Genomic DNA, 72089 nt, shown 5'->3' with positions numbered 1-72089 from the left:
GATAGACAAGAGATTGTGCTTTTACAAGTACAAATCATTTTCTACATCTGAACAAACAGGTGCTAAAAGTATTTGTCAAAAGTCAAAACACTGCTGCACAAACAGTTGTTAAAAATGATTCTCATTTTTATCCACTGTTGTATCTAAAATGTTGTTGTGCCTTAACATCTGCTCTCTAAAGTCTGTCCACTGATAAAGTGTCAACCTCTGTTCTTCAAAACACTGATGTTTAAAATCTTTGTTCCATCCACTGTTACATCCACTGTTTCATTTTATTACCGTTGTAACTACTGATACTTGATCCATCAGTAGTTGTCAAAACAACTGTCCTCCATCATTTACCATTCCATCAGATGTTTGACACGTGGTCAGTTTTTAGCCTTCAGATCAAAATAACCGCTGCCACATCAGCAATCACTTTTTCCCTAAATAAAACCCTGATTAAATCCAAACAGAGGATTACACTGTCGAATTGAATTCCAAACATTCTCTTCACAAAGCAGTTTCCCTCTCATAACTCCAAAAATCTTCCTCGATCTTCTTCATCAAAAATGACAAAACCAAAATCGAAAACAAAATCAAAACCATCATCTTCCTCCACAACAGCAGATGCCACTCAAATGGCCGCTGAAACACCGGAGATTCGTTACAAAGCTCCACACAACTATGTAGGTATTCTCACAAAACCTACCGATAACCACACTTTCGACTCCATCCTTGACATCCTTTCTGCATCAAAGTAAAAAACTTTGATAACAGCAGACGCTCCTATCTACCTTGATACCCAGAGAGAGTTCTGGAAAAATGCCACCCTTGAAAAACAAGGAGATATCATCGCTACCATCAACTCCTCGATACAGGGTAAGAAGGTAAACATCTCACCAAAATCCATCTCTGAAACCTTTAAACTCGATGATTTAAATGGAAAAACCTCATTTACAAAAGACGAGTTGGTAAAGGATTTCATGAACAGGGGCTATGCAGAACAACCAAATAGGGATACCCTACAAAAGGGTTACTTCCCTTCTGCACCCAGATTTTTATTCCACACACTGCTCATGTGTGTTTCTAATAAAACAACGTCTTTTAATGAGATACCAACAAAAATCCAATGCCTGGGGTATGCAATTTTAAATGATAAAAACTATAACTACTCCCAGGAAATATTTGATGATTTGGTAAAGAACATTGATAATAAAGCATTTTTGCTCTTTCCAAGATTTCTAAGCTACTATTTTGAACAAAAATTTGTAGAGAAAGATGCAGAATTGCCCAAACAAGGTGTCTCATTCAAAATAAACCGTTTAACAATTGAAACATTTTCAAGAATGATGGCACCAATAAAATTAAAAACAAAGGAGGCTGAGCAGGATTTAGAAACTGCTACTGATCCTCAAGCAACCACTGCTGAGCCCACTGCTCCAGGTGATCAAAGTAGCACACCCACTGCCTTGAAACCAACACCTGCCACCAAAAAGACCAAAAGAAAAACAACCAGAAAACCCACCAAACCCACACCAAAGGCAACTCTGGAAGATGAGATCCTAGAGTCAAAGCCAGTGACAACATAAAAGTCACATGAAACCACTGCTGCTACTTCCTCACAGCAGTTGGAAGAAAGATCTCAACCCCAGCCTAAAACTCCTCCTGCATCCTCACAAAAGGATCAGGTTGTAAGCACAGGGACACCAAATTATGAAGCTCTGTATCCACTCGGATCCATCTTCCACAGTCCTGATCCCAAGGACATGTCTCTTTCAACACCCATACCCTCACCAATCATATTGCCACAATCAATAATACCCCTGTTGCATGCAGTTGATATGGTACAGACATAAACCAGTTCCTCTCTATCACCTATTACTGAGAGTATACCTCCACAAGTGACTGGGTCTGATGCTCATACCTCTGCTAACCCAGCAACAGCTGAGGAGGTTACACCCCCTGAGTTACAAGTAACTCTCGGTGGTAGTTCAAGTGGAGTAGCAACTACAACTGGTGGATCAACAGATCTTCAGTTGGACAGTTGTTACATTATTAAGACTCCCTTGAAGGCAATTTCTTCCATGGCAACATCGGTAACCACCAGTGAGTTATCTTTAACTGCTGGTAACATCAAAGGATTATCGAGTGCTGAAGAAAGAAGTCCCCAGTACCAAGAAAAAGGGGCATCAATGGATGACTTTTGGGCCACAGCTCCTAAGTCACACATTGATACAACCACTGCTGGTGGGGTATCAGATGATCCTGTTAATTCAGGTGATGATTCAAGATACAATGAATTGACGGCCAGAGTTGAAAATTTGGAATCTTCTGTTGCCGAGATAAAAGATATGGTGCAGCAGCTGTTAGAAGCTCAAAAAGCCCAATCAACTGTTCCTCCTGCTCAAGCACCTGCTCCACAAGCATTTGCTGCAAATGAGCTTTGGAATAGCTTCCAGCCCATGCTTGAACAACAGCAACAAATGGCTGCTAAAAAGCATGCTAATCAAGTACAAATGCTGACCAACATGGTGGAATCTCGGTTCAAGGACACTCAAGCTGATATCAAGGCTATAAAGGCTAGCATACAACAGAATGCTCAAAGTGAGAAAGGTCCATCTACCATTTTCTTCATGGATACACCTCTGGCAAATAATGCCAAAAAGGGGAGAAAATCAAGCTGAAAAAGAAAGGTATAGAAGATGGGTTGTACATTGAACCAGAGAAACCCAAAACCACAAAAACTTCAACTCAAACAGCTGATACAACAGCAGTTACAAAAACTACTGTCTGTAGCCAAACAGCTGCCATATCATCAACACACACACCACCACAACTACTGTTCCACCACCACCACCACCTGTGTCCACAGCACAAAAACCTTCATCAAAACCAAAAACCACCAAACCATCATCATCTAAAATCATACCACCACTGCCTCCTGCCATAAAGCAGAAGACAGCAGATGTTACAACATCTGCTGTAATGACAACAGTGATTGAGACACCAGTTGTTTCAACCACTGTTAGTCAATCACAATCACAAACCACTGCCATCAAATCTCAAACCACTGATCCACCCAAAACATCATCAGCCTCTCCTACATTCAAAAGGAGAAGGGTTTTCATTCCTGATGATGATTCACCATCACCAACATCCCCTGCTCAAAAGCAGAGGACATCTGCTGACATATCAGCAGTTGTAATGACAACAGTGGATGAAACACCAGTTGTTTCAACCACTGTTGGTCAAAAATCCACCACTGATCTCATCACTCCAACACCACAACCTACAAAGCTTCTCAAAAGAAAAAGAGAAGCAGCACAGGCTACTAATGAAAAGTATGATCCTGTTGCGGCTAAGTATCCATTGGAATTAGAAGCTATGAAAAATGAGATGAAGCAGTTTTACACCATAGATGATCTTACAAAAAGGAAATTTCCTTCTCTCATAGGTTTTATAATTCCAGAAAACATGAATGAATATCTTGAAACAAAAGCAAGACAAGCAAGGATAAGAGCCAAAGTTGAATGCAAGGATCAAGGCGATGAAGCCATTCTGGAAAGAAGGGAATTCTTGCTCAACAAGGTCAAACAAATAGCAGAATATGCAAGTGAATTGAACAAAGAGGTGTCAAGTTTATTTCCTGAAGCAGAACAACGAAATGAATTAAGAAAGGAATATCTTGCATACATAATGAAAGAAAAGTTCTATTCTGCTGAAGAAACAGAGTTCAAAGACTGGCCAATCATTGCATTGAAGCTTGAAGCTGACAGAATTGAAAAGATTAAACTTGATCCACGGAAGAAAAAGACAGCTCCAAATTGGAATAAATACAACAAATTCATAGCTGATTTTATTTCCGAGCATAAAAGAAAGAAGCAGGAGTTGGTGGATGGAAAGGTGGATACTGCGGAGGCCATAGCAAAATGGTCAAAGCAGCAAATCGAAGAAGCTTATGAAAGGCTTGAGAAGCAGAGGTTGAAAGCCTCTAACCCTCCCAAAAAGTCTGACTACAAAAAGCTGCAGGAGCAAGTCAAAATTTTTGAAACACAGATCAGCACAACAGAAGATTTTGTCACAAAATTGAGAAAAGAAAAGAAAGAAATGCTATCTGCTGGAGTAGAAAAGAACAAAGAAGCTGAACAGATAGAAGAAGCTATGAAGAAAATAGCTTCAGATAAAGAAAGATTGGCAAAGCTACAAGCCCTTGCCAAAAAGGTCAAAGTAGTAAGCCAAAAGTCATCAGCAGGTGTCACAAACAGTGAGCTGATTGACAAAGAAGTTGAAGCAGACATAGCTGCAGCCAATAAGATTATTGAACAAGCATTCATATGAGTGTCTGAAGCTCATGATACTGCTCTGCACTTCTTTTCCAGGCCAATCATTTCAAGTTCATCAGTAAATAAACCTCTCCCAAGAAACCCATTTGGTTTTAAAATACTAAAGTGGCTCTCTAATCAAAAGACCCATGTATTGACTCTGATCAGAACCAATGGAGAAGTGAGACATATATCAAGGAATCAAGCACTAGGCCTAAGTGTTGAAGATCTACAAGATCTCCTTGAGCTCTCACTGTGCAGGGATGAGGATGATACAAGTTCCAAAGAATTTGAAGAAGAATTTAAAAGAAAAGCAAAGGAACTTCTGATGAAGAATAAAGATCCTGAATAAAGACAGGTTTTGGCATTATCTGTTCCAGGGGGAGATTGTTGGGATTGAACCCTATCAGAGGAACAGATAATGTAAAGCCAAAACCTGATCACAACAATGGATTCACAATAAGCATAAGTTTTACTCTATGCTCTCCCCTTGACATTGGTTATCTAACAGCTGATGGATCTTAAGTGCTGCTCAACTACAACAACTGATAAACCAAACTCTGATGATTATCCAACGACTGCTGAAGAGAAACACTGATGCTCTATCTACTGCTGTTTCCTAAGTACTGCTGAAGACTCAAGCACTGCTCTCTCAAAGACTGATCACCTTTGAAGAATGCACTGAAGTTTCAACATCTGTGCTCTGGCTACAACAGTGGAACGTGAAGCAGTAGTTTTCCTTAGCTTTACTTTTTACTACTTATCAGATGTTACATGTCAGTAGTTTGTATAGAACAGTGTTTATAGTTTGTTAGGTCGTTAGATGTCACTATCATGGTGACGTCAGCTGAAGCTCATCAGTAGTTTGGTTTGCCTATAAATATGACAGTATTCTGTACCGTTATACTTGATCGTTTTGAGTGAGTTCTTCTCCTCAATTCAATCCTTTCATCTTGTGCAACCAACTCTGGTGTGTCAGGCTGAGGGGGAGTTTAGATTGTAAGCTTGCATTGTAATCTTTTGCTTTTATGTAAATCTTTTGACTCAATGAAAAGCAATTGTTTATCAATCTATACTTTCCTTTGATTGTGTTTACAAAATTTGCTACTCATTTCCGCTGCACTTATATCATTTCATATGTTCTGATTTATCGTTTTATGCAAACAAACACAATCATGACAGCCCCAGATCCTAACATTACTTTTTCATGATGTGTAAGGTGTTATTTTTGCAATTTATTGTGTTCCTTTTCCTGATGTCTCAAGTATTAAGGTTAGTTAGCAAAAAAAAAAAAAAGAATATTTAGTTTAGAAGATTTTAATAATGAGACTTTTGGGTTGTAACTTCAAAATGATTTAAATAGGTTTATTAAGATAATAACTTTTATCTTGAAACATGTCTAATAAGGCGGATGGAGACTTATTTATGTCACTGATGTTGTAAATCTTTGGATATTATGATTAATAATGCGGAATAAATGCATATGCTTATGTAGTTTATTAATTCGTTGGTGCATTTTGATTTCAGGGTCACAAATGCCTAAAACAGAGACAGAAAATGATTTTAAAAATGTATCAGGTAATGAATGATCGACGCCATCATGTTATCTATTTATTTATTTGCTGATTGTTGTTTATATTATGTTTTGGGGACATGATATGCTTCTTTAATGAAATTGATATGTGCAAGTTCAATGCTTTTAAAACATGCTATGATCCAAATTCCAAAGAAGTTGTACGTGCTTTGTTATTGTTGTGAAATGTGCCATTTTTAATGGTTGGAAGTCGGAATAAGTTTTTACCATTTTGAATTGTGCATTTTCATAGGAAACACTATGGGTAAAGACTCTCAACGTGGAGACATCATGGCTTTTCATGTGCTACTTTACCAAACCAGGTACATTTTCGGTACCGACTTTTGACATTTCCTATACCGGTCCGATCCGGTACCGAACCGGGTATATTCGGTACCGGTACCGGTTGGTAACGAGCTCATCCCTATCTTAGTTATTGTTATCTTGATGTTTTAGTTAGGTGTAGGGCGATGCATATGATTATGTTTTTATCGAAAGTGTTAGTTGGGTTGTAACGAATCAAGGGTGTTCGATTAAAAGTTGGTTTGTTATTGCAGTGTTGCACTAAGTTCATCGGAATACGCCCGTGGAATCAAACTAAAGACACCTTCTAAGTTGAGAGTGAGTACAAGTAATACCTTCTGAGTCCTTTTATTGTTTGTTCAAGTATATGCATTTTCAGTTGTGAAAGTAACATTTTGTTGTTGATTGTGATTAAATGTATATGGTGCATTTTCAATTTAAATGTAACATGTTTTTTTGTTGAATGTGATTATATGTATTTGGATTTAGTCAAGCAATTTCGTTAGACAATGCTATAAAATGAAGTTGGTTTTAATTTTGTTTCATTTATTTTGTGCAAATTGAGATATGTGGATCAATTACAGGTCAATTTTAGAAATGGTTGATTGAATTGATGTGTTGCATAAAAAAGTCATGATTTATGTGATACGTAAATTCCTTTGTATATAGCATAATTTATAGATTTTTTTAGTCATATATATTAAATTATCTTTTCGGTTATTTTAGATATATAGTACGTTGGTTCGTTGTTTTTTCATCTTCAACTTAAGATTTCTATAATAATTCAATGCGTACAATTTCTTTATGTTCAGTATAAATGTTATTTATAAATGTTATTTTTTTCTAAAAATAAAAAAAAAACATATCATTTCTCAACACCGCGAAATTCACAAGAATTATCACTAGTGTAAAACATTAAATAGCTTTTCTCTCAACTCATTTAGCATTATCTTTGACTAATTAATTAGTCATAAACACTATCTTCCTCCACACTTAAATTTTTTGCTTACACACATCAAAATTTATCCTACACGTTTTAAAATTTATCCTACACATATTGAAATTTATCTTACACAGCTCGTAATTCATCCTACACACATCGTAATTTATGCTACACTTTAAATTATATATTTTTTCTTCTTTTTTAAATATGTTTTTTTTAAATAAGTTACAAATTTAATGTAGTTAGCTATTAAAAAGGAAGACTACCAATTAATGATTCATCTAAGTTTACCAATATACCCTTACATTAATATTAAATGCAAAAATTAAATAAAGTAAAATGAAGCATTCTTATTGGTTGAAATTTCTTCTTTTTTATTCTTACAAAAAATTTCTTATCATTTGAACTCTCCACTAATGTATATCACAATAACTAGTTGATATAGCCTTATTGTATTCCCACGGTACCACTTGTAATTAATAACATGTGCATAAAGTTTAAGTTAGGTTATGTATTCAGCAATTACTACCGATATGTGAGATTTGGTATACATTAATTGATAAGCATCAATAGTTGAAAGAACGATCAACAGTGAAAAGATCACAGTCACTAGTTGAAAGAACGATCAACAGTGATATGACCATAATCACTAGTTGAAAGAATGAACAACAGTGATAAGACCACAGTCACTAGTTGAAAGAATGATCAACAGTGATATGACCACCGTCACAGGAATCGCCTAGTGACAAATACCTTTGAATATTGTAAGATATAATATATACATTACTTGATAACCTTCATTATTGGACGGAAGTTAGCCAATGAGTGATATGACCACTGTCACATCGGAATTGCCACCATGTGACAAATACTGATTAAATTTTTGGTAGATATAAACAATGTAATCTCTCTTGATACTATAAAATATAACAATGTGTCTTTTTATAAAATAGAATAAACTCACTAGCATTTTTCATTGATAAAATGTTTTCAAACGCGTTTCAAGTAACTTACTATGAAAGTAATAGAAGCCAGATATGGAGCACTGAAGGCTTAGATAAAGTGGCTATAATTACCTGAATAAAAGAAGAAAATTATGTTTTATCAATATAAAAACATTAAATAGCTTTTCTCTCAATTCATTTAGTATTATCTTTGACTAATTAATTAGTCATAAACACTATCATCCTCCACACTTAAATTTTTTGCTTACACACATCAAAATTTATCCTACACGTTTTGAAATTTATCCTACACATATTGAAATTTATCTTACACAGCTCGTAATTCATCCTACACACCTCATAATTTATCCTACACTTTAAATTATATATTTTTCTTTTTTTTTTTAAATATGTTTTTTTTAAATAAATTACAAATTTAATGTAGTTAGCTATTAAAAAGAAAGACTACCAATTAATGATTCATCTAAGTTTACCAATATACCTTTACATTAATATTAAATGCAAAAATTAAATGAAGTAAAATGAAGCATTTTTATTGGTTGAAGTAAAATGAAGCATTTTTATTGGATACGAGTTGGTTACCCTTATGGGTTGGACCTCTCTTTTATGTATTTCACTTCCCAAATCTTATGACCTATAGTCAATTTAAACTTCTATTGGAACCTAAGGGGTTTGATTGGTTCCAAAGGTCACTCCAATTCCTACTATCTCATTGGCATTGAGACCTGAATTAATCAAAGTCCAAGGTTAACCTTAGGGTTCATGTTAGTCGAGTGCTTTACCACAATAAGGATGGTTGTGAAGTCGAGATTCGTGGGGCAAGTATTTGTGGAATGATGAACAACCCATATGTGAGTGAGGTAAAAAGGCTGTTTCTTAAGACTAAGTGTAAAATCTATCTGTGAGTGTAATGCGGTTGATTCACGATGTATCTTAAGTTACACATATTTTTATATGCATTTTCTTGTAAATATGATGTTTTTATAGATCTATACATAGGGTAATTTACCTAAAGGCTTATAATTTGATTTGCATGTTTAAATAACCACAAGATACGAAGAACAACCATTAATGATGATATATGCATTCATGACCAACCACTTAAGAGTCTAATATTCAGCTGGAAGACTAATTTTCAATAAAAGCTATTTGATTGACCTTTTCTCATTTAAATAAGGCGTAAGAGTTAATGTTATTCCCATGTGTTTGAATTTTCAATACTAATAGATTGATTGGTTCTTACTTTTCATAAAAGTTTATGATCTACCGATCTGAGTGTGATATATAAAATTATGTGTATATTATCTTTTTCCATTATTTAAATAAAAATCATAAAAATATTCTCCATGTTTATCTTGCAATATTGACAATACTTAATCATTTAAAGCCTCCATGTTTAAGCAATCCTTTCCATTATTTAAATAAAGATTCATAACAATGTTTTCCCTATTTATCTCATAATATCAACATTATCTAAACATTTAAAACCACATTAAAAAACTAACACCACCAATACGATTTATGTGTTTTTACTTTCTACAATTCCGAGTTCAGCATCGCTATGACTATTGGTACTTTGGTAACTACAAATCTTTAATGATTTTTACTTGATTGAGTATCGCATTGTTGTTCATTAACGATGCAATCAAATTGATAAAAGACATACATATTCAAATAAAATTTCATTGATTCTAGCTGTTACTGACCTTCTAAAACTAGCCAAACTGCTATGTAATATAATACGATTACATTATATCATGACTGTTAGGATCTGAGTTTGATACTTGTAAACAAATACTGATAAAACAATGTAATTCACAAGTAGAGAGATATTATCAGCAACTGTTTTTCAGCTGATTCATATGATTCAAAGGATTTACAGTAATGATTCTACAATCTCCCCCTCAGCCTGATCACTAACAAAAACTATTCATACAAAAGAGAATGTGTAATGTAATCAAATAGATCTCAAACATATGAGATCTACTTATACTAAGTACAAAACCTCTGTTCGTGATAGGCTGAAATCACCCTGATAGTGACATCTAACATTTCTAACAAAAAAGAATCCACAGATGTTGCAACGTGCAAATCCTAACATTTGTTTTAACTAGTATAAACAACTGATACAAGATAAATACTGTTACATTGGGAAACCACCTATGGAGCTATTCTCTGTTAGTTAGAACCAAACATCTATTTGGCCATACAGATGTTTGGTCTTCTTGATCTGACCTTTAGCTTCAACAGACTTTAGCCTTCAACAGATGTAGTTTCTTCTTGAACAACGGTTCAAGCCTTGATCGGATGGTTGCTTGTTCTTCAACAAATGTTTTGTTCTAAATAGGTGTTCACGATTCACTATACTTGGGGAGATGCCACACCCCGATATTTCCACGTATTACCGGTGGGCCCAGTGGGGAGTATCGTGACGTAGTTGATATCATCATAGTCAAACAACACAACTTTAAATGCACAGCGGAAGCAAAAGATAGATTTTATTTCAACCGAATAAATTGTAATATCAAGTATCACAAAATAGTTGAAAAAGATCCACAGGCGGATCAAAAGATAAAAAGAAACTTTGTTCCAGAGACTTTAAGGCATCTAAGCTTGCGAGACTTTTATTTGACGCTAGGAGAGGCCATCCTATTCCGATTAGTACCTGCACTTAGCCTTTTTGGGAAAATACGTCAGTTTACACTGGTAAATACAATTTAACTGACTCATTTTGAAAACGTTTAAGAAAATTGATTTGAATGCACATGGCAAAAACCTTTTTTTTATAACTTGGGATAATTATTTATATATAAACTTGTAAAAGAATTACATGTTTCTTATACGTTCAGTAGCCCGGGTTGAATACCGGGTTAAATATTAATAGACACACCACATGGCATAGTCCTGCGGCGAGTTATACTCGTAACCGGCGGTTATACCTTATTATTTATATATGCACATGTGGGTGTACGCCTACTCCCCGTGCTAAGGTCGTGGCCATTCAATGAATGATACCAAGGATATCCGGGACATGGTCATTAACCCCCCAAAGGCTTTAAGCAAACAAAACAATTTAAACGGGTCATATCAATAAATTAACCTTCATATGATCAAAAATTCAATGCCCGACCAAGCGGTATTTTATATACCGTACCCCAAGCCCGTATAAGGGAAAATAAGTTAAAAATATTTACCTTTGCAAGTATAATTCACAATAGCAAGTGCACGTAGCTTTTACTGGTGCTCCTAATCTGGAACGAAGGTTTTTAATAACCTCTTTGATTCCTAACGGGTCTTTAGTTCAGCCTAAACATAGACCGGTTAGTTTTAAAGGAAGATACGGTCTAAAACGCATGATGAAGTGAAGACCGGAATAGAATGTGATTTAGACCCGACAAGTTTGGAGACTTGTGTAATATGGGTAAACTAAACACATTATGGATTTTAAGACAAAAATGATAAGGTTTGACCCGTTTCGGTCAATTTATGCAAACTATTTACATAAACCGAACTAAACACGAAAGATGCATAACGGGTAACCATAAGAGTCATTTAAAGGTTTCCTAAGTTAATATGCCTTAAATATGTTGTGACATCATTAAGATATCTTCTATTATGCCCAAAACGAATTTAAACTCAAACTATGCCCCGTAGGGGCATTTTGGTCATTTTAAAGGTTGTAAAAGGGTTTAAATATTAATCTGAGTTACGGGTCTGATATAATCAGTAAAATACTTAATTTAATAAGTTATAACAGTAGGGTATTACATATATGTGAAACTTATCCTTTATAACTAAACTATGCACCGTAGGGGCATTTTGGTAATTTCACTTAAGCCTAAAAGGTCAAAACTGGAAATCTGAGTTTAAAACTTTTGCTTACTGTTGAATTATATAAATTTACTAAAAATATCAGTAGGCATTAAACTTTATATGTTTAAAATAGTTTTAATACATACTATGCGTTAAAAACGCCTAAAAAAGCGATTTTAAGCTATTTCCGGGTTTTATAAGAAAAGCTGATATTTTTATTATTCCAGAAAGCTTAAAATACTTTATTTATCATTTATAATTAGTAGCAAAAGGTTTGGGGTCAAAAGTATTTGTAAAACTCATTTTATAGCCCCAAAGGGCAAAACCGACAATAACCGAATCAAGCTTAGAACCTTATGTTATGCTCAGCCTAAAAATAAATAAAAATATTCAAAAATCCTAAAATATTATTTTACATCAGTGGGTAAAAAAGTCTGGTATCAAAAATTGGGTTTAGATAGGCTATACGCTAATTATGCTGTTTAATTAATAAAAAGCTTTTCATTTACGCTAATGAGCATAGCTCCTAATCTAGACTTCAAACTGATGTCAAATCTTAGGAACAAGTTTATAAATAAGTAATGAAGGTTTCTATTCTTTTACATTTTCAAAAATCACGTTTTAAGGTCAAAAGGGCATAATAGTCAACATTTAAGCATTTAACGGAAACATGCATATGAATCGGATAACTAATGAACCAAGTTGTATAATCATAGAGGGTTATAATAACATGTAATGTGGTCCTAATAAGGCTCTAAGGCATTTCTAAACTATGCTCTAATGGGTCAGAACTGAAAGTCAAAGCAAAAGTCTACTTTTGGGACTTTCGGTTCCGAACCGAGCTTAAATTGAAAATTATCGGGTTGAACATGTTTCTACATGTTCTTACATTAATTACCAAGTTATATTAGTGATAAAATAGGTTGCATGGCTTCTACATTGTTAATTATGCATTTATTTGAAAATAAGCTTTCTGTTGACTTTTTAAGATTAGCTTTGACCCGACAATTGACCTAGTTAGAGTGGGAATCAGAGAGTGCCCTTTTAAGGGTTTATTGCCCACATAATTACCAACTCATAGGTACTTTCAATTTGAAATTTGACTGGACAAATTATGATTAATTACGAAGTCAAACCTTAATTACGACGGTTTGACTTTAAGCTAATTAACTAAGCAAAACTGAACTAAGAAGGGTTAAGGACACTTACAAAGGTCCTAAGCACGACTAATGACTTATAGGAATTGTCCTTGAGCTCCAGCAATCTTCAGAATGTGAGCTATGGAAGTTTGCAAGTGAAGGTGTCCAATGTTGCAAACTTGGGAGCTCTTATATAGTGAATTTGATGCAACAAGATCATGACAAGGAAGTCTACAGGTGTTTCCAAATCAAGCCAAGTGCCCCTATTGCATGTTAAACCATTGGGGCAGCCCCTGGTATGTAAAAACAAGGTTTTAAGTCGGTTATCAGCTTTAATAGGCAGCTGCCTGTGATTTCTGTCGTTGTAGTGCTCACGCGGCCCGTGTGACAGACCACATGGGTCTTACGCGGCCGGCATGAGGCCCCGGTTCAGGTCATAAAGTTTCAGCTACTTGCAATTTGGCCCCAGGTCGTTTTAAAAGTGGTTTTAAGCTCCTATTTTGCACTTTTAGCCTTATAAATTGATTTCTAAGGACCTTAGGACTTAACCAAACTTTGTTAAGTCCTTGGTTATCTTTGTGATCACCCGTAAAGCCTTAAATTTCAACGTTGACGCTTTTAACCCCTCGTATACGAATATTATCATAACTTTCTCATACTTTATCGAAACCTTGTGAAATTTTTACCACGTATTCTAGTGAGTATAATTTATCGTTACAAAGCTTTGGGTTTGCTAAAAGGTCAATCAGAGGTATACTTTAAACATGTTGATACATTTAACCCCTGTAGTTTGTAATCTCTTACTTTCTTCCACAATTAGCTTCGTATGATCCATGATTCATTCGTTTAAGGGTATAAACATCGTGTAGGGTTATTGTAAAGCATATTTATCCATTGTTGACATTTTGAACCCTTTTATTCACATACTTTCCTTGTTTGTCAACTTTAGTCCCTCTAAAGTAATCTTTTACACGTTTAAAGCTCATGACATGTGTCGATACATTATTGGACATGAATTTACGAGGTGTTACATCCTCACCCCCTTAAAAGAAATATCGACCTCGAGATTTACTGAAATAAATGAGGGTACTTTTCTTTCATTGTGGACTCTACCTCCCATGTATACTCGGGACGTCTGCGGGCATCCCATTTAACCTTCACAATTGGCACTTGCTTCCTTCGAAGCTTCTTAACCTGTCGATCCTCGATTGACAAAGGTTTTTCAACAAACTTTAAGCTCTCATCTATGTGCACATCCGTATGTGGCATGACTAGCGACTCATCAGCTAGACATTTCTTCAGATTGCAGATGTTGAATACGTTATGAATACACTGAGCTCTTCAGGTAAGTTTAACTTATAAGCCACTGTTCCTACACATTCGATAATCTAGAATGGTCCTATATACATTGGGCTTAACTTACCTTTCTTACCAAATCTCATCACCCCTTCCAAGTGATACTTTAAGCAAAACCTTATCACCAACCTCAAACTTTAGAGGTTTTCGCCTTTTATCAGCATAACTTTTCTGCCTATCCCTGTCAGCCTTCAGGCGATCACGAATCTGGAAAATCTTGTTCGTCGTTTCAAGGACTATATTAGGTCCTGATAACTGAGCTTCTCCTACTTCTGCCCAACAAATAGGCGTTCTGCATTTTCTACCATATAATGCCTCAAAAGGCGCAGCCTGAATGCTTGTATGGTAGCTATTGTTATAGGAGAACTCGATCAATGGCAGGTGGTTATCCCAACTACCACCTAAGTCAATCACACATGCACGAAGCATGTCTTCCAAAGTTTGGATTGTACGCTCACTCTGTCCGTCCGTCTGAGGATGGTAAGCCGTACTAAAATTCAAACGTGTGCCCAAAGACTGTTGGAAACTTTTCCAAAAAATGAGATGTGTATCTAGTATCTCTGTCTGAGATAATAGACACTGGTACGCCATGCAAGGATACAATCTTATCTACGTATAACTGGGCTAATATGTCGGGGCTATGAGTCTCTTTGATGGGTAGGAAATGTGCTGACTTAGTCAGTCTATCTACTATCACCCAAATAGTATCATTTCCTTTCTTTGTCTTTGGCAATTTGGTGATGAAATCCATTGTCACCATTTCCCACTTCCAGGTGGGAAGTTCAGGCTGTTGTAACAAACCTGATGGCTTTTGATGTTCAGCTTTAACTTGTGCGCACGTCAAACATTTGGCTACATAGGTAGCTATAGACTTTTTCAAGCCTATCCACCAATAGTTTGCCTTCAGATCCTGGTACATCTTATCAGCTCCAGGATGAACAGAATATTTAGAACTGTGGGCTTCCTGGAGGATAACATCCCGAAGTCCTCCATAAACTTGAACCCATATTCGTCCATTTAACCTTAGAATTCCATCCTTGCCATAGGATAACTGTTCTTCAGTTACTCCTGGCTTTTCATTAGGATAGTTAGCTTCTAGTACAGCTTCCTTCTGCGCAGCTAACAACCTTTCATTCAAACTATTCTTTAATTCAATGCTCTTAGCATTGATTCTTATAGGCTTCACCCTTTCCTTCCTACTTAAGGCATCGGCGACTACATTCGCCTTGCCAGGATGGTATCTTATCTCACAGTCATAATCATTTAAAGTTTCCATCCACCATCGCTGCCTCATGTTCAAGTCCTTCTGATTGAACAGATGTTGAAGGCTCTTGTGATCGGAATAGGTCACCCACTTGGTTCCATACAAGTAATGCCTCCACAGTTTAAGTGCAAATACCACGACACCTAACTCCAAGTCGTGGGTGGTGTAGTTCTTCTCGTGCACCTTTAACTGTCGAGAAGCATAGGCAATAACCTTGCCTTTCTGCATAAGCACACATCCCATCCCGGTGTGTGATGCATCACAATATACCACAAATTCATCAATTCCCTCAGGCAACGTCAATACAGGTGCATTGCTCAACTTTTGCTTAAGGATGTCAAAGGATTCCTGCTGCTTAGGACCCCAGTCAAACTTAATATTCTTACGCGTCAACGAAGTTAGGGGTGCAACAATCCTTGAGAAGTTTTCAATAAATCGCCTATAGTATCCTGCCAGACCTAGAAAGCTGCGAATCTCTATAGGCGTCTTTGGCTCTTGCCAATTCATGACAGCTTCAACCTTAGCGGGGTCTACTTGGATACCACGCTTACTAACAACATGTCCATGAAATTGGACTTCATGAAGCCAGAATTCACACTTCGAAAACATGGCATAAAGCTTTTCCTGTTGAAGCAGTTTCAGAATGCAACGAAGGTGCTCCTCATGGTCAGCTTGGCTCTTCGAGTAAATGAGAATGTCATCGATGAAGACGATGAAGAATTTATCTAAGTAGGGCTTGCAGATGCGATTCATGAGATCCATGAATGCGGCAGGTGCATTAGTGAGCCCAAAAGGCATCACTAAGAACTCGTAATGACCATAATGAGTCCTAAATGCAGTCTTGTGTACATCTTCATCTTTAACCTTCAGTTGATGATAGCCTGACCTCAAGTCGATCTTAGAGAAGTAACTTGCCCCTTGCAATTGATCGAACAGATCATCGATCCTGGGTAATGGATACCTATTTTTGATAGTGACTTTGTTAAGCTCACTATAATCGATGCACAAATGCATCGACCCATCCTTCTTCTTGACAAACAGGATTGGCGCTCCCCAAGGAGACGAACTAGGTCTAATAAAACCTTTGGCTAACAAATCATCTAATTGCGTTCTTAATTCCTTCATCTCTGTTGGTGCCAACCTATAAGGCGCTCTTGCGACAGGTGCTGCTCCAGGGATGATGTCAATTCTGAATTCTACTTGCCTATCTGGTGGTAAACTAGGTAGTTCTTCAGGGAAAACTTCGGGGTACTCAGAAATGACGGGAATATCTTCGATCTTAGGCTTCTGATCATCAATAGTCACCTGTGTCATATAAATGACACAACCCTTCTTCAAGCACCTAGATGCCTTGAGCATAGACACTTGCTCAGGCAGTCCATACTGGGTATCTCCTTGAATGGTAAATGGCTCACCAGACGGAGTCTTGATCACCACTTGCTTCTTGTTGCAAACGATTTGGGCTTGGTTACTAGATAACCAGTCCATGCCTAAAACTATGTCGAAACCGGCTAACTTTAAGGGAAGTAAGGATAACGGAAAAAAGTGGTTCCTAATGGATATAATACATCCATCTAACACAGTTGAGGCTGTTTCTAGGGTACCATCAGCTAATTCTACCTCATATTTCACACTTAGGGTTTTAACAGGTAAATTCAGCAACTTACAAAACTTATTATCTACGAATGACTTATCAGCTCCTGAATCAAAAAGCACTCTTGCATAAATATCATTTATGAGGAAGGTACCTGTGATCACATTATCGTCCTGAACAGCTTCCTTTGCATCCATCCGGAAGACCCTTGCATTGGTCTTTTTCCCTTCCTCAGCCTTCTTGGCAAACTTGGGCAGTTAGACTTAATGTGCCCTTTTTCATTGCAATTATAGCACGTTATGCCCTTGATTTTCTTTCAGTCTACGGTCTTGTGCTCACTTGACTTACAAATCCCACATGCTCTCGGCTGTGACTGGGATTTCGACTCATATCTGCATTTTCCGAAATGGTGTTTCTTACAAGTTTTACACTTGGGCTTATCACCCGTCTGTTGACCATCTTTCTTAGATCCAGAACCCTTTTTGTGGTCATTGTTTCCCTTATGCTTCTTTTCTGAACGTCGTGAGTTGTCATCCTCACGCTTCCTCTTTTCAGTATCAGTGTTCCTCTGCGATCTCTGTCTGACCGCGTCCAGTGTGAGGGACAAAGATATATCAGCTGCAGATCTGATAGTAGCTGGCCAAGAGGCCTTCACACTCGCCTTCATTTCTGGGGCTAAACCCCCAATAAAATGAGCTATCCTTTTGGGTTCCGGTGTCACAAGATAGGGAACCAACCTTGACATTGTATTGAAACTTGTAAGGTAGGCTTGACAATCCAGGTTCTTCATAACCAATGACAAGAAATCAGACTCAATCTTTTCAACCTCATGCTAAGGGCAGTAGTTTTCCTTAATGAGAGCAACAAACTGATCCCATGTCAGATTGTACAATGGGACTTTTCCAGTAGCTTGAATCAAAGATCTCCACCAAGCTAATGCCTCGCCTCTGAATGACTGAGATACAAACTTTACCACATCCTTATCAGCACAACCACTGATATATACCACAGTGTCCATCTTATCTAACCATGTCATACAGTCGACAGCTCCTTTCTCCCTAGTGAAATCCCTGGGTTTACAGGAGACAAAATACTTATAGGTGCAACCTTTAGCACGTGGTTCTTGATTTAGCACAATTCTCTTAGATGGAACACTCCTCTGGTTTGATGAGTGATGAGAATCACTCTTGTGAGCAGTATGAGTTCTAGAGGGTGGTTTAGAGTGTGGTACTGACTGAGTCCTGACCTGGGTACCACTGGATTCTTTGAACTGTCTATCCAAAGCTGTTGTAACAGCATTGTCTGTCAATGCTTGTAATTCTGCTCCTGCTACGTTGACTCTTGAGGTATCATGATTATCTCTGGGGTGACTGTTGACTTCGTCTGACCCCGCCATGTAGCTTGATTGCTACATAAAATAATGATTCTAATTTATTCAGAGGTCTATAGCAGTTTTATCATTCTAGATGATTTATTAATCATGGTGTTTAGAAGCCATTTTGATTAATTTGTTAAGCATATATATATTTAGGATTTTTCATTATAATAATCCTTAGTTACAATTAAAATATATTAATGACAAAAAGGCCAAGTCACATGGACAGTTTTAAATTTTTATTCATGATCTTATAGGATCAAGGTATTGAGGTTTTAATCAAAATTCATTACCTCTTCTTAACAGGGGGTCGGAGACCACGACTGTCTTTTGTCTTATATGACAATGAGTATAGCCCGTAGGCATTATATCCCTAATGGATGTTTTAATTAATTAAAAGGATTTGGAAGAATACAATATAAGGATGATTTATGCGATTTTATCGAATCACATTTTGTCAAGAACGTTAACATGTTTTCAGATGTTAACAAGGATTGGAATCTTTTGAATAGGTTTTACCATCTTGGCCATGTCTACAATGACATATAGACTAGGTTTTACCTTTAAGATTCTTTTTAATATTTAACGCAGAACAATCCTAAATTGAGATGTTAATAATGATCTGAATCTAATTTCGGGAAATTACCATCTTGGCCTTGTCTTAAAATGACACATGGCTAGGTTTTGTCCTTTTTAGATTTTATCATTTTATTATAATGATAGATCTTATAAATGGAATGTTATTATTCATTTATTTCATATTTTATGTTATGTATATAATTAAAATGAAATTTTAAATTAAACCATTCCACTACAAAAATTAAACAAGTACAGGTTTGCCCTAAACGGGACTTCTATGGAAATAACATGCCCACGTAGGGGCTAAACAAACAAACATACCCACGCATGGGTCAAACAGAAAGACGTGCCCACGCTGGGGCAGAATATAGAAAGACATGCCCACGCAGGGGCAGAATGCAGAAACAAATGTCCACGCAGGGACATGATTACAACATAAATAAAAATAAACAAGGATTTTCAAAAATCCCCTCTCTTGGACTTCTGTTTGATTATGCTTGCCAAACCTTTGAAGAAGCCTTGACGTTCCCTACGGTCTCTTTGAACCTCCCGCTCAACCTGGTTCAACATTTCGAGAACCTCCTGTTGTCGCTCTGGCGGGATCAATTGCTGTTACGGTGGCTGCTGATGTAGAGGTTGAGGAGGTGGCGGTTGTTGGTACCCATAAGATGGGTATCCAACTCCCCAAGGAGCTCCATAAGGCCCTTCGGGGTGGAGAGCGTTGTAGTCCTATGCGGCCTGGTACGGGTCAACATCAGCATAGTTGTAGTTGGTGTGGGCCGGCTGCTCAAAGGGATACGCCGCTGAACCGGCGTATGCAGGAATTGGGTTACCAAAACCCAACGGTGGTGCGACAGGCGCAGAGTCTACTTCTGAGACGGGGTTTGAAGGCCCTCCCATCTACGGTTCTTCGTGGAGTGGCGGGTAGTGGCTGCCACTTGAAGGTTGAGGGGTGCTGATACGCACTCCTCCTCGCACGGACATCCGTGCGTTTGATCTTCTTCGCCTCGGTGGCTCCGGAGGCGGCTGCTCAACTGGTGGTGGTGGCGGCGAAGTGACTGCCACAAAACGAGAATCCTCGGAGGGATCCTCTTGCTGCTGCTGCTGGTGAGGTGATGAATGGTAGGAAGGTGTAAAATACCATTCATACTGGGCGAATTTCGCCTGGAAGCTATCTGGAGCACGGTAAGGTGATCCATGGAAGGATGACCCATCAGAGATCTCGATGGGGTGGTTAGGGGTTCCGAACGGTGGCTCAGCGGGATCGGTGTCCTCGTCCATGTCATTGTCGCCCGAAAAGTGGTCTTCAGGTCCTAGTGGGTTAAAACCCACTGGTTCTTCAATATAGTTTGCCGGGTTGAACCGGCTCTGGAAGACAGGAGTGGGGTCGCCAAAGGAATGGTGCGAATTGGACCGTTGAAGAGGTATAAAAGAAGGTTGTGGGTTATGGGGCTCATTTTCGGATTGAGGTCCGAAGGAGTGGAGATAAGATGGTGATGAGCTTAGAGAGACAGATCGCCTCCCTGGTTCTATATAAGTCCTTCAAGGTTCTTGGGGACTTGTGCTCATTGTGATGGATGGTGTTCTTCTATGCGACGGCCCGACTTCGTGGTCATGCCCAGTGACGGGAGCCTTTCCTCTTCCCCTTCTAAACCTCGGCGGCATAATTAAACCTGTCAACATAGACAAAGATAACAACAAGAATATATAAAAGACAAAAATAAAACAAATCAGGATTTGTCCTATGTTCTTTGTCTAGACTCGAAGATTGAGGAATGTGCAACTGCGTAACTGAGATTAAACACAAAAGGCTAGTGTTTAATTCACTCAGTGTTGGCTCTGATACCAACCTGTCACACCCCGATATTTCCACATATTACCGGTGGGCCCGGTGGGGAGTATCGTGACGTAGTTGATATCATCATAGTCAAACAACACATTTTTAAATGCACAGCGGAAGCAAAAGATAGATTTTATTTCAACCGAATAAATTGTAATATCAAGTATCACAAAATAGTTGAAAAAGATCCACAGACGGATCAAAAGAGAAAAAGTAACTTTGTTCTAGAGACTTTAAGGCATCTAAACTTGCGAGACTTTTATTTGATGCTAGGAGAGGCCAGCCTATTCCGATTAGTACCTGCACTTAGCCTTTTTAGGAAAATACATCAGTTTACACTGGTAAATACAATTTAACTGACTCATTTTGAAAACGTTTAAGAAAATTGATTTGAATGCACATGGCATAAAACCTTTTTTTTTTATAACTTGGGATAATTATTTATATATAAACTTGTAAAAGAATTACATGTTTCTTATACGTTTAGTAGCCCGGGTTGAATACCGGGTTAAAGATTAATAGACACACCACATGGTATAGTCCCGCGGTGAGTTATTCTCGTAACCGGCGGTTATACCTTATTATTTATATATGCACAGGCGGGTGTACGCCTACTCCCCGTGCTAAGGTCGTGGCCATTCAATGAATGATGCCAAGGATATCCGGGACATGGTCATCAACCCCCCAAAGGCTTTAAGCAAACAAAACAATTTAAACGGGTCATATCAATAAATTAACCTTCATACGATCAAAAATTCAATGCCCGACCAAACGGTATTTTATATACCGTACCCCAAGCCTGTATAAGGGAAAATAAGTTAAAAGTATTTACTTTTGCAAGTATAATTCACAATAGCAAGTGCACGTAGCTTTTACTGGTGCTCCTAATCTGGAACGAAGGTTTTTAATAATGATGTAGGGTAAAATACACATATTTGTCCCGTGTAAATTGTATAATTATTGTATAGGCTTTATTTATTTTTTATTTAGTTTTTAGTATATATTATATTATTTTGTGTTTTGCCAGGTCCTGGTGCAAATGGAGCGAAAAAGAGTAATGAAGTTATAACCAGCCAGTTGAGTAGAGTAGGGCGCCAGTGACCGGAGTAAAAGTGCCGCTATTTTCTGTGAGTGGGCCGAGGCCAATGTCTTTACGGGACACAAATATTATCTAAAAAGGGGTGGCCAACTATTCTAAAAAGGAAAATTATCATCAACATCAGGGAGGAGATCCGCCCACTTATGGGAATTAAATCGATAAAGGGGCCAAGCCCAATAAATTGACCGAGAAGTATAAGGCCAGCCTATTGCAGGCCGTGAAATACATCCAGCCCAGTAATATGCGCAGATTGGAGGGTTCTTGGGCCTTTGAAACAATATACAATCTATGTTATTAAAATCCTAGTGGAGCAGACAATTCGAAGGGATCATATATCACGTAATTAGACTTGGACAAAAAGCAACATTATACGTATATATTGGAGTTGAAGGCGGCTATCATAAGGGGGGGGGGGGGGGAGCCGCACATTATTCTGGACGAGGACAGACATCAACAGGAGCCGCACATTATTCTGGACGGCGACGAGAGGGATCAGACGCACGGAAGAGACGGAATCTAAAGCTTGTTTTGAGGGAATCATCGGCATCAAGCGGGAAGCTTGGAGAGCAAGGGATTAACGGGTTTTGCTACTCAGTTTCTCTTATTTCTAGTTTCTTTGTTTTCATTAGATGAATTCTTATTCTAAACCTTGTTTGATTATTTTTGAAACCATGTTTCTTGGCTAAATTTAGTTAACTACCTAGGCTAACGACAATAGTTAAATAAAGTTTGGTTTTTTATTCGGTTTTTGGCGTGGTTGTGGATCTTTCATGTATTGTAAAAGCTATGGGAATTTAACTTGGTGCGTATGCATGCTTGTGATTGTTTGATTATTGTTTATTGCTTCATTCGATTCTTGGTGACGGTCTTTATCACATAATAGAGTCGGATTAGGGTTCTTGATTTAGGTGAGTGTCTATATCACGTAATAGGTCATTAATCCTTTAGGGTGAAAACGCGTAAGTAACCTTAGAAACAATATTCGGTAATTTAATAAAATCAAGTGTGCTGCTAGACTCGTCGCGGAAAGGCTCGAGGATATTAATAGGTCTCGGTTTAGTTATAAGGACTTAACATTCCATTGTCTATTAAGCCAAGATTAAAACCCGTAGTTGCTTTAGACGTTCGCGCGGCAAGGTAGAACGTCTTACATAGGCACTTTTAAGAAACTAGAGGACTGAAAGGAAAATCTAGAAAGCCGGTGAGCATAACATCCTAGGTAGTGCCACAAGAATCGCCTCGAGAGTGTTTGAGGGGCTTGGTGGTGTCTTAATAGGTTTAGCATTTAAAGATCCCGGTTCTATACCACAAAATCATCGAATAGAAATCCATTCTGAGTTTAGCTTGCGTCTAGCCTAGGTAGTCTTCATTATCTCTGGTCAAAGTCTTCGTCCACATTCGTGTTTAGTCTTTTCTTTGATTTTTTCTAGTTTAATAGTTTATTATATTTTTAGGATATTTAGAAAACCCCCCATCGAATAAACAATTAGTTAAAGTCCGTGTCAGTCTAGGTCTAGATTGAGTCATTAGCGTAATTTATTAGAGTCTCTTGGTTTCGATACTCGGACTTCCTTAGGCTATACTGCATCGATCGGTACACTTGCCGGTTGTGTGGTTTAGGGTTTAGAGAGTCTTAGTTTTATAAATTTAAAACTTAGAGAGTCTAGAATTAGGGTAATTTTAGTTGTTTTTAATTAACCCATTTTCAGCATATCAAGTTTTTGGCGCCGTTGTCGGGGACTCTTGGCGATTGCGTTGATTACTTTGTTTGGACTTAATTGACACATCCGTGCTATTTGTTCGTGTGTTTGAGTTGTAACTTGTAGGAGTCTAATTGTCCGTGTCTTTTTTTTTTGAGTCTTGTAAATATGTGTGAAATTTGTGGAGGACCTCATTTTACTGTTAAATGCCCCCAATATGAGGGGTCCTCTACGCCATATTACGCTAACCCTTTTGTGCAGCCGCAGCCATATTTTTCACAGGGGTATTCTCTGCAAGGTTATGATCATCGGCCATATTACAATGATCTGTATCAGCAGCCGCAACGTAACCTGGTTCAGACGAGCGATAGAGGTTTTGAGGGTAGTATGAGTAGGATAGAAGAGATGTTCGCTCAGACAATGACACAAATGGCGCAATTCATAGCGCAAAATCAAGCTACCCTGGAAAGCATGGCTGAATATACGGAGAGAAATAAAAAGAGAGTAGAGGAGTTAGTTCGAGAGCGGGGTGAGCTAGAGGAAGTAGAAGAAGAGTCAGATGAGGAGATAATTCCAGTCACGGAGACGATAATGGACGACGAAGTCCCACCTCCGGTCCAGAAGGGTATTATATATGACTTCGGGAGTGACTCTGATGATGAAATAGACGAAGAAGAATGGGCGGCGTATCAAAGGTCGTTAGTGAAGAAAAAAGTAATTGAAGAAGAAGTGGAATTGGGGGATTCCACTAGTTGGATGTTTGATGAAGTGGAAAAAGAAAAAGTGATAGAGGAGGAAGTAGAGTTAGGAGACTCAATAGGGTTAATGTTTGATGCAGAGGAAGAAATTGAAGAGGTTGAAATTAAGTCGTCTGGGGAGGATGAGTTTTTAGAGTTAGAATTAGATGGTTTACCGGTCTATGAAGAGGTAGGAGTGTTGGATCCTGATGGGGATATAGCATATTTTGATGCTCTACTTGAAGGTGAATCGACAGAGGTGATCGAACCTGCCCCAGACGAAGAGACTAAGTGTGGGGATCGTTTTTTGAAAGTGGTGGAGGAAGAAGAGCACCACAACTGGCCCATGGTATTAGTGATAGATGAAACTAAAAAATCAACAAAACCACGGGAGAGGGCAAAGAAACGAAAAAGAAAAGATCAAAAACGGAAGAGGACCGAAGGATTATACAAGAAGAAGAAGAAGGAAAAGCCTTCGGATTTCAAACATGACCGGTCTTCTCATTACATGCCATGCATCCGGTTTCTTCCAGGTAAGTTTAAGTTTTGGTGGTCTGACCCGTTTCGAATTTTTAAAATATTTTATAATTCCACCAATATATTTTTGAAAATTTTTGAGGTTCGGGTGGAATTAAACGGGTTGGACAGGGTCCAGGTCAAAGAGAAGCCTCCTGATTAAATTCAAGTGTGGGGAGGTTTTGTAGAGTTTGTAAATTTATTTATTCGGTGGATTCTCGGTAGTTTGTCGAGTTTGTATATTGAGTCTTTTATTTTGTATCATGAGTCTAATTTAGTAGTGTTAAGTCATTTTTTTAGAGTCGGTACTGCTTTGGTTTTTGCTTGTTTTTGTTATGCAGGTTTGAATATGTACCACCCGTACTCAATCTCCATTCGGGTGATTTTTGAGTTGTTTATTCAAATTTCAGGCATTTATCAAGTATACCAGTTAGAGTCAAGCCGATCGCGAATGAAATGCTATACGATCGAGCTGGATTGGACGAGAGTTTTGGAGCTTATGCGTCATATTACCAGCTAAGTCCTTTCCAATTTTGCCCTTGGTCTTTTATTTCTTATTTATTTTTTAGTTTTTTGAGTCGGTTTCCATCTTACATTGAGGGCAATGTAAAGTTTAAGTGTGGGGATGGGAACTATCGTTTAGTGTCTAGTTAGTAGAGTCTTGAGTCATAAAAAAATGCTAAAAATCCAAAAAAATTAAAAAATTAGAAAATGTCTTTTGAAATAAGAAGTTTGCAAATTAAAAAAGCGGAAAATGATAGAAAAGTCGAGGTTTTTGTTCGGGTTCAAATAATGATAATATGAGAATAAATAATTGAGCTTGTGTCTAGTTTGGGATATGCGGGTAGGCCTGGTTCGGTTTTGAGTTCCTTTGATCTTAATATACCTAATGTCGGTTTACTAGTGGGTTCTCATCTAGGAAAAGTGGGGAAGTTGAAACCGCCAAAAATAACATAAGGGGCACCGTTATAAGTTAAAACCGTTAGAGTTTGTGATCATGTGAAAAAAAAATAGAATAAAAGTGAGCTAGAAACTGAATGAAAGTAGCCACTTCTATGTAGTCTGGGTTGGGGATAGTGACTCTACAGCCGGATTACCGCTAGGGTGTGTGAAATCGACCGTGCAAAGCAATAAAAAGAAAAAAAAATAATAAAGTACCGAAACTAAGTAGTCTGTGGTTGGGGATAGCGGCTCTACAGCCGGACTGCCTCTTGTTTTGGGAAAGCACCGTCTAGACTCACGATGAAAAAAAAAAGAAAAGAAAAAGAAAAAAAAATGAAAAAAAAAGAAAAATTTTTGATTGTAAACTCTCTTAGTTTCGATATAAAACGGTTGGGAATTGGTCCAGTGATCGTTCTCTTTGTCCTATAAGTTTGAGGTGGGATTAGATGGGCCTGTGATTTCTAGTGTGAGACCCTAGGTGGATTGACCCATATTTGAACCTAAATTGCATGATAAGGGCTTGGAACCGGGTTTGGGTTTAAGAGGATAAGTATACTTGCAATCGTGGCTAACATAAGTTTCGGTTTTAAATAAATTAACATAAGCTTTTGGCCCGAACGATTATCTTGACTATGATTCCGTTTTGCATAATTCTTTTTCGGGGACGAAAAAAGGTTAAGTGTGGGGATATTTGATGTAGGGTAAAATACACATATTTGTCCCGTGTAAATTGTATAATTATTGTATAGGCTTTATTTATTTTTTATTTAGTTTTTTAGTATATATTATATTATTTTGTGTTTTGCCAGTTCCTGGTGCAAATGGAGCGAAAAAGAGTAATGAAGTTATAACCAGCCAGTTGAGTAGAGTAGGACGCCAGTGACTGGAGTAAAAGTGCCGCTATTTTCTGTGAATGGGCCGAGGCCACTCTCTTTACGGGACACAAATATTATCTAAAAAGGGGTGGCCAACTATTCTAAAAAGGAAAATTATCATCAACATCAGGGAGGAGATCCGCCCACTTATGGGAAATTGGGAATTAAATCGATAAAGGGGCCAAGCCCAATAAATTGACCGAGAAGTATAAGGCCAGCCTATTGCAGGCCGTGAAATACATCCAGCCCAGTAATATGCGCAGATTGGAGGGTTCTTGGGCCTTTGAAACAATATACAATCTATGTTATTAAAATCCTAGTGGAGCAGACAATTCGAAGGGATCATATATCACGTAATTAGACTTGGACAAAAAGCAACATTATACGTATATATTGGAGTTGAAGGCGGCTATTATAAGGGGGGGGGGAGCCGCACATTATTCTGGACGGCGACGAGAGGGATCAGACGCACGGAAGGGACGGAATCTAAAGCTTGTTTTGCGGGAATCATCGGCATCAAGCGGGAAGCTTGGAGAGCAAGGGATTAACGGGTTTTGCTACTCAGTTTCTCTTATTTTCTAGTTTATTTGTTTTCATTCGATGAATTCTTGTTCTAAACCTTGTTTGATTATTTTTGAAACCATGTTTCTTGGCTAAATTTAGTTAACTACCTAGGCTAACGACAATAGTTAAATAAAGTTTGGTTTTTTATTCGGTTTTTGGCGTGGTTGTGGATCTTTCTTGTATTGTAAAAGCTATGGGAATTTAACTTGGTGCGTATGCGTGCTTGTGATTGTTTGATTATTGTTTATTGCTTCATTCGATTCTTGGTGACGGTCTTTATCACATAATAGAGTCGGATTAGGGTTCTTGATTTAGGTGAGTGTCTATATCACGTAATAGGTCATTAATCCTTTAGGGTGAAAACGCGTAAGTAACCTTAGAAACAATATTCGGTAATTTAATAAAATCAAGTGTGCTGCTAGACTCATCGCGGAAAGGCTCGAGGATATTAATAGGTCTCGGTTTAGTTATAAGGACTTAACATTCCATTGTCTATTAAGCCAAGATTAAAACCCGTATTTGCTTTAGACGTTCGCGCGGCAAGGTAGAACGTCTTACATAGGCACTTTCAAGAAACTAGAGGACTGAAAGGAAAATCTAGAAAGCCGGTGAGCATAACATCCTAGGTAGTGCCACAAGAATCGCCTCGAGAGTGTTTGAGGGGCTTAGTGGTGTCTTAATAGGTTTAGCATTTAAAGATCCCGATTCCATACCACAAAATCATCGAATAGAAATCCATTCTGAGTTTAGCTTGTGTCTAGCCTAGGTAGTCTTCATTATCTCTTGTCAAAGTCTTCGTCCACATTCGTGTTTAGTCTTTTCTTTGATTTTTTCTAGTTTAATAGTTTATTATATTTTTAGGATATTTAGAAAACCCCCCATCGAATAAACAATTAGTTAAAGTCCGTGTCAGTCTAGGTCTAGATTGAGTCATTAGCGTAATTTATTAGAGTCTCTTGGGTTCGATACTCGGACTTCCTTAGGCTATACTGCATCGATCAGTACACTTGCCGGTTGTGTGGTTTAGGGTTTAGAGAGTCTTAGTTTTATAAATTTAAAACTTAGAGAGTCTAGAATTAGGGTAATTTTAGTTGTTTTTAATTAACCCATTTTCAGCACATCAAATAACCTCTTAGATTCCTAACGGGTCTTTAATTAAGCCTAAACTTAGACCGGTTAGTTTTAAAGGAAGATACGGTCTAAAACGCATGATGAAGCGAAGACCAGAAGAGAGTGTGATTTAGACCCGATAAGTTTGGAGACTTGTGTAATATGGGTAAACTAAACACATTCTGGATTTTGAGACAAAAATGATAAGGTTTGACCCGTTTCGGTCAATTTATGCAAACTAGTTACATAAACCGAACCGAATGCGAAATATGCATAACGGGTAACCATAATAGTCATTTATATGTTTCCTAAGTTAATATGCCTTAAATATGTTGTGACATCAGTAAGATATCTTCTATTATGCCCAAAACGAATTTAAACTCAAACCATGCGGGGCAAGGGCCTTTTGGTCATTTTAAAGGTTGTAAAAGGGTTTAAATATTAATCTGAGTTACGGGTCTGATATAATCAGTAAAAATACTTAATTTAATAAGTTATAACAGTAGGGTATTACATATATGTGAAATTTATCCTTTATAACTAAACTATGCACCGTAGGGGCATTTTGGTAATTTCACTTAAGCCTAAAAGGTCAAAACTGAAAATCTGAGTTTAAAACTTTTGCTTACTATTGAAGTATATAAATTTACTAAAAATATCAGTAGGCATTAAACCTTATATGTTTAAAATAGTTTTAATACATACTATGCGTTAAAAACGCCTAAAAAGGCGATTTTAAGCTATTTCCGGGTTTTATAAGAAAAGCTGATATTTTTATTATTCCAGAAAGCTTAAAATACTTTATTTATCATTTAGAATCAGTAGCAAAAGGTTTGGGGTCAAAAGGATTTGTAAAACTCATTTTATAGCCCCAAAGGGCAAAACCCATAATAACCGAATCAAGCTTAGAACCCTATGTTATGCTCAGCCTAAAAATAAATAAAAATCTTCAAAAATCCCCAAATATTATTTTACATCAGTGGGTAAAAAGTTTGGTATCAAAAATTGGGTTTAGATAGGCTATACGCTAATTATGCCGTTTAATTAATAAAAAACTTTTCATTTACGCTAAAGAGCATAACTCCTAATCTAGACCTCAAACTGATGTCAAATTTTAGGGACAAGTTTATAGATCAGTAATGAAGGTTTCTATTCTTTTACATTTTCAAAAATCACGTTTTAAGGTCAAAAGGGCATAATAGTCAACATTTAAGCATTTAACGGAAACATGCATATGAATCGGATAACTAATGAACCAAGTTGTATAATCACAAAGGGTTATACTAACATGTAACCGGGTCCTAATGAGGCTCTAAGGAATTTCTAAACTATGCTCTAATGGGTTATAACTGAAAGTCAAAGCAAAAGTCTACTTTTGCGACTTTCGGTTCCGAACCGAGCTTAAACTGAAAATTATCGGGTTGAACATGTTTAGACATGTTCTTACATTAATTACCAAGTTATATTAGTGATAAAATAGGTTGCATGGCTTCTACATTGTTAATTATGCATTTATTTAAAATAAGCTTTCTGTTGACTTTTTAAGATTAGCTTTGACCCGACAATTGACCTGGTTAGAGTGGGAATCAGAGAGTGCCCTTTTAAGGGTTTATTGCCCACATAATTACCAACTCATAGGTACTTTCAATTTGAAATTTGACTGGACAAATTATGATTAATTACGAAGTCAAACCTTAATTACGACAGTTTGACTTTAAGCTAATTAACTAAGCAAAACTAAACTAAGAAGGGTTAAGGACACTTACAAAGGTCCTAAGCACGACTAGTGACTTCTAGGAATTGTCCTTGAGCTCCAGCAATCTTCAGAATGTGAGTTGTGGAAGTTTGCAAGTGAAGGTGTCCAATGTTGCAAACTTGGGAGCTCTTATATAGTGAATTTGATGCAACAAGATCGTGACAAGGAAGTCTACAGGTGTTTCCAGATCAAAACAAGTGCCCCTATTGCATGTTAAACCATTGGGGCAGCCCCTGGTATGTAAAAACAAGGTTTTAAGTCGGTTATCAGCTTTAACAGGCAGCTGCCTATGATTTCTGTCGCTATAGTGCTCACGCGGCCCGCGTGACAGACCACATGGGTCTTATGCGGCCGGTATGAGGCCCCGGTTCTGGTCATAAAGTTTTAGCTATTTGCAATTTTGCCCCTGGTCCTTTTAAAAGTGGTTTTAAGCTCCTATTTTGCACTTTTAGCCTTATAAATTGATTTCTAAGGACCTTAGGACTTAACCAAACTTTGTTAAGTCCTTGGTTAACATTGTGATCACCCGTAAAGCCTTAAGTTTCAATGTTGACGCTTTTAACCCCTCGTATGCGAATATTATCATAATTTCTCATACTTTATCGAAACCTTGTGAAATTTTTACCACGTATTCTAGTGAGTATAATTTATCGTTACAAAGCTTCGGGTTTGCTAAAAGGTCACTCAGAGGTATACTTTAAACATGTTGACACATTTAACCCCTGTAGTTTGTAATCTCTCACTTTCTTCCACAATTAGCTTCGTATGATCCATGATTCATTCGTTTAAGGGTATAAACATCGTGTAGGGTTATTGTAAAGCATATTTATCCATTGTTGACATTTTGAACCCTTTTATTCATATACTTTCCTTGTTTGTCAACTTTAGTCCCTCTAAAGTAATGTTTTACACATTTAAAGCTCATGACACGTGTTGATACATTATTGGACATGAATTTACGAGGTGTTACAGGAGAGAATTGCTTCATTAACTATTTATTTCTTGATCTTTGGGTTATGTCATGGCATTTAGATATCATATGTTCTTCTGTAGGTCCAACAATAATAAAATTAACTATTACTTTTTTCTTGTAATCTGATGTATCATCGATTATACATATTTTATAAGCATATTTACCCTATTTATGGTAATGTTATTATTTTTAAAAGGTGTTTAATTTTAATTTATTTTATTCGAGACTAAACTAAATCTTTTTTTACTTATAAATCAAAAGGATATACACTTGGCTTAGTTTCAGCCTCCTTTTTAATTTTCTCCTAAATTTGATTAATCCTATGCTGCCACGTAGGATAATGGTACACGTGTCATAATTTTTTGTTTCTACGCGTTTTCTATTCTCCTCCAATGCATCTCTAATTAGGTTTCACAGAAAACCCCCCGCCTTCTCCTACCTTCAGCCGCTGACATCAAGAAAATCCTCCCACCTACCTTATTCGATCTTATTTTTATCAACTATCAACGATCCTCCCACCGTATTCGATCTTCATGTCGCCCTTATTTGTCTTCTATCTTGAAGATTCAGATTGACAAAGAAACTTGAAGATTCGGATTGTATTTTTTCGTGATGATGATGAATCGGAGATTCCGATTAAACCCTTATTTTTTCGTGATGATGATGAATCGAAGATTCGGATTGTACAGGTGAGTTCATCTTGCCTATAGTCTTGTATGCTTTGTTTTTTTGTCAAGAATATTAGGGGTTTAATAGATGAATGTTTGCGATAAGGATCCCTTGTAGGTTGAATCAATTTTCATTGATAAAATACATATTTTTAGTTTTGGCTCTCAGGTTATTATGGTAACCTAACACAATGATTGTGTTTTCTTAATTGGTTACAAAATATTGTTATATGAAGTACTTCAAACTGTTATCTGTTGGTGGCAAGATGACCTCACTTGAACGGAAAGATGTTCACTTTGATTAATATTATTTGGATAATACTTTCATATCTGTTAGTGGCAACATGCGGTGGCAATCAATAGTCCTTAGTCACTTTGTTTTTCCTTAAAAAATCATTAATTTTAAAAAATTTATGTGTAGGAACTTGATGGTAGAAACATCTGAGTTAGTGTTGTTGAAGCCCCCATAGAGGCGTCTGTTTTAAAGTAGAAGAATTTGAGGTACGATGCGAATCATGAACTTGTATGTTTTAAAGTCTTTTTTATATGGTGTTAAATGATGCTCATAAAAGTTTGCATTTCCCTTGACGAGCTGGATATTTAAGTTGAAGAAATGCCTATCAAAATCCTCATGGAGTATTGTAGGTTTGCATTATAAAAAACACTTTTTGGATAAAAAAGACACTCCTTTAACCATATATCTTCTTCACAAGAAGATGTATATACGAACAAGACCTACAACCATTTGCATAGTTTATCAAAAGAAATTGATATAGTAAATGTAGATCTGAATCATACCGGTATAAGAATGCTTTGCTTGATTAAAGTTCCATTAGCCTCTTCATAACTGTTCACTATATGAGAGATGGTATCTTTTCTGTTTGTTTAGAAACTAACGTATGGTTATGAAGGAGTGATCAAGTAGTATTAGGTTGTTTGGGGATGAGAATGAAGAGAAGATGAAATTAGGGATTTGTTTCTTGAAACCAACACATTCAAACCTGCGACTGCTGCTTTACTTGTCAAAAAATGATTTGAGATGCTTCAGATTATCGTCATTGATTATCAGTTGTATGTTCAGCATCATGGTCATAAGTTTTTGTTGAAAAGGTAGGTCTTTTTAATCATTATTTCAAATATATATAGGATTTGTTATTGTTGTGATATATTTGCTTTGTATGTTTGATGATATTTGAATTGATTTTAGATTCTTTTTACCAGTATGGTCATTTATATGCATTAGTAGATGCAAACACCATTAAAGAATACACAGTGTGACGGTTATTGATTTCGAATCCATGTATATCTATCTCATATTTTTGTGGATTTTGATTGGTGTAATCCTTTCCTTTTTCTGACACTATTTTCTGCAGTATGGTGACTGCTATTGCAGTGATGACAAGAACACATTTTGGAGAGTTTCCAGTTTTGATTTCATATACACGTATGTAGTCTGACAGTGGTATCGTGGCATCATCGTTTCAAAATAGATGAAAGAGATAAAGAGAGAGAGAAAGAGACAAAGAACTAGAAAGGGAGAGAGAGAGAGAGAGAGAGAGAGGGGGGGAAGTAGAGAAGGTAGTGTGATCAACCGATCTTAGCCCGAGTGTCACCGTCGGCGACAACATGGTTTGGGGTCGTTATGCAGAGCTCCAACGAGGTGTTTGAGGGTCTACAGATCTAAAACTTTTCTAAGGCAACCAATCCATCACTCACGACGTGGAAGAATGACCTGTGGATGCATGTCCATCGTCAAAGAAGAAGAGCAAACTGTTTGTGTGGCGAGGAAGAACCATCGACAACTGTATTTCTTCACCATATACCCTGGGCCACTGGATCTGAAACTTAACCACCCGATTGTGAGTTTATATAGACATGTGTTATCTCACCAGGTTTGGTTGTTCAAAAACCTCAATCGTCTCGCTCTCGTTGGGTTTGGTTCTTGATTTTAATATACTTTTCATTTTTTATGACAAAACTTTTCATTTGAATCTGAAATATATTTTTCATTTTTTATAACAAGACTTTTCATTTGAATCTGAGTTTTTTTGTACAATATTTGAAATGAATTGCCCTCACATAACTTAAACTTGGTTATTCTTTTCAATCATGACCGATATGGTTTGTTCTATTTTTAGGTCTATGAATTAATGCAGAAGTAGGTAGAGACTAAACGCACGGAGTTAGTAGTGAAGATGGTGATTTTAAAGCAATACACTAAACCCTATAGTCTTTGTATCTCAATACTTTGCGCTATGTTTATGCGTTTTTAACACAAATTTTTGCAACTTTTATCATGGGTTTATGTAATTAATTGAATCTTGAGTTGAGTTTTTTGTTAATTTTGCTAATGGGCACTGGGCGGGGGCTTGGATATGGGTTGGGATTGTAGCTGGGTTGCAGAATATGAAAGCCGGATCACCCATGCGGGCTCAAGTTGCGGCTGAATGGGTTCTATATAAAGAACTCAACTGATCACTTTTGGAATTTAGTTTAGATATTTGTTTTTCAACTCATTTGTTTCTCTTTCTAGGGTTTCATATTAAGACTCGAGATTTAGTGCTTGTTTGATCTATTCATGTTATAGATATCTGTCACCTGCTAGATCTGATTTACCAAGTTTTGAGAAAGAGTGGTGTTATCTAAACGACAAGCTTAAGGAAGACATGTTATATTTATATTTGGGTTGTTTGGCTAGGATTCTATCTTTTGAAGCCTATCATCTTAAAGTCTAAATGTTGATATTACATTTTTATTTAATATTTTTATTTTTTGTTAGTATTAATCCTAATTATAATTTTGTATTTTTGAATCAATGTTCTATGTTGTTCTATTAACATCTATGTTCTCTTCACAACCTCTATTACCATAATATATTATCTTAGCCCGTGTATCACACGGGTAACTAACCTAGTGTAGATATAAATGCAAAAGATTCATTTTAACGTCAACATAAATAAATGAAAAATATATTAAGTTATATAACCCATAAAATTAATCAAATAATCTCTTAGACATAATATTTTATTAATTTTAATATATGTTGAATACATTTATATGGGGATTTTACAATTACCTTATTTTATAGGGTAGGTTTTGTCTACAAAGTCTCACCTAATTAGTGTGCTAAGTCTATGTAGGAATTGTGTTATAATTGTTAACATTATATTATATAGAAAAACACCAAATGTAACAATCTAAAATACAATGAAATGTATTTTGCGAATGAAAATTAAAACACACTTCTTAACTTTTTTTGTCATGATGTTTTAAATTTAATGTCTAGAATACATTGTGTTTTTAATGTTTATGTTTGGTATTTTTCTATATATACTATGCCAAAAGAATCTAAAACATCATGCATAAAATTTAAAATACAAAGCCTACATACACCTAACATACTTTTTAGGAGGTTTTTACTTTGTAGCCAACTCCTAATTAACCTTGTATTATATGTCATTTTCAAGTTTGAACTCTGACTTCAAGTATTTTTTGAACATGCTTACAAAAAGGAATAATGGATTTTATTAATCCCAACTATCAGCCGTTGGCTTGCAACGGTCCCAAATTAAAAAATAACCAGTGGTGGTCCCACCTATTTCACATATTGTAAACCAGTGGACCTTTATTAACAGAAAAGGAAAGGGGGACAAAAAGAAATTAAGGTTTTATTAGTAAAGGTCCATTGGTTTACAATATGTAAAAAGTGGGACCACCACATGTTATTTTTGAAGTTTAGACCGTTGCTGGCCAACGGCTAATTGTTGGGATTATTAAAATCCATTATTTCTTACAAAAATTATCTCTTTTGACCAAAACTAAAACTCATCCATGTTGATGCTATTTTACTTAACATAACAGATAACATCATAAACATCAAATAAACACCCTTGTAAAAGAAAAATATTTCTTATTTATGGATTTATATTCAAGCTAAACATTATGGAAAATGTAAAAAGCTATCATTATATTTTAGAAAAAAATTAATTAGTTATTCATTAAAATTAAATGCTACCATGTTCCATGCGCACTATATAAACACCCAAAGACAATCATAAACCTCACCCCAATATCTCTTATTCGTTCTTGTTCTATTGTTCTTTCTACCATGCTCACCTTTCCTAATAACCCCCTTATTGTTCTTTCTACCATGCTCACCTTTCCTAATCAACCCCCTTGAGCTAGGATAGGCTCACTCAATATGCAAAAGACAATCATTTTATCTCACCCATAATTGATTGGTTCTTTAGTCATATCCACAAATTTCTCTCCCACTATTAATTCAATTGCCTAGACAAACATCCTAACGCTCGGTCAAATTGGACCTTAAGGTTGAACTAGAACTTAAATTAGGTTGACTTGGTCTTAATATTACTGGGGTAGTAGGATATATAATAGTCTAAGGGACCAACCAAACCGTTCATGTTCCTAAGAATCTTGTGTTGATATTGGCTCACAAGACTTAGGAAATGAACAACATAAAAGATAGGTCCAATCCACAAGGGTAACCTATTCGGATCCAAGTCCTAACCACTTAGACCCAAGGTTCTATAGGATCTAGTGAGAGATGCGACGTAAACTTTGAAAATTCTAAGCTTTATGCTAGCCACATGGGGCCAATCAACTCGCTCATGTTCCTAATAATCTTATGTTGATTTGTGGTCCCAAGACTTAGGAAATGAGCCAATTAGAGCTACTTCTTGTATTGAGCACCATGTGGCTAGCATAATGCTGAGAAGTTTCAAAGTTTACGCCGCATCTCACACAAGATCCTGTAGAACCTTAGGTTTGAGGGGTTAGGACTTGGATACGAGTTGGTTACCCTTATGAGTTGGACCTCTCTTTTATGTAGTTCATTTCCCAAATCTTATGACTTATAGTCAATTTAAACTTCTATTGAACCTAAGGGGTTTGATTGGTTCCAAAGGTCACTCCAATTCCTACTATCTCATTGGCATTGAGAGCTGACTTCATCGAAGTCCAAGGTTAACCTTTGGGTTCATGTTAGTCAAGCGCTTTACCACAATAACGATGGTTGTGAAGTTGAGATTCGTGGGGCAAGTATTTGTGGAACGATGAACAACCCATTTGTGAGTGAGGTAGAAAGATTGTTTTTTAAGACTAAGTGTAAAATCTATCTGTGATTGTATTGCGGTTGATTCACGATGTATCTTAAGTTACACTTTTTTTTATATGGATTTTCTTGTAAATATGATGTTTTTATAGATCTATACATAGGGTAATTTGCCTCGAGGCTGATGATTTGATTTGCATAAATGAATACCCACCATATACATACGAAGAACAATGATTAATGATGATATGCACATTCACTCGGAGATGGACTACTACTAAAGATTCCAATATTCAGTTTGAAAACTAATTTCAATAAAAGTTATATGATTTACTTTTTCTAATTTATATTAAGCATAAGAGTTAGTGTTATTCCGATGTGTTTGAATTTGCAATGCTAATGGATTGATTGGTTATTACTTTTCATAAAATGTTATAATCTACCGATCTCTTTGTGATGTAAAAAAATATTTTATATATACTTTCCATTATTTAAATAAAAATTCATAAAAGTATTTTCCATGTTTATCTCGTAATATTGACATTATTTAATCATCTAAAGCCTCCACGTTTAAGCAATCATTTTCATTATTTAAATAAAAAATTCATACAATGTGTTCCCTGTTTAATGTTTATCTCATAATATCGACAATATTTAATCATTTAAAAGCACATTAAAAAACCAACACCACCAATACGAATTATGTGTTTTTACCTTTTGTAGTTCCAAGTTCAATATCGCTACCAACATCGGCTATTAGTACTTAATTAACTACAAATCTTTGATTCCTTTTACTTGATTGAATGTCACATTGTTGTTCATGAACAAATACAATCAAATTGAAAAAAAAAGCCTATGGATTCAAATTAAATTGCATTGATTTTAGCCGTTAGTTTCCTCCTAACACTAGCCAAACTGTTATGTAATCTAATACAATTATATTATATCATATCATATCATGATAATATTAAATATTAGTTTTTCCTTGCAAACTGATGTACCATCAATTATACATAATTTATAAGCATATTTACCCTATTTATGGTACTTTTTAGGACTTTATCAATAGAAACATTACCTAAATCGTTCTTATTTGATAATTGTAGGTTTTTATGGGCTCTAGATGAAAAGAAGTGCAAAACGACAAAAAACGAGGCAAAAATCCAGAATTATGATGAAATCAGCAAAAAACGCAGATACTCACGCTCGTGCCAGGCTGTGGGTACAACTGTGCATGATCAAGCCATTATCAGAAGTCAAGAAGTTAGCCCAAATGGTCAATAAAAGTCAAATGTTGTGCCAAAGCATGCTCGTGGAATAACAAGACAATCCTCCGAAGCTTCAAGATCCAACAAAGCCGACACACACAACCTTGCGCACCAACCGGACAATTGTCCACGCACGACTGATCACCAGTACATGGGCACTGTGTGTAGCGTCCTCAGGACAAATTGGTACCAAAAAGTACAGGAGTAGAGATTATGTTGGGACAACTGGGTTCATCCGTATAGGTAGTCAAGCACGCCCATTCCCATACAAAAAGGACATGATTCTGTAGAAATAAAGTACTACGCACGACTATGCCTACTAACTCACAACCTTGCGCACCAACCGGACATCAACCTATAGATAACAACCCATTTTCACAATCCCATTCCACACTATTCTCTCCTACTTTCACACACACATACACTCTGATCCAAAGAGTCCACCGTATCCACCTTGAAGTTTGAGATTGTCACACCCCGACCCGCAGCGGAATAGGTGACCGGGGCATGATTTGGTTGATTCAAAGCTTATGACTTGCTATTACGCGTTTTAAATAATCATTAATCTAAACTGAATGTTACACATAGCAAAGAATCGAAAAAAACAATTATACATGAGACATTGTTCATAACAATTAAATTCCACTAGTCTATTTCTTGTTAACTAAGGCCCATCCTATGTCAAATCTTCTCTTCAAGCTTGTTCACATGTATCATGTGTAAAAATAGTTTTTGGGTTAAGAAAGGTTGGTGAGTGAACCTTATTGTTATTAGGAAAATATGTTTATATTTGGTTTATTGAGAAAACGTGCGTTAACCAATGTAAGTAAATATGTTGTATGTCGTATGTCAAACCTCATAACACAACCTCAAAAAAAAAAAAAACCAACTGAAGTGATTCAAATGAATGTATTCATGTTGCACGGTATTATGGTGTGCTAATGAATGTATGCATGTTGCACGGTATTATGGTGTGCTGCAAGGTCTAAGCTCAATCAAACGGAGCTGACCTCGTATGGTTGGCAACGTCAAGTTCCGCTCATAGGTAATAGGGAACCGACGAGCCTATGATGATGTAACATCTGAAATGAATGTAATGCACCAAGTAAACAACAACCAATAACACTTAACACATACTTCACATGATGGTAATTGCATGTAAAAAAAATAACAATACAAAGCGACTGATGCGGATTGGTTTGTATATGGAATTAAGTATATTTTAAGCCCTTTTTACACGTAAGTCAAGTTTTAAATTTATAAAACACGATATTTTACTAACACCAAACACACATATGGGCAAGTGTACCCATCGTGAGCGTAGTATAGTGTTGGCAAGATACCGAGGTCGTCCAAGGACACAAGAGCTTTTAGTACCGGTTTATCCTCAACGTCTAATCAAATCAAAAGTTAGAAAAGGGTTTTAAACTAGAAAAATAAAAACTAACTAAAATGCTGAAAAAATAAAAAAAAAACAGATACACAAGATGAATCACTTGGCTCCGACTCGTGTATAGTGTAACCTTTGATTATTTCCGCACTTTTGCACTTTTTAAGAGATTATCTTAGTTATTGTAGTAGGCCCCTCTTTTGAAGGTGACGTTACCCTCAACCCAGTAGTTTGAGTCAGCAAGGATACAATCCTAAACGGTCGGATTATTGAAAGATTATTAATTAAGTTATTAATGCATATAGTGGTAGGCCCCTCTTTTGAGGGTGACGTTACCCTCGGCTAAGTAGTCCGAGTCAGCAAGGATACAGTCCTAAGTAGCCGGGTTAAAATATTAATAGTAGTTTAACTTATGAGGGGATTAAAGAGTTTGGACCCCCACCATCCAATACCGGTGGGTATTGAAGGAGGTCCTACTAAATTTGACCCAGGTCCTTTGCAGGATCTATACACTGAACAATGGCAAGACTCTTACCAAACCGTTCCCTTAACCCCCGACCAGGTAGCCAACATACCTCCATATAGACCGTGGAGATATGAATGGTGAAAATCTTTTATTTTATATAGACAGTAAAATAATACCAAGACACCACGGACAAACGATAAGGAAGAATCACCTTCAACATAAGAAACTAGTTATTAAAGTCATTAATACATAACCAAGTAAAAAGTGCGAAAAGATTAAAAATAAAAAGCATTACCCTAGACACTTGTCTTCACCAAGTGATGTAAGAGACTTAGGCAAACATGACATTTGATTGTCAAGAACTCTTACAATCAATCTTGGATCCCGAGACGACTCACACACTCTATGATGGACAATGGATGATGGTGGTGGATGATGGTGTTGTGATGGTGGTGGGTGGTGGGTGAAGTGTGAGAGAGGTGGTGTGCCAAGGGATGAGTTGCAAGTGATCCAAGCACTCCTATGTATAGGCTGAACAGAAGCTCGGGCACGGCCCCGTGTCCATTGGGCACGGCCCCATGTCCATCCTCCTCTCTTTCTTCATTAATTGCAGTTTGTCTGCATTAGTTGACCACGCCCCCGTGTCCGCTGAGCACGACCCCGTGTGCAGAAGCATATCTGTACTACCAAGATTTGCCTGGATTCTGTGAATCTTATAGTTGACCACGGCCCCGTGTCCGCTGAGCACGGCCCCGTGGTGGGCGATGGAAGCTTCTACAACTTTGTCTTTTCTGCTGACACTTGTGCACGCCCCCGTGCTCACCGAGCATGGGGCATGTTCAGTCTTCTGTCTTCCTAATTTTGCTTGGGAAGATGCTGTCGGGGGGTCGGTCATGCCACGTTTGATCCTTTTCTTGTATTTATGTTAGATTTAGCTGCCTTTTTGCTTCTTTTGTTCATTTGAGCTCATTTAATCCTGAAAATACAAAAGGAAGACAAAAACACATTTTTTCCAACATTAGTACTAAAAAAGGGTTAGTTTATTCCACAATTGATGTAATTTATATGTTGTATTTTGTGCACATCAAATACCCCCACACTTGAATCTTTGCTTGTCCTTAAGCAAAACTCTTTTTAATGTGGCTTTACACTCCCAAATGGAATGGGTAGAAGATAAGATTTTTAGGCTTGTCATAGAGTGTCGGGATTTCCAAGATTCGTTATTAAGTTTTATTTTTATTTCGTTATTTACAATCCTATTCGTCATGATTTATTAAAAACGTTTCATAAGATAAATTACTTATTAGGGCATAACATGCCTTTTCTAAAATTCCATTTATATACGAGTTCACATACCTCACGGGGGATCACTCAACACTCGGCCGAATGTGTATTTTTAGTGAATCACTCGAGAGCGGCATGGAACTTACTCCTACCATAAGCTTGCCAAGCAATCAATCCTCCTCCTTTTTAACTATATGCCTTTGTAAATATCAAGAGGACTTTTGGGTGAAGGGTTAGGCTTGGGCTAAAGGTGGGTGGTTGGGTTAGTAGTTAGTAAAAGGGCGAAAAGCGTCGGTTTTCATAAGACTTGATATTTTTCATAACTTTTTATTTTGATGAAGCATTTCAAACAAAGTTATTTTTTGATAAACTTGTTTGTTTATTTCTTTGGCTTCATCCTCATATTTTTTTTTCAAGTCATAAGAAAAAACGAGCTTTGTTACTAAAATAAAGGGTTTAAAAGGAAAAAGGTTTAGGTGGGTAAAGGGTGTTTGGTTTGGGTTATGAAATGAAAAGGTTTAGGCTCAAAGGGGTTAACTAGGGGGATTTTGGGTAGGTGGCAAAAAAAAAAAAAAAAAATAATGGTGTAGAAATAAAAAGGGTTAGTCCTAATGCCTCCATCATTTATTTACTCGGGTTTAAGTTGGTAAGGACCGGGAATGTATCGTCGTGGCAAGTTCTAGAGTCGTAAGAACCAAGCGGCTATTCACACAAGAAACGAAAAATGAGCATTTAGTTTAAGGATATGTATTTGTATGCTCAATAAAGGCTCAAAACTCACTTTTGTGGGAATGGGTTTTTATGTGATCAAGTATATATAATCAAATTTTAACTAAGTTTGTCATGCCGTTTCATAATTTTCTTATGTTGGTTCTTTTTATCACGACGCTATCGGTTGTAAATTTGTAAAAATATAACCTTTTCGAATTTTGAAATTCCCAACTTAAACTTAGACAAGTAAAAAAATGAAAATTTTTGAAACAATTGCGCTCATATTCATCACTATAGGAATTGGGTAGAGTTTTGTGTAAGGATTGTTAATTAGGACTTGCAAGATTCAAAGTTTTAGCATCCCCTCTCCCACACTTAAATTACACATTGTTCGCAATGTGTCCCAAAAATAAGTTTTTAGGTTGATTGAATGTGTAAAAAGGTGTGAAAAAACAAAATTTGTGTTACTAGTCATCTAGACACGGCCCCGTGTTGGATAGACACGACCACGTGTTCAGGTGCCAATAAGGAAAACTTACAGAAGGTGGACACGGGGGCGTGTTGGCTGGGCACGACCCCGTGTCTGGCAAAAATCTGCAGAATTTAAACAAACAGCAGGTCTGGGTAAGTGGGCACGGGGGCGTGTCGGCCGGACACGACCCCGTGTATACAATCTGCAAAGCTGAAAAACAGGTTTCTGGCTCCGGTTTTCCTATCCCGGCTTTAGTAGTACTAATGTTTAGTACTCTAAGCCTCGTATGTACTTGTTCTATCAATAAACACCACACCAAACCATAGCAAACATCCTAGATTACCAAGTTCAACATCCAAACCACAAAGTTAAAAATAAAAACAAAAGCAGAAAATAAAAAGAGTAAAAAGGAAAGTAAATTGTTCAACACTCGGCACGCAGGCCGGAAATTGTTCGATAGAAAAAGGGGGGTTAACCTGTGGGATTACTAACCACCCGCCTAGTCCATGTCCTCATCCTCATCATCACCTCCTCCTCCATGCCCCGCCATGTACTCCCGGATGCTTCCGATGTCATCTTGGATATCGGAGATGTTTCTCTCAATGGCTCCGACCCGGTTGTATGTATTGTTGGCGAGGTTATAGGTGTTCCTAGTGCACATAAGGTTTTCCTGCAACAGATCATGTAAACTTTGAAAGTTAGGAAAACCACCTCCTTGTCAGGAGGATTGGCCCGGATCACCGTGAAGCTGGTATTGGTAATGGGGAGGTTGTTGAAACTGTGGAGCGTGAAGGACTAGTGCCTCTTGCGGGTTCCATGCATGCCCTTGCATCCTCTGGAAGCTAACTAACCCGTCTTCAGTCTCATAGATTAGGTTCATGGATCGGCAGATGTGTACATCCACTCTTCCCGACCATGGGCTCCTTTCGAAAGACCTAGGTATGTTCATGAAGTGCTTGAAGAGACGGTATATCCACCCCCCGAAGAAGATAGGGGTTGGTGGAGTAGCAAGCCGGTTCCAATGCATGTTTCTGAGCAGGAGATACGGAACATCGAGGGGTCTTCGGGTATGAATGCAGTGAAGGACTATCAAATCTCTCAACCTAACAACGCCACTGCTATCATGCCTTTGGCTAAGAGAGTAACCGAGGACCCTATGGATGTATCGGTAGAATGGTACCCTCAACTTAGTACTCTTAGTGCTGCTTGGGTTGTAGTGCCCTTCACCAATCTGAGCCCACGCGGCTTGGCGTTCGTTCTTATCCAATTCTCGCACCCCTCCGGTGTTCTCTTCATTACCCGCATCTTCCTCCGTATACAGTCCAACTATCGACCCAAATTGTGCCATCGAAATCAAGTACTTAGTTCCACCACATCGGAATGCCACCCATTCTTTGTCGAAAGGGTCGCACCTTGAGTTGAACGTGAAGGTGCTATAGAATTCCATAGTGAACTCGTGGACTGAGCGAAGTCTAGTGGTTAGGGCGATTCTTAGTGGGCTGGTAACAAGGTTGTTAAACCGGTCAAGTTGGTTCACCATGGCTAAAAGATCCGTGCACACTTGTCTAGGGTATTCTTCCGGTCTTGTTTGAAGTACGTCGTATCTTGCCCTAGCATCGAGCTCATTAGCGTTGAACCTTGTGAACTTCTTCGACATCTGAAAGAATACACCAAAAGTTAGCACAAATAATGAATTTTTTGGAGAAAACTGAAAACAGTGGGCTGGACACGGCCCCGTGTTCAGCGGGCACGACCCCGTGTCCAGGCGTCTGTTACTCAAAATTTTCATTTTTCGACCCGGTCCTGAAAACTTGAAAATTTTTGGTCAAGTAGGTGCGGTTTCCCCCGAAAATGAAACCCGAAGTGCCGTTTTTCCCAAAACAAACCGTTTACCCATTCAATTTTATCTTTTTCGGTTCAAAAACAAGGGTTTGGGGTTTTTGTGAGAAATCGGGCAAATCTATGAACAGTACAAGTGGGTTTACTTCCCATAACACTAATCTAAACTAATGCTAACAGATTTATGCAAAAATTTGAGGTTCGATCCGGATGAACTTTAAGAGCCCTAGATATTTTCCCAAATTTTTGATGTTTTAACTACATGCAAGTAACTAATCTAACTACTAATGGTGATAAAATCATACCTTGATGTTGTTAGAACGAGGGGAGACGTCGAATTTCTGTGAAAAATCGCCTGGTCCAGAGCGTTTTGTGGGGAAACGGGGCGTGTTGAAATGAAGAAACTGTTTTGAAAAGGGTTATATCCCGACAGTTGCACGGACACGGCCCCGTGCCGAGCAAAGTTTTTTTTTAGTGCTCGTGTGAGTGCCCTGTTTTCCCAAAACTTGGTTAGAAGACTTACCGGTTTCGATGTTTATCCGCTTGTTCGTAACTTACCAGGTATGGTGTTGATGCTTTTACTCTTCGACCGTTTGAAGCGAGATATCTTCTTCCTCATCCTCAATGAATCCTTGGTAGAGTTTCAGCCGTTGGCCATTGACTTTGAATGGAATTCCATTCCGAGATTTAATTTCTACTTCACCGTGTGGGAAAATATGGGTGATAGAAAAAGGTCCTGACCACCTAGACTTTAATTTTCCAGGAAATAATCGAAGTCGTGAATTAAACAAAAGAACTTGATCCCCTACTCGAAATTCATTAGGTTTAATATGTTTATCATGCAAGTTTTTCATTCTTTCCTTATAAATTTCAGAGTTAGAGTATGCATAATTCCTTAATTCGTCTATTCATTTAATTGACAAAATCGATTTTTACCTGCAAATTCTAAATCTAAGTTTACGTTTTTAATTGCCCAGTAGGCCTTGTGAGCTATTTCTACCGGCAAGTGACAGCTTTTTCCATAGACAAGCTTATATGGGGCTGTACCTATTGTTGTTTTATAAGCAGTTCGAAAAGTCCATAAAGCGTCATCTAATTTATCAGCCCATTCCTTTTTATTTAACCCTACGGTTTTTTCAAGTATTTGTTTTAAACCTCTATTAGTCACTTCGGCTTGTCCGTTTGTTTGAGGGTGATATGCTGTTGAGACCTGGTGATAGACCCCATATATTGTTAAGATTTTTTCAAGTTGATGATTACAAAAATGGGTACCTTTATCACTTATTAATGCTTTAGGTGTTCCAAAACGAGAGAATAATTTTTTCAGAAATCTTACCACGACTCTTCCATCATTTGTTGGAAGTGCCTCGGCCTCGGCCCATTTAGACAAGTAGTCGACTGCCACCAGTATATATTTGTTTCCTTTTGACGGTGGGAAGGGTCCCATAAAGTCGAGTCCCCATACATCAAAAATTTCACAAACAAGAATGCCATTTTGTGGCATTTCGTTTTTGGAAGAAATATTACCTGTTCTTTGGCAAGCATCACATGTCTTGACAAGACTTTGGGCGTCTTTGTAAATGGTTGGCCAATAAAATCCTGAATCAAATACCTTTCGTGCGGTACTGGCGGCACCATGATGTCCTCCGTATGGACCTTCATGACAATGGCGGAGAATTTTCGAGCTTCGCTACCATGTACGCACCGTCGGATGAGTTGGTCGGCACACATTTTGAAAAGATAAGAATCTTCCCAAAAATAATGTTTTACATTAGCAAAGAATTTTTTTCTTTGATGATCTCGCCAACCTTTTGCGACTATACCGCTAGCTAAGTAGTTAGCATAGTCGGCATACCATGGTTCTTGTCTATATTCCACCATCTCCAGGGACTCCGTTGGAAATTTTTCATTGATTTGCTCGTCCCTGGTTGCCTCCAAAGCTGGGTCTTCTAGGCGTGAAAGATGATCTGCTGCGGTGTTTTCTGCTCCTCTTTTGTCTTTGATTTCAATATCAAATTCTTGGAGGAGTAGAATCCACCTAATCAAACGTGGTTTTGCGTCCTGCTTTTTGAAGAGATATCGAATGGCTGCATGATCTGTATAGACTATAGTTTTAGAAAGAACAAGATAAGAACGAAATTTATCAAAAGCAAATACCACAGCTAGTAATTCTTTTTTAGTTGTTGTGTAATTTTCTTGTGCATCATTAAGTGTTTTACTAGCATAATAAATTGGGTGAAAATGCTTTTCTTTTCTTTGTCCCAAGACTGCTCCAACTGCAAAGTCACTTGCATCACACATGATTTCGAAAAGTAGTTTCCAATCAGGTGCTATCATGATAGGTGCATTGACTAGCATTTCCTTAAGGGTTAGAAATGCTTGATTGCAATCCTTGTCAAAGATGAAAGGCACATCTTTTTCAAGTAATTTTGTTATAGGTCTTGAAATTTTTGAAAAGTCCTTGATAAACCGTCTATAGAATCCGGCATGCCCTAAGAAACTTCTGATTGCTCTAACGGAGGATGGTGGAGGTAATCGAGAAATAGTGTCTATTTTGGCTCGATCAACTTCCATTCCCTTGCTTGAGATTTTGTGACCGAGTACTATTCCCTCCGTTACCATGAAATGACATTTTTCCCAATTAAGGGCAAGGTTAGTTTCCTCACATTGGGATAGCATTCGTTCAAGGTTATCGAGGCATTGGTCGTATGAATCCCCAAAGATAGAAAAGTCGTCCATGAAGACTTCCATTGTCTTTTCTATCATATCATGGAAGATGGCCACCATGCAACGTCGGAATGTTGCGGGGGCATTACATAGACCAAATGGCATGCGTCGATAAGCAAAAGTTCCATAGGGACATTTGAAAGTTGTCTTTTCTTGGTCTTCGGGTGCTATCGGGATTTGAAAGTAACCTGAAAAACCATCCAAGAAACAGTAAAATTTATGACCGGATAATCTTTCTAACATTTGGTCAATGAAGGGCAAAGGAAAGTGATCTTTCCTCGTTGCTTCGTTTAACCGTCTATAATCTATACATACTCTCCATCCTGTGACGGTTCTCATTGGTATTAATTCATTCTTTTCATTAGTTATTACCGTCATACCTCCTTTCTTTGGAACTACTTGAACGGGACTTACCCAAGGACTATCGGAGATAGGATAAATAAGTCCGGCGTCAAGTAATTTGATGACTTCGTTTTTAACCACTTCTTGAACATTTGGATTTACTCTACGTTATGGTTGTATTACCGATTTGTAGTCATCATTCATTAAAATTTTGTGCGTGCACATGGAATGACTTATTCCTTTAATATCTACAAGCTTCCAAGCGATCGCATTTTTGTGTTTTTTCAAAAGTTTAATTAATTTTTCTTTTTCTATACTACTTAATTTAGACGAAATAATTACAGGAGATTTACCATCCTTGTCTAGAAAAGCATATTCCAAACCTTTTGGAAGTTCTTTGAGCTCAAGAGGTGGGTCTTTAGGAGACTCCTTATTTGGTTGCTCATTTTGATCAAGAATTTTAAAAGTTTGTTCTATGGCGACCTCTTCTTCAACAAAGTGGTCCATCTTTTCACTTGTATCGGGTGGTTCATCTTCATCTTCAATTAGGGGGTCATTATTGTCAAAAGGATATTTCATTGAGCGCTCAAGATCTATGCTCCTTTTGAATGCCCCTAATTGAAGAGGTAGATTGTTGTACTTCCGGTTTTTCAAAGCTTCGTGAGTTTTTACAAATGGTCATCCCAACACTAGAGGAGCGTCATCAAGGATGACAAAGTCGGTTGGGATTACCAATTGATTTGTTTGAACCAAGACATCCTCAACTATACCGATTGATTGTATTACCTTCCGATTAGATAGAAAAATGGATATTTGAAGTGTAGAAAAATCACTAATACTTAATTTTTAGAAAATGTAATTAGGCATTATGTTAACACAAGGATCTTTATCAATTGTGACATTACTAATAAATGAATTTTGAAAAAAACATGGAACCGGTGTAATGTTGATTTCATAAGGGTCTTCTTTTATTAGCGAAGTTTGATCGTTAGTTAACTTAACGCTTACCGTTTCGTCAATTTTAGTGTTAGCATTTAACTCTTTTAAAAACTTAGCATGAGTAGGTACTAAACAATGATTTTCAAAATCAGGTGACAATAGATTTAAAAACTTAGCATGAGTGGGTACTAAACAATGATTTTCAAAAGAAGGTGACAAGAGATTAATTTCTTCAAAATTAGACTCTTCTTGGATTTTAACGTTGTCGGACTCACCTTTTTCATTGTTTAACTCATGTGTCGGTTTTTCACTTATTTGTTCTTCCATTTTTACCTCTTCGACTATTTCTTCGTTATTATTACAAGTTAATTCTTCTCTTGCGCGGGATTCCTCTTCCCTTGCGCGAGACTCTTTTATATAGCATTCAATAGTTTTAAGGTGTCCTAGTATCTTTTCGGTTACTTCGGTGATAGAGAAAGGATCGGGATCCTCAAAGCTTGAATCCGGTTGTTCGATCCTTGGTTCCTCATAGTACTCATATGAAGTAGATGGTTCACACCATCATTCTTCATTGTAAGTATATGATGGATAAGGGTCATAATTTTGTTCTTCATAGTACTCATATGAGGTGGGTTGTTCACGCCATGGTTCCTCATAATAAGCATATGAAGGTGGTGGCTCATATCTTGGTTCCTCAAAGTATGAGTATGAAGGCTCATACCTTGGTTCATCAAAATATGAGTATGAGGGAGAAGGTTCATACCTTTGGTCTTCATAGGATGTGTATGAAGTCGATGGCTCGTACCTGGGCTCCTCATAATGGGTGTATGAAGTGGATGGTTGAGATGAGTTGTAATATTGAACCGAGTGCCAGTTACCACAATTAGTGCAATAGTCTCTCCTATAATCATTCTCCTCATAGGTGTAGTTGTAGCCTCCTGAGTATTGATCCATAAGAATCATTCAGCAGACCACAACAGAGTCTCGGGACCAGAAAACAAAAATAAAAATGGAAACAGAGGCTGGACACGGCCCCGTGTTCAGTGGACACGGCCCCGTGTTCAGGGTCTGTATCTGGGCGTTTGAGTAAAAGTTACTGGTCTTGTTGAGCACGGGGGTGTGTTCAGTGAGCACGACCCCGTGTTCAGACTTTGTATCTGGGTGTTTTATGAAAAATATGCAGCATGGCCCCGTGTTCAGTGAACACGGCCCCGTGTTCAGGCTACTGTAAATGTAAAACTAAACTAAAATGCAGAAAAATGTGCGCGCGTTTTGAAAAAGTTTTGTAAAACTGATTAGGCCGTCGATTTTAAGCTTTCTTAAAATCCTTGTGTCCCCGGCAACGGCGCCAAAAAACTTGATGCGGATTAGTGTGTATATGGAATTAAGTATATTTTAAGCCCTTTTTACACGTTAGTCAAGTTTTAAATTTTTAAAACACGATATTTTACTAACACCAAACACACATATGGGCAAGTGCACCCATCGTGAGCGTAGTATAGTGTTGGCAAGATACCGAGGTCGTCCAAGGACACAAGAGCTTTTAGTACCCATGTTTATCCTCAACGTCTAATCAAATCAAAAGTTAGAAAAGGGTTTTAAACTAGAAAAATAAAAAATAACTAAAATGCTGAAAAATAAAATAAAATAAAAAAAACAGATACACAAGATGAATCACTTCGCTCCAACTCGTGTATAGTGTAACCTTTGATTATTTCCGCACTTTTGCACTTTTTAAGAGATTATCTTAGTTATTGTAGTAGGCCCCTCTTTTGAAGGTGACGTTACTCTCAACCCAGTAGTTTGAGTCAGCAAGGATACAATCCTAAAGGGTCGGATTATTGAAAGATTATTAATTAAGTTATTAATGCATATAGTGGTAGGCCCCTCTTTTGAAGGTGACGTTACCCTCGGCTAAGTAGTCTGGGTCAGCAGGGATACAGTCCTAAGTAGCCGGGTTAAAATATTAATTGTAGTTTAACTTATGAGGGGATCAAAGAGTTTGGACCCCCGCCATCCAATACCGGTGGGTATTGAAGGAGGTCCTACTAAATTTGAACCAGGTCCTTTGCAGGATCTATACACTGAACAATGGCAAGACACTTACCAAACCGTTCCCTTAACCCCCGACCAGGTAGCCAACATACCTCCATATAGACCGTGGATATATGAATGGTGAAAATCTTTTATTTTATATAGACAGTATAATAATGCCAAGACACCACGGACAAACGATAAGGAAGAATCACCTTCAACATAAGAAACCAGTTATTAAAGTCATTAATACATAACCAAGTAAAAAGTGCGAAAAGATTAAAAATAAAAAGTACTACACTAGACACTTGTCTTCACCAAGTGATGTAAGAGACTTAAGCAAACATGGCCTTTGATTGTCAAGAACTCTTACGATCAATCTTGGATCCTGAGACGACTCACACCCTCTATGATGGACAATGGATGATGGTGGTGGATGATGGTGTTGTGATGGTGGTGGGTGAAGTGTGAGAGAGGTGGTGTGCCAAGGGATGAGTTGCAAGTGATCCAAGCACTCCTATTTATAGGCTGAACAGAAGCTCGGGCACGGCCCCGTGTCCATCCTCATCTCTTTCTTCATTAATTGCAGTTTGTCTGCATTAGTTGACCATGCCCCCGTGTCCGCTGAGCACGGCCCCGTGGTGGGCGATGGAAGCTTCTACAACTTTGTCTTTTCTGCTGACACTTGGGCACGCCCTCGTGCTCACCGAGCACGGGGCGTGTTCAGTCTTCTGTCTTCCTGATTTTGCTTGGGAAGATGCTGTCGGGGGGTCGGGCATGCCACGTTTGCTCATTTTCTTGTATTTATGTTAGATTTAGCTGCCTTTTTGCTTCTTTTGTTCATTTGAGCTCATTTAATCCTGAAAATACAAAAGGAAGACAAAAACACACTTTTTCCAACATTAGTACTAAAAAAGGGTTAGTTTTATGTCACAATTGATGTAATTTATATGTTGCATTTTGTGCACATCAGCGACACATGATACACCCCAAAAAGAAGTAAATAATATAAAAAAGAGAGTTGTAAGATTCACTCACAGTGGTTGCATATAAGATTTCTTGAAGATAACGCACGAGGAAAGATAATGAATTTTGAAAGAACGAAAACAATTACCCTAGATGATAAAATACCACATAACGATCTTGTTAATATTTATAGGTTAAATAATATTCCTAATTTTTGTGATTTACAAATTGATTAATTAAATATTATAATTCATCTCATTTAATGTCATAAAAGAATTAAAATAAATTAATAACTTTAGAGGTTTTATTATGTAAAAAAATGAATTAAAAATGAAAATTGATAATTATTTATTTTATTAATGAATTTTAAGGGTTTTATTATAAAAGAAAAGAGTTAAAACAAAAAAAAACTGTTTATATATGCTTTTACTGGATTTTAAGGGTTTTATTAAAAAGAATTAAAATAAAAATCCCCCAAAAACCGGGTCTAACCGGACTCGAACTATAACAAACCTCCTAGAAACCTTAACATAACCCTAAACGTTTCTAAATATACCCCATACGCGAGAAACGAGCCCGAAATACCCTTGTATTTATAAAAATCAAGAAAAACAAGATCTTTGAGTCGCTCGCGGGCCACGACAGACGAAGGAAGATCCTTCGCGGGGCATGACGGCCTTGCCTTGCCGGACACACCACACCGCCACGTGTCCAACTTGTGGGAGGTCTATACCCTTGACTCACCAGACCTATGACCGCCCTTTTGATCCTCGCGGGCCGCGAAGGCCCTAGCCATATCTCTCGCGGGGTGCAAGAGACCCCTCGTCAGGCCTATATAAAGGGGCTTCAGCTCATTTGTTCAGCCGCTCAATTCTAAATTTCTCTCTCAATTTCTTATAAGTAGAAATTATACTCAGGCATAATACCCACTATAAGCGAAGCTCTGCCTCGTTGTAAGTACTATAACCCTGTTATTACCCTACACGATCGATTTAGGGCTCCGTAACGTATGTCAAGGCTCTGTCTGACTCAGTCGTTGGAGTTCTGTCTTGTGTTACACTCGATTGATCTAGGATTCCGTAATGTATTTTGGCTCTGCCTGACTCAGTCATTGGAATTCTGTCTCGAGTTGTAAGGTTAATATGATTTAGGTTATTTTACTAATACGTGTGCATTGTTTAATTTTAATAGATAATAACCAGGAGAATCACCAGGAAGCTATAGTAGTATCACCTAAGTCTACAATGTGAGTACATCTGCTTTTTGCCACCTTTTTGTAAATCTTTTTGTGAGTCAAAATATTTTACCAAAACCTCAAATGTTTAAAAAAAACTTTATATGTTAAATATGGCGGGTTGCCGCCAATAGCCCGTGTTTTGTATGCCATATGAAGAGAAACACCCATCTTCCCCCCTACAAAGCAAAGAAAACATATAAAAAGCATTATGATGAGATTAACAAACAAAGAAATCATTTGAAAAGTGACATCTTGGACCATTTGGGCATTACTGTCACATATTATTTGATAATTTGGTTAAAGGGCAAAAAAGACTCGACAATATTTGCCAACTAAGTATTTTATTTAGGTGTTAATGTGTCATGTTTTTGGTTTGGAATCTATTATAAAAATAATGATTCGGTTTCACATTTTGTATACATAATAACTTTTTAACGTAATGAGCATATGAATAACTTGTGAGCAAATGCTTCGTAGTTATTTTGTATTTTTTATCCATTAATGTTTATCGTTCTAATTTTGTTAGCAAATTTATAATGTTCAGCATATGGCATTTCGTATTTGTATCGATTAATGAATTAAACTTAAAGCATTATATACTTATGACATATGTGATAGAAAGATTGATCTCCTGGTCTAAAACAAACCCGTGTAATATACGGGTCAAAAGCTAGTAGATAGATATAGATATCAACCATCCCCGCGCTCATCTGCCCATCACCATCCACACCTTATCTTTCTCCCCTCTTCCATCTTCTCACCTGCAAAGCCTCACCTTCTTCCATCCAACACCATCACCATTGCAAATCATAGAGAGAGAACAAAAGAGAGATAAAGGCAAACAAAAAAGGAAAAGAAAATCAAGTGGCTTGTGGTGGACACGGTTCGGGCCACGGTCTCAACGAGGCAGGCATGTTCGTTATCATCTAAGGCCATTGCCACCTGGCAAGGGATTTGGGCGTTGAAGACGTGATACACTAGCCCATGTGAGGCGTGAACTACGTTAAAAGCAATGGGCATCAGCCATTAGCCCTCTCACGGCATGAAGGAAATGGGTGGGCTCATGCCCCCTTGACCAATAACATGTTTTTTTTTTTTATTTTATAAGATTTATATATAATTTTAATGGCGTAGTGGGTACTTAAAATTTGTGAAACCATTATAGATCAAATGTGGAAAATAACGAGTAAGAGCTCACGTTTACGTGATACTGAAGTTGCAGACACTTTATGAGGTGGAGTGAAAAAAAAAAAAAACATAACATATAGCCTTGATAACTTGTCGTATTGAACTATTTAAACCAGATGGACATAAATTAAAAATAGATTTAGAGGATTCTGTTTATTATTATTTTTTAGTTCTGAATATCTTAAGACTAAAGTTTGAATTCATTTATGGAATGAAGATCACTGTTACAATTAACATTGGTTAAAACAAAGACGGTGATTAGTAATATAAGGCTATAGGGTGTGGTCATGATCCTTATGATCTCCATGACCCTCCACATTAGCGCCATGTCACTTACTTTTAATCCATCATTCAAAACCACTACTCTAAAGGTGTGGTCATGACCCAAACCAATAATCTCTTATTTTAATTTATTTGTAAAAAAGGAAAAAGGGATATTAAAAAAGGAAAGGAGGGTCATGGTTGTCATGGTTTAATCCATGCCAACCATGGTGGATGAAGCAAGGGGGTGATGTAGCAATTTACTAATGATCCTACATGGCAATTAATGACCCAACCATGTCCCCCACACCCTTTAGCCTAATTGTACAATAGCATTATGTGTGATTTTATAAACTTATCTTTGCATTAATGGAATCGACCGATCTCCAGGTCGATTGGCAGACTAGTTTTTTTAACCACTTCTAAATTTTATGGGGTATTGGATTTTAATAATCCCAAGTTTCACTAATTGGCCGAACTTTAAAAATTGCCTACAACAGTCCTAACTTGTAAGATTTTGGCCACCAATGATCCTTGTCTAACTGGATTAGTTAAATGTGACGTGGCAGCTGACGTGTTTAAAAACTTAAATGTTGGGCTGCTGACGTGGCACCATCACCACCTCCACCTCCTCCTCCTCCACTGCCACCACCATCTCCTCCAGTCACCACCATCATCTCCGACCACCTCCATCATCTGCCACCGGAAACCACTATCACCTCCGACCACCTCCATCATCTACCCAACTCCGGTGACCTGCAACTTATTCCGACGACCCGTTTTACCCCTGAAACCACCAAACGAGACCACCACCAATCATCTCCGACCTCCTGTAATCTTCTCCGCTGCTCAAAAGTTCAAAATACCCAACTCTGGTGACCTGCAACTTATTCCGGCGACCCGTTTTACCCCTGAAACCACCAAACGAGACCACCACCAATCATCTCCGACCTCCTGTAATCTTCTCTGCTTCTCATATATTTAAAATTTTCACCATCTACGCAACTCCGGTGACCTGCAACTTATTCTGACGACCTTCTTTACCCCTGAAACCACCAAAGGAGACCACCACTTGTCATATCCAACCTCTAGTGACCTTCTCCGCCGCTCAAAACTTCAAAATTTCCACCATATCTAGGTATCACGTTTTTCCGGTGAGGCGGTTGGAGTTGTGGATGGCAGTTTAATGGTGGTGGCCGGAGATTGGAAGGGTGGGGTGTTCGGTGGATATGGTGAATCGGAGGTGATAGTGTTTTTCCAGTGCTGGAAGACTGTGGGTGGAGGTGGAGGTGGTCGGAGGTGGTGATGGTGGTGGTCCGAGATGATGGTGGTGGCTGGAGGAGATGGTGGTGGCAGTGGAGGAGGAGGTGGAGGTGGTGATGGTGCCACGTCAGCAGCCCAGTCAGCAAAAAATTAACTGGGTTATAACCCAGTTAGCAAAGGATCATTGGGGGCCAAAATCATACAAGTTGGGATTGTTACAGGGAATTTTTGAAGTTGGGATTATTAGTGGCCAACGGGTGAAACTTTGGATTATTAAAATCCAATATCCCAAATTTTATAGGATAAATACATTATACAACAAACCTATAGCTGTTTGGTTGTCGACTATACAACTTAACCATCAGGATGGATGTCTAGACTGTTGGACTAGCTTTAAACGCAACGAATTTTAATTTTTTATACATAAAAAAAATCTAGAAGAGCAGGTGAACTTTAATCATAGTAGATATAAAATAAACTCAAAATCAATTATCCTCATAAGAAATAAGTTTTTCAAAAGATCTGACCCTCCGCTTCATGGTCCAATGTTTGTTTTAAAAGAACAGGATACCATCATATCAAGATGCATGCACAAGTTGTTAATGGTTTTTAAGGCATTTGAAGCTTTAAACAAAAGCCATAAGTGCAGCATATGCTATATATATGCTTTCCTTTGAGTCATTTCAAGTAATTGAAAGGGTGTGACAAATGACATATAGACTTGTAATAACTATATATCTTTCATGTATCTTGGCTTAAAGTCAATAACCTATAAAGATATAGTTTGATTAGTGATGTGGAAGGTTTGTTGCTAGCTCAGCTAGAGCTCGTGGAACTCGCGAAGACGTGACCAGAGCAAAAGTATAACAAAACTGAACACTACATGATTTTATGAAGTGTCATTTACAAATAGTTTAGGAAGAAGGCAATATAAGAGTTAGAAATTCCAAGAAATATACCAACTAAAATCAACTAATAAAAAAAACTTTGTTGGGGGAGGGGCTTGTATTTCGTTCGCAACAAATAGAGTTAAAAAGTCAATTGTTAAGAACGAAAAAAGAATTAATTGCTGAAAATGTAAATCTAAAGATTTGATTGGGAGACCACTTGGTAAAGCGTTTGCAAAAAAAAATAAAAATAAAAATTAAAAAGGGCCCAACCGGGTTCGAACCGGTGACCTCTTGATCTGCAGTCAAATGCTCTACCACTGAGCTATGGACCCTGACGCTTTGTTGGTATGATATTTAAATAAATAATAACATGTAAAACAAAAACTGTATAAAATACAACAGAAGCTATACACACTTTAATTTTTTTAAAATCTTATCTATTATGTGGGAAAAGTTAAACTCAAGTGCAATTTTCATAATACGGTAATACTTTTAAGATAAAATTATTATTATTCATTCAACGTATACAGACTTAAAGTGGGGGAATAGTGCTTTCCACCTGTTGGGTGAAATAGGCGGTGGTCGCCATCTATTGCCTGACATGGGCAGCAGCTAACCGAGACACAAACCACCGCCAACGCTGCGCAGCCGCCGTCTGCGGCGGCGCCGCTGCCACGCTCCGACGCCGGCTCCATCTTTGTCTTCAGTCTCTCTCTCTTCGTTTCTCTGTGTAGCACCGTCGCACGCCACCACGGGGAGGGGGTTATGTGGTGTGAAAGGGGGTGCAGTCGCCGGATTTACGGTCTCCGGTGACCGAACAGGAAGCGAGAGGTGTGTTTGGTTTGAGAATTTCGTTGAGTGTTCTTTGTCGGTGAGCGGTGAGAAGATGACGGCTGCCATGGCTCGAAACGGCCATCATAGTTGCTCAAAACGGAAAATCGGTACTAGGATTTGTGATCAGGATACCTGATTGGGGGGGGGGGTACACCGGAGCACCACCGTGAAAACTCGCCGGAAAGACCTCTTACTCCGCCGCCGTAGCGGCGGCGGCGCCGTCGACCACCACCGGCTCCGCCGGTCTTGCCGGCCGGAGTCCGGCCATACTTTACCGGAGAGAGATAGAGAGAAAAGTGTGGTGTGTGTCTTTGGTTTATGTGGAATGAGAACAAAAAAAGGCTAATTAGTAGAGATAATTAGAGTGTTTGATTGTATGTTTATCGAATTGTTTGGTTTTTTTTTTTTAATTATATAATAGTTATCTGTAAGTCTTATCAAATTACAAATTTGTCATTGGTTTAATTGAGCGTTCGGCCCTCCACCATTGGACCAACCAGTTTATTATTTTTTGCACGCTTTAAAATTACGTTTTCGTCCCGGAATAGTGTTTTCCTGCCATTGGTTCAAATGGGCGGCGATCACTACCCATTGGACCAACCAGTTTATTATTTTATACTCACTTTAAAATTACGTTTTTGCCCACAGTTAGAAAATACGGTTTTGCCCCAACTTCAAAGTACAATTACCCAGAGCTAAAAAATATGATTTCGCATGGGTAAAAAAATTACGCTTTTACCCTCAGCCAAATTTACGTTTCCGCCTCAGTTCAAAATAAAATTTTGTTTTTCCCCCCGGCTCAAAATTACGATTTTACACCAGTTTATTATTTTATACCCACTTTAAAATTACGGTTTTGCCCCCAGTTTAAAATTACGTCTTCGCCCTCAGTTCAAAATAAAATTATGCTTTTGCCCCCAGCTAAAATTTACGATTTTCCCTCGGTTCAAAACTACGATATCACCCTCAATTCAAAATTACATTTTTGCCCCCAGTGCAAAATAAAATTTTGGTTTTCCCTAACTAAAAATTAGGATTTTACCCTCAGGAAAAAAATTTGATTTTTCTCCCAAGTAAAAATAAAAATATGACTTTTCCCCAGCTAAAAATCGTGTTAAGGAGCCCTAACACTTTTTTTACTTTTTCTTTCTAGCAAAACTATAGTATTGTTTTTTTAATTGGTTGGGAATTATTTGGCCCTCGCCCCGCAACGCGGGCGGGGCATCACCTAGTTTAAAACAAAACTAAGCAACAATGATAATCTATAATCTATATCTATACTATTATAAAAAGGAGAAGTGATGTACACACATGTAATTTTACATGACGTTCATCATTTTATGCAATATGTACAACTAAACAATGCTTGTTTTGTGAGGGTAAAACTGGAATGAAGATGAAATTTTAAGACACTAAGAGGGTATAATAGTAATTTGACCGACCCATCACACTCACACACCCAAATTTCTTTCCTTCACTGCCCTTGAAAGAAACTCTCACAATCAAACCAGGAGTGAATATAGCAAATGAAAGGGTCGAAACAATTATAGATGAAATTAATTCGATGAGGGAGAGAAAGAAAAGAATACAGAGAGGGGGGAGAAGGCCCAAGGCTCTCCGGCCACAGCGACTGTTATGTACCAATCGGTTGATAGATAATCCGTTGAGTGGATTAAACTCAAAAGAAATTAGCAAGAAGCAAGAGTAGCAATTTAGAGAGAATATTAGACTTTAATAATTTTCATTCATATCCAATAGTGAAATACATAATGCCTTTTATAGGCTTAAACTACCGAAACAGAAATGCAAAAAATAAACTACCAACTAACCCACTAACATGAAAAATAAATAAGCAAATTTAATATACTCCTAGAATAGTGACAACATGCAGAACATGGTTGAAATACATGATGTGAACGTGGTTGCTAGCCATTGACCATATTGGAAGCACATAACAATCCCTCCCACTTGAAGAAACCTTGTCCGCAAGGTTGGAAATTCCATATTGGAAGCACATAACAGCGACATCGATGACGACGGCGGATTGAAGCTCAGATTTCCGATGGCAGCGCCCGATACTTGGATGGTGGTCGATCATCCGAAAAGACTGGTCGTTGGGCTGATCTGGTGGTGGTTAAAGATCAGGTGATGGATTAACCGAGGGTTGAATGGCACCATCATAAGCTTGCAACCTGGTAAGACAATCTAAACCTTGTTAAATTGATCAATGTAGTTTTTGTCCGTGTTTGCCAGATTTCATTCGGGAACCCTTGGTGGCGGTGTCGCTGGCATATTTTTGAACTGTGATTTTGTGGAGGTTTGATCTGTCGGTGTTGATTCTATATTGATTTTGAAGTATATTATAGAGTACACATTTGAAGAATTAGGGTTCTTACATAGTGTTTTTTAGGCCATAATGCTGAATCTTCCAACATCTGAGTTCTGACATGATAGAATCATGCTCCATAGCTGGTCCTGGCTTTATAAACGTTAAGTTATCAACACAATGGATAGCCAAGGTATTTAATTACAGTATTATTATTATATTTATATTTGAAAATTTCTACTTAACATTAAAATTTTGTTTCCTGCAGAGAATCCAGAATATGCTAACAGATGGCATTGACACATGGGCACCAAGGCTCTCTGTCAAAAGGGCGATAGTTGACTTTTCATCACCCAACATTGCAAAGGAAATGCATGTAGGTCATTTGAGGTCAACTATCATTGGAGACACGATAGCCCGTATGCTTGAGTATTCTAAAGTTGATGTGCTTCGCAGAAACCATGTTGGGGATTGGGGCACTCAGGTACATGCTTCTTTAGTGAATTTTTTTTTATTATTATAAATCTTGGGAACTAATTAAGAAGCATGTGTAAATAAATAATGCAGTTTGGAATGTTGATTGACTTTCTCTTTGAGAAGTTCCAGATGGGGAGGTTACTGATCAGGATATTGGAGAACTAGAGGTGAGCATAGTTACTCTTAATTTCATATACACCACTTGTGGAATCTCATTGTCATGTGAATGCTTCTAATTACATACATTCTCAATTGGTAGTTACAGCAAATCCATATGCTTGTTCAGTTGTTTATCTTTATTTTATGCTTAATTTGTGCTTGGTAAAATTTTTTATCATGTTTATGCTCTATATGTACTCAATGCAGCTTATGTATAAACTTATTTTTGGCAAACAGTAAATTTTGTTTAGAATAGTTGAAACTAACATTTAAAAAAGGCATATAGAGAATGATATATCTTGCATTTCTAGCCAAGCACCTTGCATTTTTTTTTTATTTTACTATTGCGTCTTGCTTGCCTTGGACGTGCGGTTTTTCTTCGCCTTGCACCTAGGTTCCAGGCACGGCCAATGCGCCTTTCGCCTTTAACAACACATTTTGCTGAAGAGGGAGGGTTTTCATGTTTGTTTGTTTGTTTGTTTGGAATAGGTACCCATGTCAAGCTCCCTGGTCCTTTCTTGAAAGAACCAAATACGAATTTCACACCTCTTACAATAAGATGATACGGTTCGTATGAACTAGGAGGCGTTTACAATAAGACGATACGGTTTGTGCAAAGATTCTGAAATTTTGAAGATACCTACTGGTTTAATATATAGTTGCAGCATTAAAATGATGGTTGTGCAGGCTTTGTGAGGCTTCAAAGAGTATTAACAAGTAAAAATGTGAAGCGACTAATGGTGACTGCCATGAAGCAGATGCAGCTGTTGGTTAGAGTCCAAACACAAATTCAGTCACGTAGAATCCATATGTCAAAGAATCAAGCACAAGAACAATCATCATAAGAAGTAAGATATAATTTCTTGGCCTTTTTTCTAAAATACATGGCTTTTTGTTTTAACATAAGATATATTCGCAGTCAAATTTCTAACAAAAACAGCCATTTAATAAGCACCAAAGAGATTACAAACTACAAAGACGCAAAATTGTCGATCACATTAATTATTTATTAAAAGTCTTTAAGAGATTGACAATTGGTTTGTAGGTCAATCTAACCCAATAATCCAACTATAACGACCAGTTCCGAATGGCCATTTTTAACCCGAATACATGTTGAGCCATCATTACCCAGCCCATTCACTCTGCCATCATGCAAAAGCATACCATAGTAACTCATATTTATTAATAATTTATTCTTTTTTTGTTCATACATTTGAATTTGAATGTAGAATATATTTTCATGCAGGCGTATCATGAAAAATCATATTCGTAGTGGTGGCAACTAGGCATGGTTTAAAAAAGCACGCCTGAGGCGTGAGGCGCTAGAGGCGTTTTAAAGAACGCTTTTTTGGACTGAGGCACTATTCTACAAGGAGCGCTATGAACCCGTGCTTCAGGCTTGAGGCGCTAAGAAAGCGAGGTGGCGCTTCAGTCAAAATCAGGTTTGATTCGGGCCCAACATTTTTGAGATGGCGCTTCATGTAATTAGCAAAGCTATGAAATTGTGAGATGAGATGTTCACAGCTTTCAATCCTTTGTTTTTGGATCAGTACCTTACGTTGAGAACGAGAAACCTTACTTTTTTAAAGTACGAAGTTGGCAGAAAAGATTTGGAGAGTTTTCTACTTTTTAGACCGAAGAAAGGAGTAAGGTAAGACTATGGGGTGTGGAGGGACTTGGGTTGGGGGCATTGCTCGACACATGGCGAGGGTGGGATCCACAAGCTAATACTAAAAAACTAGGGGTGTAGTGGAGCGTCGCTTAGCTGGGCGTGGCCAGCCATGTGGAATTTAAAAAAAAAACTACAAACAAAATTAAAAAAAACCTACATTGAACCAGCCAACCACAGCCTGCCATGTCAACCCCCCCCAGGCAGAATCTCCACGCCAAGCGGCCAACGCTGATCAAAACGCCAACCCAGGGTGGAGCCCCCGGCTTTAAACGGCCAAAACGCCCAAAACCCACGCCCACACCCAACAGTCAATGTGAAACATATAAAACACTTTTATGCAGATTTTTCTGCACTGTACAGTGCACACTGCACAACTCTACAACATTGACTCTTTGCTGCAAGTAATAGAGATTTAAAACAACAAGTTTAGTTTATTCAAGGTTCTAAAAATTTAATTTAAAATATAATAGTTTATCAATATTTTGGTTCTTTGAGGTTTATTAGTTCTATATATAGCTTATTTTTGGTTCTATAAAAACATAAAGCTTCTAGAATTGAATTATAGTTTTTTTATCTTATTTTTTTTGTTTAAAGATTAATAACGTAGAAAATATTCTCTAAAATTATATATAGAGATTTTTAGTACCAAACGCCTCGTTTACGTGAAGCTCACGCCTAGCGCTTTGAGCCTTGATTTTTAGGGCTGCAGCCATGGAGAATTATTATTTTGATAAATATTATTTGTCTTCATTTAATATTAATTTATCAATGAATTTTTGAAAATGACAAAAACTCACAGATTTAACCACTTTGGTGGCAGCCTAGAGCGTTTCTAATCGAGTGTTATTTAGTCAAAAATGATTTTTTGTTCTAGCCTTTTAGGGGCTTTTGTTGGAGTGTACTTGAAAGTCTGCAAGTGTGGGTGTGGGGGTTGATTGCTGGAAGTGGGCTTTCGATACATCAGGTATGTTCACTGTTCGAAGTTTCAGGAATCATCTGCATCAGGCTAGGTTCTTGGACCTGGGAACGGGTTTTGTTGTAACAACTTGACGCCTATTAAGGTTAATTTCCTGGGCTGGAGAGTGTCACTAAATAGGGTCTCAACGAACCTGGAGGATGTTTTGTCCATGGTATGTCCTTTGATTCGTGCCAGCTGTACCGGAGACGGTGGATTATCAAATTTAATGATAATGTTCTGGGAGACTTCAATGGTGAAGCTGTGATAGGCCAGGTATACCATATAATGGCGCATATTATTCTATATCAATTCGGTGGGCAAATAAATAATCTTGCGTTATAATTTTCAACAAAATAAAGTTAGGTTATGCAACTGGAAGCCACTTACAGATTGTTTCTTTGTCTGTTTATCTACAGTTTCCCTTGTTATGATCGGGGGAGAAAGAGTTTGTTTACGAATGCTGCATAACTTCTACGGCTTCACCTGCATCGATAGAGGGTTCTTACATGTTTATCCCGGGCAGGCGTGTCGTGCTATGCTCATCATATCTTTTTTTAGCATTTGTATTAGATAAATTTGTAAAATGTGTGTAATCTGTTTGCAGATTGGCGGATCCACAAGGAAGCCCCTTTGAGGTTGAAATTGCTAGATTTCCTTTGGTTTTGCCAGAGTACATCTTCTGATGCAACTATTCTGTTATCCATGGTCACTATCTTGGCTTAAAGCCGTTTGTTTGATTTCTGTCTCGACCCGTTAGTTATACTTGTTAGGTAACTGACTCGGTCTTGGTCTTTTTCGGGTTGGGTCTGTTCACAACTGAATATCGTTTTAAGGTTTGCTTTATGTTCCTGTCTGTATTGTCGACTCCGCTGCAACGCGCGGGCTCCCCACTAGTATATTAAAAAGAAGAAGTGATGGATAAAGATGTAATTTTACCACTTATACAAGTTGTTAAACAGGATGTACAAAAGACTTTAAGCCTTACATTAGAAACTCAACAGCCATTTTAAGACGCCAAATGGGACAATTTAGACAATTTCTCCTTCTCTCTGATGAGCAGTCAATTCCCTAAACCTGCTCTTGAATGCGTCCGATCATTTACAGGTGATAAGAAGTAATGGAAGGGTGATGGGTCTCGCAGCGGATGTGCAGCGACCTAGGGCTACAACAATTCACTTTTGTAATCTTGGTGATGCTCTTCTACTCATGAAAACCCCGATTTAACATCTTCTATGTTTGTACTACATTTAATATGGATAGAAGATAACTTCTTCATGAATACAGGTGATTTTGCTAACTTTCTGAATTGTGATGGAAGTTGTGGTTTTCTATATGAAATTTAGGGTTTGGGTCGATGTTTGTTTCTTTATGATTGTAATGATTATTGATTAAATACATGTATTTACTTTTCAAAACCACCCCTGTTGCAATTGATTTCCTCAGGTATGTGAATCTTGTTTTTTGATTTTTGTTTATCGCTTAATTATGTGGTATGCAACTATGTTGTCAGTTTTCTAGCATCCCTGAATAAAAAATATAACATTTTTGGCCCATTTGTTGTGTAGGTGCTTGATGAGATTGGTGTAGGCATCGCTTCACAGGTGAGTTTTGTATATGACTTGTTATGTATTCTTGGAAATAGAGATTTGTGGTAAGTTTGGTTAAGTTTTGTAAAATGCTGGCAACCGTGAACCGGTCGATATTGGCGGTTGAGGACATTGATTGCTCCGCGGAGTTGCACGATCGAGCGGGTGCGAATGCGGTTACTGGAAATCGCCCGTGAGGATATAGTCAACAACAGAGGGTACGTACGACCGCTTTTTCTGTTTTATAACAGTAATAATAGTAATATTATTTCTGATTAACTGATGATTATTGTACATCGTGCGCCTTATGTGACACAAGGCGATGGGGTTTGGGCCTAGATGCGCTTTGCGCTTAAGCGCGCTTAAGGCGCGCTTTTTTAAACCAAGGTAGCAACAAAACTGGACATGAAAGTAATGTTTTTTACCCGTAAGCTTTTGGATTTTTTGCCATTTGTTTATTTATTTATTTTATATTTTTTGCTTTGATGTCTTATTTAGATTTGAACTGATTGTGTGATCTCTTATTCTTGTGATATAAATGGTTTCTTTCAATGGAAAGTACTCTCGTTAGCTACCGGTTTCTTGTGATATTTTAGAGAAGATTTGAACTATTGGAGTTGAAAGGGAGAATGATCATGTTGATCAGTATGATGATAATGTGAATGGAGTGGAGGAGCAAGGGGAGAAGAAGGAAGTGATAACTGTATATTATCTTATTTTGTTTATTCCTTAAAGTAATCTAAAATGAGTTTTCTTTTGCAGTTCATTGATGTAGGAACCATGGTCTCACCAACAGTCTATGCACGCCGAAGCCTATCACATCATTGATGTAGGAACCATGATGACAAGACGCCGACGGATGACACGGCTGAGTCGACGGATAAAAAAGGGAAGAAACGCCCGTTAGGTAACCGTGAAGCAGTTAGAAAGTATCGTGAGAAAAAGAAAGCGCGCGGCTTCGTTAGAGGACGAAGTTGTTAGATTGAGAGCGTTGAATCAGCAGTTAATGAAGAGGATTCAAAGTCAGGCTGAGTTGGAAGCTGAGGTGGCGAGATTGAAGTGTTTGCTTGTGAATATTAGAGGGAGAACTGAAGGAGAAATTGGTAATTCCCCTTACCAGAAGCCGCTTCCAGCTAATCAAAACATACGTAACGGTAATTCGACAGGTGGGTGTGTGATGAATCGTGTAATATGCAATGTGGGGATCAAGTTTATTGCCTTCATCCCGAGGTAGAAGGGAAGAATGTAGAAAATGCGTCGATACATGATCCGGTTATCAATGGTTGTGAGTATTGAAAGTCTGCAATGTATGGGGAACCAAAATTCTTTGCTCAAGGAGTTTCCAGGTTGGAAAACTGACGAGGCCTTCTTGTAGCTAATCAATCTGGTGGACGAAACAAAACCAAAAGGTAACGAACAATAAGCACTTATATCTTGCATTATTATCTTTAAATATGGTTTGTTTTTGGATTTCTTCATCTTATTACAAGTATTAAATTTTTCTTATTTTGACATTCGTGAGAGCATAAAACCTTTTGCACCATTCTTGTATATTAGTGGATTTTAAATCTAAAGGATTTTAGTAAAAGATGGTTAACTTAGTTTACATATTTGACTTAAGTAGAAGTTATCTTTTTACATAAAGTTTTGATAGCTAATTAATTAAAATGCAGTTTGTTTTTTTGAAGTCTTGTTAGACAAACATGGGGTGTAGAATGTGTTCTTTTATTGTTTGCATATGAACATGTGCTAAACTAGATATGTGTCTTTTGGTATAGAATTCGAGTTGATTAAAATGAAGTTTTGCAACATAATTAAATTATTTAAGTGTTTGTTGTTTCTAAAACTCATTCTGACTATGCCCTTTTTGCTTGATGTTTACCGTTCCATATTTACGGTAACAGGGATGGATGATAACATTTCAGCCAACTCTATTCTTATAGCTTATTGTGTAGACATAAATTTCATATCATGACTTGTACATTTGGTGTTGGGTCGTTATAATATATAAATAAAATAAAATATACAAAGAAGACGATCTATGGGTCCCTTTTATGTTAATCTGTTGGCTAGAACGCAAAAAAGCACTCAATAATTTGTAGGTGAAATCGGGTTAGGTTAACCCGTTAACACTTTCTTTACTCTTTCTTTTTCTTTAAATTGTATTAATAAATAATGTTTTAACATGTAAATAAAACAATAATGCAATTCTTGATTTTAAAGGTAGATGTTGTAGTCACCTGGTGGATGCATATGACAAGGAAAGATTTGCAGAATCAAAAAAAGAACTGGACGCACTTTTGTACGATGAATCATTAGCTACGGTACCTTTCTTGATTCTTGGCAACAAGATTGACATCCCTTATGCTGCCTCAGAAGATGAGCTTCGACACTTTATGGGCCTAACTGGTTTGACCATGGGCAAGGGTAAGGTAAATCTTGAAAGGCCCCTCGAGGTGTTCATGTGTAGCATTGTAAGGAAAATGGGTTATGGTGATGGGTTTAAGTAGGTCTCTTAGTACATCAAGTCAAGTAAAAAGAAGTGATTTGGTTTGATATGTTTGAAAAGTGTTGTTTTCCAGTAGTGGAGCAAGTGTTTGCAAATACTTTGTTACATACATGTTTGTCAGTTTGTGTATTGGTAACTTTGGTTATGGAAGTGATAATTTTTACCAATTATTCAAGGTATGATGTACACGATCTGGTCAAATAAAAAGAATTCGCTTTACTAAATGAAATTTTAGACAGGTTGGAAGTTCAAATTTTATTCATTACAATATTTTTTTAATTTCGAGCATTTATTCTTCTTTCTTTCAAGTATGATTAATCAGTAAAAACTCTTTAATATAATGTTAAAAAGTGTAGTGATATATGTAATTTATCTCTCCCAGTATTGACGACCCCGCTACAACGCGCGAGTTCCCCACTAGTATTCTAAAACTACAAATTGAGCACGATATTAATTAGTGTTCATTTAATAAGCAACAATGATAATGTTCTAAAACTAAAATTGAGCACCATACTAAATAGTGTTCGTTTAAATAAATATCTCTATCCAGTGTCAAAGTAATTGATACCAATCATATTCACCTTAAAATATCTTTTAATTTTCTTATCATGATTTATATGAACCGACGGGTGGAGATACAATAGAAAGTTTATTTGGCTAGGAAGGCTAGGAAGTGATCTTGACCATCCATTAAGTTAATCAAGTGCTAAGATTAAATCAGGGAAATTGAAAGGAAGAAAAGAGGCGCGTGAGTTTGTTCAAGAGCATTCTAGTCAATCCAAGCCAATAGTTTCTCTCTCCTCCAATTCCCCCCATTTTTTAAACGTTAATAACTCTTTCATACGACATTGTTTTTTATAAAAATTGCACCAAAAAAATGAGCGTTTTTTTTATCTTTAAAACGAGTATACTATTGTTATATTTAAAAAAAAAAATTTAAAACCCAGTTGCGTAAAACGCAATAGAAAAACCACCAGTTACGTAAAACGCAATGAAAAAAAAAACCTAAAAAATGACATTTTTCTAAAACGCAATGCACCAAAAACACAAAGAAATGACTTATTTGTAAAACGCAATGGCCAGAAAACACACAGAAATGTCTTATTTGTAAAACGCAATGGCCAGAAAACACATAAAAAAGTGTTTTACCTAAAACGCAATGCACCAAAAACACAAAGAAATGTCTTATTTGTAAAACGCAATGGCCAGAAAACACTTAAAATGTCTGTTTTCTAAAACGCAATGGACTGAAAACACATAAAAAAGTGTTTTACCTAAAACGCAATGCACCAAAAACACAAAGAAATGTCTTATATGTAAAACGCAAGGGTCAGAAAACACTTAAAAATGACTCATTCTAAAACGCAATGGACTGAAAACACCTAAAAAATGTGTTTTACCTAAAACGCAATGACTAAAAACACTTAAAAATGTGTTTTTTTTTCTAAAACGCAATAGCCAGAAACCACATAAAACTCTCTTATTTCTAAAACGCAATGGACACATAAAACTGTCTGGGAACTGTCTGAATTGTTTACGAATTACTGTCTTTGAAATGAGCCAATTTCTGGAAAATTATTTTTTCTGATGCATTTTTATTAAAGCAATTTAATCAACCCCAGCCAGGGACTGCCGCCCCTGGGACCCCGCTACCAGGGGCGTTGCCCCCGGACCCCCGCCATAATCATAAAACACAATGACTAAATCAAAAACCCAGCCAGGGGCTCTGCCCCTTGGACCCCGCCAGGGGCTGCCGCCCCCGAACCCCCGCAAAGATCGTAAAACGCAATGACTAAATCAAAAACCCAAATCGTGAAAATGAAATTAAAGAATTTCTTACATGGATCGGAGCCGATTTCTTCATCAATTGACGAAATTTGAATGATAGAAACACTTATCAAAGCTCGAATCGAACGAATCGAGTGATTATCTCTAAAATCACCGAAAAAAACGAGATTTTTTTATGAAATTAAACTGGGTTTTCTTCAAAAAAAGTTGAAGAACACGTTGATCGGGTTTTGAATCATTGATTGGTAATGAAAATCGCACTATAATGTAGTGATTATTGAGATAGAAAGTGAAGAAATAGTTGAAGATGGTGGGTTTTGAAAATGGTGGGTTTTGAAGTTACTGGGTTTTGAAAAAGGAAGAAGAAGGAGTTGGATTGACTAAAATACCCTTTCTCTTTATTTTAAAATTTGTCACATGTCATAATCCTATGACTTCCTATCATTCCTAGCGAAAATTAACTTCCTATTTGATCTTTTCCCCACTTATAGATACCAATCATATTTATCATAAAATTATCTTTTTCCTTGTCATGATTTATATGAACCCACATTATACTTTTTGATAAATGAGAACCCAGAGATAAATCATGCGTTAATATATATATGAGTAATAAAAACACCTATAATTGTCTTCCAATCCAAATTTGTGATTTGTTTTCGTATGGTCTTCAATTGTTTCATACAAGTATGATAAAAGGCGAACCTAAAGTCACCTAAGGTGACATGCTTCCATTGTAATCGTGTTTACTTTATAAACATCATAATGTTTTCAAGAGAGAGCTTGATGGCATGTGTAGGTTGTCCCGTGTAAACTTCAAAACATTCTCCACATCATTCAAATGTTATTTAGATGTAATAACATTGTTAGGTCACCATTTTGTTTTGTACATTGAAGAGAAGTACAAGTCTAGTTTTTACACAAAGACGAAGAATCTTGATACAAGCACAACTCCTATGTCTTGTGAAGATCAATGTTGGACACTGCCACATCAACCCGATTAACATTCTTTGACAAATTTCATATCATGGCCTCATCACCCCTCGATGTAGAACTGTTCATCCCATAATCTCGTGTATACATGCTAGGGTCTATGATAATAGAAAGACCATTCGGGTAGATTAGCCTTGTGTCGAGTGCGTGGGCTAAGATAATTATATCATTGTAATTTACGCTTCTCCTCTCAAATTGTTCTTATTCTTCTTTTTTATAGTCATCCGGGACTTTGATCAATCTTTTCAATAGCAAATATTTCTTAGTCAATGCACATGTATATATCTCGTAAATATGGTTTATATTTTAGTGTATCTCACTTTGTTAGTATTACTTTGACTTTCCTATTTTTTAAACATTATTTATAGCTTTATTATTCTAATAACTATCAATTCCGTCGATTATATGGTATCAGAGCTAGAAACTCAAGCTCTCTTGCCTTGTTAGCCGCCCTGCCGCACCCCATCCTTTTTTTCCATTACCCGTTGTTTTGATGGCCGGAGGTGATACTAATGTTGCCACTACCAAGCCTGTTAACCTATATCCGATGTATACCGTTACCAACATCCAACACAAGGTCCGCGTCTTGGATGGAATGAAAGTGTCATACTCGTCTTGGGTGAAGCTTTTTCAATTACACCTATGTTGAATGGCTAAAAATTGATTCCATTTTACAATGGATTTATGGCACTCTTTCGGACGATTTGTTGCTTCTTGTTCAAGAAAGGGAATATACGGCCCTTGAAGTGAGGGACCGAATCAAAAAATTCTTTCTAAACGGCAAGGGTGCTAGAGCAGCCTCCCTCGAGTATGAATTCACATACCTTCAACTCAGATCCATGCCCTCACGGAAGCCTATTGCCAACGTTTAAAGGAACTAGGTGGCCAACTCCCAGATGTGGATAGCCCCGTTACAGAAAAATAATTTGTGCTCCAACTGGTTTGTGTAATTGTGTTCTCCCCGCCGAATATGATACGGTAAGTTCCTACATCACTCAAAGCTTACCCTCCTGGGAAACTTCATGCAACATGCTAGATCTTGAACATCAGTGGCAATCGTCTCGTGACTATGTTACTACTACACTGTCACTTGCAGCCGTTGTTGACCTATCACTAACTAATCGAAACCGCCGTTCAAAACAATCATGGCGGCAGAAGAGACAACCGGTGTGGTGGCTCAACCACAGGTGGATGACTTACTACTTACTAGTCAACAACAATGGTAGTCCTCAGCAGGTGTAGGCCGCCAGCCTCCTCAATAATGGTAGGCCTAATAGGCCCGTCAGGCCTAATGGCAAAATGGCCTAAGCCCGCAAGGCTACTGGCCCAAAACGGCTCCTCCTTTGTGCCCATACCTGGCCCAACCCAATTGGTATGTCTAATGTTAAGAATGTTTTTATTTTTTATTTTTAAGTTAAATGTTTGTTTCTGTTCGTTTTTATTCGTTTGCGTTCGAGACCAGTGTTCATGAATTGTTCGTGAACAACTAAATTTCCTTGACGAACGAACACGGACATAAACTTATGGGGTCGGTATGCGTTCGTGAACAGTTCACGAACATGTTAATTTCCTTAACGAATGAACACAAACATGGCCATGTTCGTGTTCGTTCGGTTTGATTATAACCCTACTTATGTTCGGTATGCGTTCGTGAACAGTTCGCAACATGTTAATTTCCTTAATGAATGAACACAAACATGGCCTTGTTCATGTTCGTTCGGTTTTATTACAACCCTAATTTCAATGTATATTAGTTTGTTAGGATTACTTTGACTTTCCTATTTTATCTCCTTTGTAACACATTATTTATGGCTTTAGTATTCTAATAACAAGACAATCAATTCGGTCGATTATACTATTATGTTTAACTAGGTTTAAAGAACTTTGCCGCATTGCGGTGAATTTCTTTCGTTATTTAGTCTGTATTTACATGTGTTTTGAAATCACTACGAGAGTGTTGCGATCAAGACTGCTGACTAGAATAAAAAGAAAATGTATAAAAAAACACTAAAAGATAACCGAGAGAAAATCAACCAAAAAGTTGTATGATAAGGATGTTGTTCGTATGAAACCCGTGGTCAGAGATGAGCAAATTGTTCTAGGTTGTCACACCCCAACCTATGGCGGAATCATCGGGGCATGGCACTGAGCGAAACAGATTGTCCAGAAGTTTCCATAACAACTATCATTACCAATCAATTTAAGTAACATGTCCCATACCATGTCTCAAACTTCAAGGATTAGAAAAAAGTGATAGATTATGGGACCCATAGTGCAAGCCGACCGGTTACCTGGCCGTTCGGGTGGCTGTCCGTTTGGACAGCAGTCCGATCGAACGGCACCCCGTCCTGGTCGTCCCGTTCATCTTATACTTGGTTGTTTTTGATGGTTTGTCGTTTTTTAGAGGCTTTTTGATAACGAGTCAAACAATCGGGAACTTGTCAATAC

General features: G+C 37.5%; 2 long non-coding RNA genes, 1 other non-coding gene and 1 pseudogene across 3 annotated transcripts; 3 read left to right on the top strand and 1 right to left on the bottom strand.

Annotated features, from left to right (window-relative positions):
- The first annotated feature begins 31710 nt into the window (after positions 1 to 31710).
- LOC110894932 lies at positions 31711 to 34668 on the top strand. The gene is made up of 3 exons (XR_002566798.2): positions 31711 to 32009; positions 32410 to 32489; positions 33362 to 34668. It is a non-coding gene; the product is annotated as an uncharacterized LOC110894932 (long non-coding RNA).
- Positions 34669 to 56599: 21931 nt separating this feature from the next.
- On the bottom strand, positions 56600 to 56671 carry TRNAC-GCA. Its single transcript has one exon. It is a non-coding gene; the product is annotated as a tRNA-Cys (tRNA).
- A 2492-nt stretch (positions 56672 to 59163) lies between these two features.
- LOC110894933 lies at positions 59164 to 61108 on the top strand. Its single transcript, XR_002566799.2, has 6 exons — positions 59164 to 59318; positions 59427 to 59692; positions 59768 to 59983; positions 60067 to 60143; positions 60625 to 60742; positions 60823 to 61108. It is a non-coding gene; the product is annotated as an uncharacterized LOC110894933 (long non-coding RNA).
- A 541-nt stretch (positions 61109 to 61649) lies between these two features.
- LOC110892878 lies at positions 61650 to 67035 on the top strand (annotated as a pseudogene).
- The last annotated feature ends 5054 nt before the right edge of the window (positions 67036 to 72089 follow it).

This window comes from Helianthus annuus, chromosome 12, assembly GCF_002127325.2.
Source record: "Helianthus annuus cultivar XRQ/B chromosome 12, HanXRQr2.0-SUNRISE, whole genome shotgun sequence".
In the NCBI taxonomy this organism is placed as follows: Eukaryota; Viridiplantae; Streptophyta; class Magnoliopsida; order Asterales; family Asteraceae; genus Helianthus; species Helianthus annuus.
Note: the sequence above shows the minus strand (reverse complement) of the source record. Positions and strands in the feature narration are given on the sequence as shown.